Source organism: Myripristis murdjan, chromosome 18 (assembly GCF_902150065.1).
Source record: "Myripristis murdjan chromosome 18, fMyrMur1.1, whole genome shotgun sequence".
Lineage (NCBI taxonomy): Eukaryota > Metazoa > Chordata > Actinopteri > Holocentriformes > Holocentridae > Myripristis > Myripristis murdjan.
Window position 1 is genome coordinate 1,076,811 of NC_043997.1, and position 70,276 is coordinate 1,147,086.

The window sequence follows — 70,276 nt, forward strand, 5'->3', positions numbered from 1 at the left end:
TGTCATTCCAATTTAACGTCAGCTCAGATTAATGTGGCTAAGCAACAAAAGTAAGGACAGTAAGCAGTCACATTAAGGCTGAACAGAGTTATAGAATCACCTTTTCAGGCTGTTATCAATTTACCTCTGAAATAAAGATGACAGTTTTCACAGATGTGTTGATTTATTAAATGTTCATTTCAATGTACAGATGCAAACAAATTGACAAATTAATTAAATCAGTGGCCCAGGAAACTCATAAAGACTAAACAAATGAATAACGATTAATAGGCTAATTAATAACTGATAACAATACATAGCCGCACATCTCCGTGGAAAATCTTACAGGTAGCCTACTGTCTGTGGTGCTGAATCCGCTGAGGCACTTTATTATAGAAATTAAAATTCACGGAGGATCTTGTTCAGCTCTTCTTTCCTTACAGGTGAGAAATCAGCTGTTTGCCCGGTGTTTGTCAGGTAGTCTTGTAGACATTTGACGGCCCAAGACGTTGACCGGGCCGTACCGGCTTCATTTCCTGACCTCTCCAGCTGATCCAGCACTTCACTCGTCACTCTCACGTATCTCTCCTTTTTCTCTTCTGTCTCATCTTCCTCGTTCAGCCATTTATCCAAACTTAGGTCGCCAGATAAATCAAAATTGACAACAAAACGGTCCATTATGCAGGCGAACAAAGTTGACAGTGGCTTTTGATGTGGGTTTCAGTGAAACGTGTTGCCATGGAAACCACACAGATTCGGGCAGTAAATGGCGGAGTAATATTTTCAGTGATTGATTCAGTATTTTTTATTTGCGCACAGCGAGATGTGCTGTCATGCTGATTTGAGCACATTCTAAACGTCTGATTGATGAATCAGATTGCTCGGTTGGATCTATACAACGTAGTTTCATGTTATAATTTTAAAAAAATCTCAAGTACCTCCTGGAGTTCCTCTAAGTACCCCCAGGCGTATGCGTACCCCCATTTGAGAAACACTGATCTAGACAACAGGGAGATGATGTTAATTTGTTTTTAACAATGATTGATTGGCTCCATAAGTGAAAAATTGATGTTTAAAAATGTCATTCTTGCATTGACTCCAATTGTTCACATGAGAGCAAAATTCAAAATGCTGTCAAAAATTCAGTTTTTGAGATACAGTTCTGAAATTTACCACACATCATCGACCATGACTCCAGAATTTTGTCAATTTTTTCATGAACATTGAAGATTTATTTAGCAAGACTTTGCAGGTATATGTTTACAGTAGCATTTACAGTAAAACATTTTGATGCACTGTAGGCTTAATTTTTGATAAATCAAAAATCTGTGAACATCGTTTGTGTAGGACAGTCTGAAGATGCTCTGTAGCAGGTTTGGTGACATTTGAGCAAAAATTGTGGGAGGAGATAGGTTTAAGAAGTTTTACAGTTTTGGAAAAAAAAAACAGAGTGATGGATTTCATAATTTTCAATAGGTTTAAATGTACAAAACTTTCTTCAGTATTGGGGCTACAGTTTGATGAAAGTTGTGAAGTTGTAGCACATATGGTTGATTTGTTATGAATTTTCAAAGTTTTAAGTTTAAAGGCTGAGGTAATCTGGCATGGGACTGAACCCTTGTACAAAGTTTGGTGAGTTTTCACTCATGGGAAGTATGATTTCCTCGGAAGAAAGAAGAAGAAAGAAAGAAGAAGAAAGAAAGAAAGAAGACCTGGGAATACAATAGTGTCCGGTGTCCTAAGCTGCCCGGACCCTAAATACATGCCATGCGTGGTCCATACATATGTTATGGTTGTTTATTGGAAAATATGCAATGTTAAGAAAAATCCCAATATATTTTTTTATATATTATTTTGCGATATATATATACATATATGGTATATGCATATATATTGCAGTATATTTGAACATATAAAGACAAACTATTGCATGTAAAAATATAGTGCTGTTTTTGGTCTTGATTACAATATATTTTTTATATGTATCAATATATAGACATGTATGGTCTATGCATATATTTCAATATATTGTAAAATATAAAGACTAGTTCCCATATATGGAAATGTATTATCTAATATATCACATGATATTTTCCAGTATACTGCAATATATTTTTGTTTCGTAAGGGTCTCTCTAGAACTGTCGAATGTCATTCATCAGCGTAATGTGGCATGGGCCAAAGCCAGAAAAGGTGATTCTGCCAGTGATTGGACTATTTTTAGACAACTAAGAAATAAATGCACCTCTCTTATTAAAAAGGCTAAATCAGAATATTACTTATCTATCACAACTGAGAACCTTAATCATCCACAGAAATTTTGGAAAGTGATCAAGTCTTTATCTGAAAACAAAAGCCCCCAGGTTCTTCCTACTTTTGTTGTTGCTCTTGATAAAAAGCAGCACTGTGCTGCACTTTTTATTGATCTGTCAAAGCCGTTTGACACTGTGGACCACACGGTTTTGAAGCGTAGGCTTATCAGTTTTGGTCTATCAGATCATGTAGTTTCTTGGTTCACAAATTATTTGAGTGACAGGACCCAATGTATTAAATATGATGGTTTGTGTTCTGAATCTGTGAGTATCCACAAGGGGGTGCCACAGGGTTCTATATTAGGACCCCTCCTATTCATTATGTACATTAATGATTTGGGACAAAATGTGTCTGATACTAGTATGCATTTTTATGCCGATGACACAATCATTTACTGCTTTGGCTCATCCCCTGCTAATGCTGTTGAATCTCTGCAGAAAACTTTCGATGTGGTGCAGCACACACTTCTGCAGCTAAAACTAGTCCTTAATGCTGACAAAACTAAACTAATGTTATTTTCAAACTCTAGGAAGGGTCCGCAAATTATCCCCACAGTGTCCACTCTTGAGGGAAATCAAATTGAGGTGGTTCATGAGTACAAATATCTCGGTATCTTGCTTAATGACGCTCTCACTTTCAAACCCCATATTGAGAATCTTGTGAAGAAACTCAAATTGAAATTGGGTTTTTTCTTCCTAAATCAATTTTGTTGTGTGATGCTGTAAATATGTTGTTCATGTTGTAAATATTCCTCATTCCATGTTCTAGTCTATGTTTTTAAATTTTTTATCCCCTTGTAAGTTTACCTTGTCGTCCTGCCTGTTAACCTGCTTGGCCTGTTCTTTCACATTGCTCATTGTGTACCTGTCTTCCCGCATGGTTGTGTCCAAATGCCATGTTTGGACTACTTCCCTTTTACATTTGTAACTTAATCACACAGAGAAGTGTTGGTTCCTGCGGTTTGCGTTAAAACAAATATTTGCTGCTCGCTGTTCCATCTGCCCACAATGAGCTGGGAAAAAGGGCTTTTGTCTTCTCTGCCCCTTCTACATGGAACCTGTTGCAAAAGGACTGGAAACTAACAGAACTTATCTCATTGAATGACTTTAAATCCAGACTGAGAGCACTTGAGACAGCCTCCTTAACCTGTAACTGTTTTATCTAATTTGTATGTCATTTTAATTGTGTTGAAACTGGAAATGTAACTTTTTGCTGCCTCTTGGCCAGGACTCCCTTGAAAAAGAGGTTTTTAATCTCAATGGGATATTCCTGATTAAATAAAGGTTAAATAAATAAAAAAAGAAAAAACAAGATGGAAAGGGGAGTGGTTCAAGACCTGGTTCATACGTTTGTCTCTCTGGTGAGAGCGAGGGTCTGGGTGGAGTTCAGATTCCACAAAGAAATGAAGAGTTTGGATTCTTTCTTTTTTAATGATGTCATCTGTTCAGTAGAGGAGGAGGAGTTACTATTTGGGCAGGTTTTTAGGTGAAAGTGCTTTGAGCACTTCACTCATTTATTTGATTGTTGGTTGGGTTATCTATTTATAGATTTATTCACTTATTTATTGATTTTATGTTTTTATCTGTGGTGTTGTTACATAAAATTTTACTGTAATCTGTTGCTGCTTTGCACATGAGGAAAAATTGACTTTTGATTGCATTGTGTGTTAAAAATAACTGAAAAAAGAAAAAAGAGAAAGATAAAAAGACAACAATCTCTCTCTCTCTCTCTCTCTCTCTCTCTCTCTCTCTCTCTCTCTCTCTGTCCTCCAGTCTCTCTGATCGTCCGTCCAGACAGACAGCAGTTCTTTTCTCCAGAAGAGTCTTTCTCTCTGAGCTGTGAGGAGGAGGAGGAGAGTTCTTCAGGATGGAAGGTGAAGAGGAGGTCAGGAGCTCAGCCTGAGGAGTGTGGTGTTGGAGGTGTTGGAGGCTTTGGGAGACTTGATGGTTCCTCCTGCAGGATGTCAGACCCCTACCCATCAGACAGTGGAGATTACTGGTGTGAGAGTTCAGACGGAGCGAGAAGCAACGAGGTCCACATCACTGTAACTGGTACAGTATCTCAGTGGTTTTCAAAGTGGGGTCCAGGGGCCCTCAGAGGGCCTCAAAGGGTTTCCAGAGGTCCTCAATCTTAATAGTTCATTCTTAAAATAATTCAAAGTGACAGTTCAAATTCCTACACATGTGATGGTGGTTTTGCAGTCTGGATCTCCTTCCTGTTACAGCACGACATCTAAACCTTTAGACACTGAACACAAACCAGAATGTGGTTTCATGTCGGGGTTCCAAAGAAAAATCACTGCAAATGAGGCTCAGCGACTTATTCAAAGTCCAGAACATGAAGGAGTTTGCAAACCCCTGCAGCAGCCGACTTCCTGCAGCTGGACTGGCCTTCTGCTGCAGCTCAGATGCATCAATCAATCACCAATCATTAATCACTTATCATTGATCATTGTGGTTGTTTCTGCTTGTGTCTCCTTGTTCTTGTGTTGTTCAGGTGGTCAGGTGATCCTGGATGTTCCTGCACGTCCTGTGATGGAGGGAAGTGATGTCACTCTGTTCTGTAAAATCAGTGATGGTTCCCGCCAACCAGCTGATTTCTACAGAAACAACACCTTCATTACAGCTGCACCTGAAACAGGTTTCACCATCAGTCCAGTCCAACAGTCTGATGAAGGTTTCTACAGGTGTTTTGTTGGATATGTTGGACGTTCAGCAGAGAGCTGGCTGTCTGTCAGAGGTCAGGACCCTCACTTTCACTTCCTGTTCATATCACATGACAGTTATTACATTACAGATGTTTTTAAAGATATGAATTAACCTGCTAACCATCTGCATCACTTTCCTGAAGGAGTTTGTCCTGGTTTGTTTTCCAGCTCGTCCTCTTCCTCCTTCTTTACCTCCTACTGCTGCTCCTCCTCCCTCCACCTGTGACCCGACTGAAGCTACAGGTGAGTCAACCTGTCTCTCTGTCTGTGTCTCTCTGTCTGTCTCTCTGTCTGTCTCACTGCCTCACCATCTCTCTCTCTCTGACCTCCAGTCTCTCTGATCGTCCGTCCAGACAGACAGCAGTTCTTTGCTCAACAAGAGTCTTTGTCTCTGAGCTGTGAGGAGGAGGAGGAGGAGAGTTCTTCAGGATGGAAGGTGAAGAGGAGGTCAGGAGCTCAGCCTGAGGAGTGTGGTGTTGGAGGCTTTGGGAGATTTGATGGTTCCTCCTGCAGGGTGTCAGACATCTACCTATCAGACAGTGGAGATTACTGGTGTGAGAGTTCAGACGGAGCGAGAAGCAACGAGGTCCACATCACTGTAACTGGTACAGTAGCTCAGTGGTTTTCAAAGTGGGGTCCAGGGGCCCTCAGATGCCCTTGAAGGGCTTCCAGGGGTCCTCAATCTTAATAGTTCATTCTTAAAATAATTCAAAGTGACAGTTCAAATTCCTACACATGTGATGGTGGTTTTGCAGTCTGGATCTCCTTCCTGTTACAGCACGACATCTAAACCTTTAGACACTGAACACAAACCAGAATGTGGTTTCATGTCGGGGTTCCAAAGAAAAATCACTGCAAATGAGGCTCAGAGACTTAATCAAAGTCCAGAACATGAAGGAGTTTGGAAACCCCTGCAGCAGCCGACTTCCTGCAGCTGGACTGGCCTTCTGCCGCAGCTCAGATGCATCAATCAATAATCATTGATCATTGTGGTTGTTTCTGCTTGTGTCTCCTTGTTCTTGTGTCATTCAGGTGGTCAGGTGATCCTGGATATTCCTGCACGTCCTGTGATGGAGGGAAGTGATGTCACTCTGTTCTGTAAAACCAAGGATGGTTACAGACAACCAGCTGATTTCTACAGAAACAACACCTTCATTACAGCTGCACCTGAAACAGGTTTTACCATCAGTCCAGTCCAACAGTCTGATGAAGGTTTCTACAGGTGTGATGTTGGATATGTTGGACGTTCAGCAGAGAGCTGGCTGTCTGTCAGAGGTCAGGACCCTCACTTTCACTTCCTGTTCATATCACATGACAGTTATTACATTACAGATGTTTTTTAAAGATATGAATTAATCTGTGAACCATCTGCATCACTTTCCTGAAGGAGTTTGTCCTGGTTTGTTTTCCAGCTCGTTCTCTTCCTCCTTCTTTACCTCCTACTGCTGCTCCTCCTCCCTCCACCTGTGAGTCAACCTGTCTCTCTATCTGTCTCACTGCCTCACCGTCTCTCTTTCTGTCCTCCAGTCTCTCTGATTGTCCATCCAGAGCATTTGAGCAAGAACATTTGACATAAAAACATCATATTAAATGACAGTTATTGCAGTTGTTTCAATCTTTAACACTCCTGTTATGTTCAAATTGTCTAACATCTTTTATGTTTGGGCTCAGTTTGACACCAGCAGTTTAAACCTCCACAAAATTATTCTAATTAAAATTGTTACCAAAGTTTATGTGTCAGGTACTTTATGTTTCTTTGTTGACGACCTAAATACCCCCCCCCCCAAAGCATTGCCCCAGCATTCCTATTATATCCATAAAATCTCACTGATTGACCTAAAATTGGAAAGAAATATTAATTTTTGGTGTTATAATGGCTTTATATTATATTTCTAAGTATAGATTTTTGATATTTATAACTGATGCATACAAAGTATTTACAGGACATTGAAAACATATCATCATGTGAATTTCATGTTTATCCAGTAATACCCATTACATTAAGAAAACTCATTAATATGAAGCAAAAAAAATATTTTTAATCATTTATTTAGAGACGTTAAACACTGAATGGGGTCAAATTGGCCCAAAACATAACAGGAGGGTTAAACAGTTTTTCTGACCATCATTGCTCCTCTCTGGGTAGCTGCCCCCCCTCCATCTGCTTCAATGTTGGTGAGGCTGCTCTGCCACCTGGTGGTCTGCTGCCCATACTGCATCTGCACCGTCCTCCTGCTGTCAATGTGCTGCAGCAGGAAAGGTACACACACACACACACACAACACACACACACACACACACACACACACAGACAATTTTAAAGGCAGACTTTGTATTTCACTGTGTTGTTTATGTTTTTTTGAACATTTGACATTAAAACATCAAATTCAGGTCAGAAATTTTAAAATGTTATTTTAACTCTCTGGGTTATCAGTGTTGGCATGAAGCTGAGGCGTTTCGTTCTTCCTCATCCTCATCTTCATCATCAGTAAACAAAGTGTTGTGCCCTCCCTTTCCAAACAGCACAGTCTACCTTTAAATATCTGATGTTGTTTTTTATATCCGGGCCCTGATTGGACAAAATCAGCTCAAGCTGAGTCCCGTGGCTTGATGAAGGTCCACTTGACAAAGTCTGAGAACCCCCGCTCCTAGCCAAACAATGCTAATGTTAGCCACATGCTAGTTTAACATGTCCAGTCCCATTGATCCCACATGGGCCAGTTCAGGACTGTGAGGCCCGGCTGGAGCTCCAACCTCTTCAATAAGACATGAAAACTGTTGACACACTCCACACCGACCCGGGCTCACACACCACTCAATGACCTGATGTCACTTCCTGCTTTGCACGGCCAATCACAGGGAACAAAACAGCTGTCCCCATGGAAACCGCCCAGCGTGACCAGGGATTGGTTGAAGAGTATGATGACGTCGCTGCTGATGTCACCACCGAGCATGCCTTCTGATCTGAAGAGGCCGACAGCTCCGTACACTGTGTGTGTGTGTGTGTGTGTGTGTGTGTGTGTGTGTGTGTGTGTGTGTGTGCGCTGTGCTGTGCTATGTAACCTGTCTCTGGTTGGTTGTGTCAATAAAGCTTTGATTGAATCTCACCTTGGCTTGGAAGCAGTGAATGGGACGTTGCTAATTTGGGCGGATTCAACAAAGGATCTGTAAAACAAGGTCAGAACTGGTTTATCCACATTGAAAGAGTTAAATTTCCTCAGTAAGAACAGTCTTTGCTGTTCTTTGGAGTGGATGGAGTTATAATTTTCCTCCCACTGCAATTTGTCATCGATAACTGTGCCCAGATATTTATTGGTGCGAACAATTTTTCACAGACTTATTGACTATAACCGACTGCTGAGGAATAGGTGGATTTTTCCTGAAATCAATCAGCATGTCCTTTGTTTTGTTTACATTTATCTTGAAGTGAGCTTCCTCGCACCACTCAGCAAAATCAATCAAAGTTACTGGGTCCATGCGCTCCCACAGTCAGAGCTGTGTGAGGTCCAACTTGTTCAAGGTGTTGGACTGTGACTCTGCTCTTTTTGGATCATGTTGTCCTTCCGTCTGATGATTCCTTCACTTAGAGATGCTTGTCTGGCGGCAGGTTCACTCCCAGGTTTTCTTAAACATGCAACAGTAGGCCTGCTCATAAAGAAGATTAATTTAGATCCCACAGATCCTTTTAACTTTAGACCTTTAAATCACTACTCTGCTGTAGATTTTCCTGTGTCAGCATGGCATCAATGATGTTTTTCAATCTGGTTTTAAATCACATCTCAGCACTGAATCTGCCCTTTAAACTATGTTTTACTGACAATTCTTACCAATGCTGGCCACTCTGCTGTCCTTGTTTTGTTTGATCTCACTGCTTCGTTTGATACAGTGGACCCTGAGATTTTGATCTCCCATCTTGAGCAGGCCGTTGGTATCCATGGCAACGCTCTAAATTGATTTAAATCTTGTGTGACAGACATCAGTGATCTCTCCTCTCGGTCGGCCCCTCTGACCAGCGGTGTATCACAAGGCTCCATACTGGGGCCTCTGCTGTTTTCATTATAGATGCTGCCTCTGACGTCTGTATTAAAAAAACAAAACTGTCACTTTATGCAGATGATACTCAGATGTACCTGCTAACACTGACTGACCTATCAGTTCCTCAGCTGGCTGTGTGGTTGATGTTAAAACATGGCTCTCAAACATTTTCTCCACTTTGGTACTTTATCCCTCTTGCCATGCACCAATGTCTGCCAGGCAGTATCCCATCATGCCTTGTTTCTGTGGCACCCTACTGGGAACCTCATGTAAGGAATCTTGCTGTTATTGTTCTTTTAAATCAAACGTTCAGGTCAAATCAGTTTTCAAGGCCAGCTTGACAACAGAATTTTTTCAAATAAGAGTTTTAGCCAAGGTCAAACCCGCCAAATTCACTTCCACTTTTCAAGTCCCAATTAAAACCTCTTTTTGCTGGCTTTTCTGGCTTGGATACAAATTGTATTTTATCACTGTATTCACTATTAATGACTTTTATTAATCTGCTCCAATGACCTGAATAGAATTTTATTTTATTGTTTTTAACCTCAGTTTCTATGGCTACATTTGTTTGTAACTTCTTTTATTTTGTTCCAATGTCTTCATTCGTATTTGATCTTGTGCAACTTTACAGTTTTTTTCAATTGCTTACACACAAAACCTTTATATATCACACTATTTCTAAACTCTTTCACTCAAACCTCACAACTTCACCTCAAATCAGCAAAACCATAAACTAATTCTCAGCCTTGACACAGTTTTCAATTTAGCTATTCACTTATTGCAAATCAGTGCACACAATTCTCTAGCTAACACACAAAAATCTATCAGGAAGTAACTTGATTTCCCATTTCAAACACAACCAATCAAAATGCCACACTTATTCATCAGTGCCTCAGACTCTGTCCTCACATGTGTAAACAATAATTGCTTTACTGAACACCAACCAATCACTCCTTGACACAGGCCTATAAAACTATCTGTCTTGAACAATGGATAACAATGCAGAGAGCCAGGGGAGTCAGAGGAAGACACAGAGAACGACGAGTCCAGGTTCGTGGAGGACGCTTTGGAAAAGTGACGGGTCGTTTGTGAACGGACCGGCTCCTGATTGGGAGCTGTGTTTTTTTTTTTTTTTCCAGGAGCCGAATTGTTTTTTTTCTGCGAAAACCGCACGTGATTGGTCAAGATGTGGGGTACCGTCTGTCTCTGCTGAGCGCTTCACCCCGAACCGGCAGTTACACACACACACACACACACTCTCCTCCATATGTGATGGTTGGTGTACTTTGCTTTGATGCTGTACAATGCTGCATCCACAACAGCAACTGACTTATTCAGAAAATTAAATATTTTTGGTTCCATTATTGCTTGTGTTGATTTCTTTTTGCATGCTACTATATTTTCACTCTTATATGGCAATATATCAAGAAAATCCATAGAAACAAAAGAGCTTTAGATTTAGAGCGACAGTGTGTAAATGATATACACAAGTGTGTGATACAATGGGAAATGTGTTTGTGATGTGAGACAAATGCTTGCTTTTGAGATGTGTTTACAATATTTTGAATACTGTGTTTCATTTTGCAGTAGATAGGGTGTTTTTTGCATTTAGTGTTAGCAGTAGTTGGATTTGTGTGTAAAGTTTTGAGAAAAAGACACAGAGCTTTGAAAATGTGTGTAAGCAATTGAAAAAAAACTGTAATTTTAATTTTAATGTCCTAATTTGTTTTGGACTTGATTTAATTTTTGCCTAATATTTTATCTGTCTGACATCATGCAGCACTTTGGGCAGTGCTTTGCTTTATCGTGTAATGTGAGATATAAATAAATCGAGATATAACTTATGACATATGACTTCCTCTTGAGTCAGTCAAAGTAGCCAATCAGCGAGCAGGACTGCTGGCCAATGAGAAAGCCAGAGGCGGGTCATCAGACTGGCAGACTTGTGTGCCAGTTGTGCACAGCTGGTCGAGCCTGAAGCAGCAGGAGACAACATGAAGCTGACGCCAAGGCTGATACTGGGTGAGTACTGCACTGTGTGTGTGTGTGTGTGTATGTATGTGTGTATGTGTGTGCAGCCCTGTAGTCTCATGTCCTTTGATGGGGACTGGTCTTACCTGCTGTTTGCTAATTTGGGTCAACTGGCACAAGGTTTCAGTGAGATTCATCAGTATAAGAAAACACACGCAAACAATTCCACGGTTTGAGATGACGTCATGAATCCAACGTGGATTTTTCTTAGAATTTTTCTTAAGAAGAAATTTAGGAAAAGACTCAGGAAGGTGTTGGTGAATGAGCACCAAACACCACTGATCATAACAAAGACTTGAACAGTTATTCACACATAGCTCTCTGTTCTTCCTGTGTATTTCTCTGACCGTGTGAATGTGGTTAACACAGTTTGCAGATGATGTTGCTTCCTCCCCTCTTTTCAGAGAATTGGCTTCTTTTAGCTTCAAGAGACTGTTGAATATATTTCCTATGTTCAAAGTTTTCCCAGTGTGCACTGCAGCACCACCAATGGGCACAAAGTACACAGGAAACCTTTAACCAAAACAAACTTGATGACAGTTTTTGAATTTACTAACGATCTATTTCCTGTCATCTTTAACTCTTCCTTCCTCCTCCTCCTCCTGTCGGTGTTGCAGCGCTCTGTGTGGTGCAGTGCTGCAGACGCACCAAGGCTACAGGTGAGTCAACCTGTCTGTCTCTCTGTCTGTCTGTCTGTCTGTCTGTCTGTCTTTCTGTATTTCTTTCTTTCTGTCTGTCTGTCTGTCTGTCGGTCTGTTTGTCTCTTTGTCTCTCTGTCTGTCTGTCTGACTTTAGCTGTAGGCTCTGATGGTGCACCAGTCACTTTATTTCAGGACGGGGGATCTTGCCAGAATAAAAATTAAAAGAAAACTTGTGCACTTAAAGAGAAGACAGATGGTGGCGCTGTAACCTCTGAACACATTTCTCCTTCCGTCTGTCTCAGTGATCCTCACACCGCCGAAGGTCGAGGAAGATCCACCACTAATGAACTTCTCAAACCTCAAACCTAAAACCTCTGCTTTGGTTTTTTAAATTCACAATCATGTATTTCAGATACACATGATCCACTGTGAAACTCAGAAGCTTCAGAGCTGCTGGGAGGTTTATTTGTTCACTTTTACAGAGCCAGGCTAACGACTCCCATTGACTTCAAGTCTTTATGCTAAGCTAACAGGAAATGCTACCCATGGGAATGAGCCACTACATGTCTAAGCCTGGGGAAGAGAGGAATTTTACCCAAAATGTTGAAGAATTTATTTTAATGTTGTGATAAAAAAAAAACAGACGATGTGTTGTGATTGTGTTCAAGAAACTGTATTTATCAGTTTCTTCAATATTACAGTTTTTCTCCATTGGTTTGGCTCATTTCTTGAAACTGAAATGACATTCTCAAAATAACATGGACAAAACTCCAAACCTCTTGGCAATTGTTCACAACCTACTGGAACTTCTCATTCATTTCATGAAATTGCAAATGTCTTAGTTCATGTCTCAATGTCTCAGTACATCTTTGCAAATGATTTAGTACAGTTAGCCTACAGTTAGCACAATTTCCAAGTGAATAGATCTTGTTGATCTAAATTGATTGTTGGGTTCTCAGTCTAATGGTTGTTCTCTCCAAAACATGTCAGCATCATTTCATTGTATAAGTCATCACATGCACAATAGTCTGTTCAATTGTCAGAATTAGTCAAGAACATAATACCATGAATAATACCATATATGAATCTCTTGGAACATTTGATAAATTGTTTACAGTTTTTTTCAATCATTTTTTTTTCAGTATAATGAAACTGGGATCCACTTTGTCGTCATCTTCACCTCCAAACCACAGCAGAAGTTTTCTTTTGCAAATGTGTTCATACCTTTTCATTGGATTCACACATTTTTCAGGTTCTTTTGCACAACACTTCTCACATGTGTCAGTTACATGGCCCTAACTCCATTGACTTCACTATGGAGGTCAAAAGCAAAACATCTGCTCACAGCTGATAGAAATGACCTGCATCACTGTGAAATCACTAGTGCACCTGCATCACTACCCTTTCCACCAATGACCATTCACCAATCAATCAGGATGCACCTACAGAAAAGGGGCCTATAAATTGTTTTCTGTATTTTTTTTTTCAACTCTTTTGAGTTTTTCTGTGTAATTGTATGTGAATTACAGTATTTCAGTTTTTTCCATCAATACAGTAAAATTTCAACTCAAAGTCTTTCTGAGTTTGGATGCAATTCTTTACTGTAAGTTCACATTTGAATGTGTAGCTCACAGGAGAACCTTGTTCAAACTGATAGCTGTATTTTGTATTCTGCTGTCAGCTGTGTTACAGTACAGTAGAGCTGACTGAAGGAATCTGCTCATTTGGGCAGAAGTTGAGTTGTTTGAGGGAAATATTGGCTTTTGCTACTTGCTTTACAATATGTAACTATGGAAATTGTCCAAAAAAAAAAATATGACTGCAATACACACAGGAAAAAGTAAAGTGGAACCTGCTCAGACTGAAAAGGGTGTGTTGCATTTTGGTGTTGAGTATGAAGTGAGTGAGTGGCTGGATTAGTTGTATTTGGCGGTGACAAAATGTGCTTTTGCTGCATGTTTGAAATGTTTTGTCATGGTAAGAGCCTTTTGCAAACAAAATGTGTTATTTTGGGAAGAGCGCCTCTCATTAGGCCGATGGATTAACTGTTTTGATACCAGGGTTTCTGAGTTGACAGAGGAGGTAAAGCAATTGAAAAAAACTGTAATCGTTACAGTTTCCTTGGCAGTATGAGTGCAACGTGTGATGTCAAACCTTGGAGGCTACTCTTACCGTAAAATACTTTTTTTTTCCTGTTTTATACACAATTGTATTCTGTTAGCTAGACAAAAAAAAAATAGTACAGTAACCATTGTCAGTGAAGGACTGGGCTAAGACCGAGAGGTGGACATGAGGGATATTTCAGTGGTCCTCTGCCATAGTGACAAAACATCTAAACATTTTGACTTGCAGTGCTTACACAATGCCAAAGGGACGATGCATTTTGGGGGCACTGACTACTGATATGAGAAGGAAACTTCATTTTGACACATGAGTGAACTGTTTTGGGAGAGATATGAGCTTTTGCAAGTGATCTATGGTGTTGTGCTGAACCATCCAGGTTATTTTGGCAAAAGTACCAAGAGTGTTGAGAACGTCCGGTCTGTTTCAAGAAATGAGCCAAAGCAATTGAGAAGGATCTTTCTCATTTTGGGGGCACTGACTATTTATATGGGAAAGGAATTTAGTTCTGAAGCATGAGTGAACAGTTTTGGGAGAGATATGTGCTTTTGCAAGTGATCTATAGTGTTGGGCTGAACTGTAAGACTGTTTTGCCAAATGATCTTGAAGTTTTGAGAATGTCATTTCAGTTTCAAGAAATGAGCCAAACCAATGGAGAAAAACTGTAATTGAATGACGGACGGAGCTGATGAACTTTTCATTATGAAAGGAATGTTTGACCAGATTAGAAAAGCTTTTAACAAAAATGAATGTCAGAACTTTTAAAGCTTATTTCTTAATGAAAAATTTGTTTGTCTTTTTTTAAACAAAAGCGTTGCAGTTTGTTCTGGTCTCTCTCTCTCTCTCTCTCTCTCTCTCTCTCTCTCTCTCTCTCTCTCTCTCTCTTCTTTTTCTTCTTCTTCTCTCTCTCTCTCTCTCTCTCTCTCTGTCCTCCAGTCTCTCTGATCGTCCGTCCAGACAGACAGCAGTTCTTTTCTCAAGAGTCTTTCTCTCTGAGCTGTGAGGAGGAGGAGGAGAGTTCTTCAGGATGGAAGGTGAAGAGGAGGACAGGAGCTCAGCCTGAGGAGTGTGGTGTTGGAGGTGTTGGAGGCTTTGGGAGACTTTCTGGTTCCTCCTGCAGGGTGTCAGACATCTACCCACCAGACAGTGGAGATTACTGGTGTGAGAGTTCAGACGGAGTGAGAAGCAACGAGGTCCACATCACTGTAACTGGTACAGTAGCTCAGTGGTTTTCAAAGTGGGGTCCAGGAACCCTCAGAGGCCCTTGAAGGGTTTCCAAGGGTCCTCAATGTTAATAGTTAATTCTTAAAATAATTAAAAGTGACAGTTCAAATTCCTACACATGTGGTGGTGTTTTTGCAGTCTGTCTCTCCTTCCTTCATGTTGGAGCTGAGCTCTCCTGCTGAAGTTCTGGTTCTCACCACAGGGGGGAGCTCCTGGTCCAGACCTGCAGGAGGAGTCACACTGACATGCAGCAGCACATACAAACTAGATGAGGGACAATCTGAACTCTCTTTGTTTCATTACAAAGTTTTTGCAACAGAAACTTGAACAGCAGGCCGGACCCCGTCCCCAGCAGTGTTCACTGTCACCACTAGGAGGCTCCAGTGTCTCAGTTCTGAAAATAAGTCAGTAAGTCAGTGAGTGACGCACCAACCCCTCCCTGCTAGTGGAGGTCCAGTGAAGACTCTGAGTGCTGATGTTTGAATATCTTCTCGACATCTAAACCTTTAGACACTGAACACAAACCAGAATATGGTTTCATGTCGGGGTCCCAAAGTAAAATCACTGCAAATGAGGCTCAGCGACTTAATCAAAGTCCAGAACATGAAGGAGTTTGGAAACCCCTGCAGCAGCCGACTTCCTGCAGCTGGACTGGCCTTCTGCCGCAGCTCAGATGGATCAATCACCTGTCATGGTTCTGCTTTGTTTCCTGTTGTTCCCAGTCTTTCCCTCGTGTTTTGGTGGAGTTTCCGTTGCCCTGCTGTGTCATTATTTCCGTTGGTGTTTTCACCTGTGTCTTATTACCCACTTTGTTAGTCCCGCCTCCTGTGTTTTCCTACTCACTTACCTCCTTTGTCTGTTCCCTTGTTATCCCTCCACACCAGCATCCCATGTCTTAGACTCATTTACCCAGCCACCTGCCCTGATTTTTACTTATGATCCCTGATTGGTCCGTTCCCTCCTTAGTTTCTCTCAGCCAGTCCTCTGAGTTCTCCAGTCTTATGCTGCAGCCCCTTCCCCAGGTGTGTCTTGTCACCTGTTAGTCTCCAGTGTGTTTCAGTCTGGTTTCCAGTTCAGTTCTTTCTCAGTTTGCTGTCTGTGTTCCTTGGTGTTGCAGTGTTACGGTCCCTGTGTTTCCAGTCTGCCAGTTACATCAGTCTGACAATAAACTTGTTGTTTTGTTTTTGCATCAGTTCCTGTGCCTGCCTATTTGCCCCTGCAACTGCATCACACATGACATCACCAATCATTAGTCGTTGTCTTTAATCAAAATTTCTCTTTGTGTCTCCTTGTTCCTGTGTCGTTCAGGTGGTCATGTGATCCTGGATATTCCTGCACGACCTGTGATGGAGGGAAGTGATGTCACTCTGTCCTGTAAAACCAAGCGTGGTTCTAGCCAACGAGCTGATTTCTACGGAAACGACACCTTCATTACAACTGCATCTGAAACAGGTTTCACCATCAGTCCAGTCCAACAGTCTGATGAAGGTTCCTACTGGTGTTATGTGGATCTTGTTGGAGGTTCAGCAGCGAGCTGGCTGTCTGTCAGAGGTCAGGACCCTCACATTCACTTCCTGTTCATATCACATGACAGTTATTAGAGTCGGGTTTCAATATTTAAACAGTTTTTCTAACCATCATTGCTCCTCTCTGGGTAGCTGCCCCTCCTCCATCTGCTTCAGTGTTGTCTGTGGGGAGGCTGCTCTGCCACCTGGTGGTCTGCTGCCCGTACTGCATCTGCACCGTCCTCCTGCTGTCAGTGTGCTGCAGCAGGAAAGGTACTCACACACACACACACACACGCAAACACACACACACACACACAATTTTAAAGGCAGACTTTGTATTTCAATGTGTTGTTTATGTTTTTGTAAACATTTGACATCAAATTCAGGTCAGAAATTTTAAAATGTTATATTAACTCTCTGGGTTATCAGTGTTGGCGTGAAGCTGAGGGGTTTGGTTCTTCCTCATCCTCATCTTCATCATCAGTAAACAAAGTGTTGTGCCCTCCCTTTCCAAACGGCACAGTCTACCTTTAAATATCTGATGTTGTTTTTTATATCCGGGCCCTGATTTGACAAAATCAGCTCAAGCTGAGTCCCGTGGCTTGATGAAGGTCCACGTGACAAAGTCTGAGAACCCCAGCTCCTAGCCAAACAATGCTAATGTTAGCCACATGCTAGTTTAACATGTCCAGTCCCATTGATCACAATGGACCAGTTCAGGACTGTGAGGCCCAGCTGGAGCTCCAACCTCTTCAATAAGACATGAAAACTGTTCACACACTCCACACCGACCCGGGCTCACACACCACTCAATGACCTGATGTCACTTCCTGCTTTGCACGGCCAATCACAGGGAACAAAACTGCTGTCCCCATGGACACCGCCCAGCGTCATCAGGGATTGGTTGAAGAGTATGATGACGTCGCCGCTGATGTCACCACCGAGCATGCCTTCTGATCTGAAGAGGCCGACAGCTCTGAACGCTGTGTGTGTGTGTGTGTGTGTGTGTGTGTGTGTGTGTGTGTGTGTGTGTGCTGTGCTGTGCTATGTAACCTGTCTCTGGTTGGTTATGTCAATAAAGCTTTGATTGAATCTCACCTTGGCTTTGATGCAGTGAATGGGACGTTGCTAATTTGGGAGGATTCAACAAAGGATCTGTAAAACAAGGTCAGAACTGGTTTGTCCACATTGAAAGAGTTAAATTTCCTCAGTAAGAACAGTCTTTGCTGTTCTTTGGAGTGGATGGAGTTAGAATTTTCCTCCCAATGCAAATTGTCATTGATTGACCAACTGTGCCCAGATATTTATTGGTGCGAACAATTTTTCACAGACTTATTTGCTATAACCGACTGCTGAGGAATAGGTGGATTTTTCCTGAAATCAATCAGCATGTCCTTTGTTTTGTTTACATTTATCTTGAAGTGAGCTTCCTCGCACCACTCAGCAAAATCAATCAAAGTTACTGGGTCCATGCGCTCCCACAGTCAGAGCTGTGTGAGGTCCAACTTGTTCAAGGTGTTGGACTGTGACTCTGCTCTTTTTGGATCATGTTGTCCTTCCGTCTGATGATTCCTCCACTTAGAGATGCTTGTCTGGCGGCAGGTTCACTCCCAGGTTTTCTTAAACATGAAACAGTACCCCCGCTTATAAAGATGATTCATTTAGATCCCGCCGATCCTTTTAACTTTAGACCTCTCGATCACTACTCTGCTTTAGATTTTCCTGTGTTAGAATGGCATCAATGATGTTTTTCAATCTGGTTTTAAATCACATCTCAGCACGGAATCGGCACTTTTAATGATGTTTTACTGACGATTCTTACCAATGCTGGCCACTGTGCTGTCCTTGTTTTGTTTGATCTCACTGCTTCATTTGATACAGTGGACCCTGAGATTTTGATCTCCCATCTTGAACAGGTCGTTGGTATCCATGGCAATGCTCTAAATTGATTTAAATCTTATGTGACAGACATCAGTGATCTCTCCACTCGGTCGGCCTCCTCTGGCCAGCGGTGTACCACAAGGCTCTGTACTGGGGCCTCTGCTGTTTTCATTATAGATGCTGCCTCTGACGTCTGTATTAAAAAAACAAAACTGTCACTTTATGCAGACGATACTCAGATGTACCTGCTAACACTGACTCATCTATCAGATCCTCAGCTGGCTGTGTGGTTGATGTTAAAACATGGCTCTCAAACATTTTCTCCACTTTAGTACTTTATCCCTCTTGCCATGCACCAATGTCTGCCAGGCAGTATCCCATCATGCCTTGTTTCTGTGGCACCCTAATGGGAACCTCATGTAAGGAATCTTGCTGGTATTGTTCTTTTAAATCAAACGTTCAAGTCAAATCAGTTTTCAAGGCCAGCTTGACAACAGAATTTTTTCAAATAAGAGTTTTAGCCAAGGTCAAACCCGCCAAATTCACTTCCACTTTTCAAGTCCCAATTAAAACCTCTTTTTGCTGGCTTTTCTGGCTTGGATACAAATTGTATTTTATCACTGTATTCACTATTAATGACTTTTATTAATCTGCTCCAATGACCTGATTAGAATTTGATTTTATTGTTTTTAACCTCAGTTTCTATGGCTACATTTGTTTTTAACTTCTTTTATTTTGTTCCAATGTCTTCATTCATATTTGATCTTGTGCAACTTTAACTTTAATTTTAATGTCCTAATTTGTTTTGGACTTGATTTATTTATTGCCTAATGTTTTATCTGTCTGACATCATGCAGCACTTTGGGCTGTACTTTGCTTTATCGTGTAATGTGAGATATAAATAAATCGAGTTATGACTTATGACAGATGACTTCCTCTTGAGTCAGTCAATGCAGCCAATTAGCGAGCAGGACTGCTGGCCAATGAGCAAGCCGGAGGCAGGTAATCAGACCGGCAGACTTGTGTGCCAGTTGTGCACAGCTGGTCGAGCCTGAAGCAGCAGGAGACATGAAGCTGATGCCGAGGCTGATACTGGGTGAGTACTGTGTGTTTGTTTGTGTGTGTGTGTGTGTGTGTGTGTGTGTGTGTGCAGCCCTATAGTCTCATATATTTTAATGGGGACTGGCCTTACCTGCTGTTTGCTGTCATGAATTGTTTTTACACTTCATCCTTTGTATTATACATATATATCTTTAATTGTTTGTGTTCTGTGTTTTCAACATCTATTGGACGTCTGTCCGTCCTGGGGAGGGATCCCTCCTCTGTTGCTCCCCTGAGGTTTCTTCCTATTTTTCTCCTGTTAAAGGGGTTTTTTAGGGAGTTGTTCCTCATCCGATGTGAGGGTCTAAGGACAGAAGATGTTGTATTTCTTGTAAAGCCCTTTGAGACAAATTTGTAATTTGTGATTCTGGGCTATATAAATAAATTAAATTGAATTGAATTAATTAGGGTCAACTGGCACAAGCTTTCAGTGAGATTCATCAGTATAAGAAAACAGATGCAAACAAATTCACGGTTTGAGTCAGGAATCATGATGGGGAAGTTTCCTAATAATTATCTTAGAGTTCACCACTGATCATAACAGAGATTACAGCAGTTATTTACACACAGTTCTCTGTTCTTCCTGTGTATTTCTCTGACTGTGTGAATGTGGTAAACACAGTTTGCAGATGATGTTGCTTCCTCCCCACTTTTTAGAGAATTGGCTTCTTTTAGCTTCAAGAGACTGTTGAACTCATTTGGTGAGGCCTAATGAACACGTTGAATACATTTCCAATGTTGAAAGTTTTCCCAGTGTGCACTGCAGCGCCACCAATGGGCACAAAGTACACAGGAAACCTTTAACCGAAACAAACTTTATGACAATTTTTGAATTTGCTAACGATCTATTTTCTGTCGGTGTTGCAGCGCTCTGTGTGGTGCAGTGCTGCAGACGCACCGAGGCTACAGGTGAGTCAACCTGTCTGCCTGTCTGTCTGTCTGTCTGTCTGACTATAGCTTTAGGCTCTGATGGTGCACCAGTCACTTTATTTCAGGATGGGGCATGTTGCCAAAATCAAAAATAAAAGAAAACTTGTGCACTTTAAGACTCAGTGATTCTCACACCGCCGAAGGTCGAGGAAGATCCATCACTAATGAACTTCTCCTTAAACCTCAAACCTCAAACCTCAAACCTCTGCTTTGGTTTTTTAAATTCCCAGTCGTGGATTTCAGATCCACATGATCCACTGTGAAACTCAGACAGCTTCAGAGCTGCTGGGAGTTTCATTTTTTCACTTTGACAGAGCCAGGCTAACAACTCCCATAGACTTCAAGTCTTTATGCTAAGCTAACAGGAAATGCTACCCATAGGAAATGAACCACTGAAACAGAGGTGGACATTGTGTCCAACATCTGCTCTCAGTCTGGGAAAGTGGGGAAATTTACTCAAAATGTTGAAGATTTTTTTTTAATGTCGTGATGAATGAAATGTGATATTTTAACAAAAAACAGACCGTGTGATGGGATTCTTTTTCAGAAACTGTATTTATCTGTTTCTTCAATATTAATTGAATAACGCACGGTGCTGATGAACTTTTCAGTATGAAAGGAATGTTTGACCAGATTAGAAAATCTTTGGACAAAAATGCATGTCAGAACGTTGAAAGCTTATTTCTTAATGAAAAATGTGCCGTTTGATTGTTTGTTTGTTTGTTTGTTTGTTTTTTAAACAAAAGTGTTGCAGGTTGTTCTAAGGAGTTCCTGTTTACCCCACCTCATGATGTCTCTCTCTCTCTTTCTCTCTCTCTCTCTCTCTCTCTCTCTCTCTCTCTCCCTCTCTCTCTGTCCTCCAGTCTCTCTAATCGTCCGTCCAGACAGGCAGCAGTTCCATTTTCTAAGAGCGGTTTTCTCTCTGAGCTGTGAGGAGGAGGAGGAGGAGAGTTCTTCAGGATGGAAGGTGAAGAGGAGGACAGGAGCTCAGCCTGAGGAGTGTGGTGTTGGAGGCTTTGGGAGACTTAATGGTTCCTCCTGCGAGATGTCAAACATCTACCCATCAGAAAATGGAGATTACTGGTGTGAGAGTTCAGACGGAGCGAGAAGCAACGAGGTCCACATCACTGTAACTGGTACAGTAGCTCAGTGGTTTTCAAAGTGAGGTCCAGGGACCCTCAGAGACCCTTAAAGGGCTTCCAGTGGTCCTCAAACAAATGAGGAATGATTTCATCTCACAATGGCTGTGTTTTTGTAGGAGAGCTTAGTCTATCACCTTGGTTGTTAATTTGTTTTCAAAATATCATGGTCATTGCCTTATCGCACAGCATTGTGGGATTTCCTTTGCTGTGTAGGAGCCACTTGATGTTTCCATGAAACTTTTCTCCAAATCAAGGAACCAAACGAGGAGGTTCCTCTGCTGAAATGAGACAGTCCTCAGCAGCCATATTTCCTAGCTTTAATTAATTACTGCCACAAGGCTCCATTCTTGCTGAGCCTCATTGTTCACCACTACAGCGGTGCAGAGTGATCACGTACGCTGATGATGTTGTTTTGTGTATTGACTCACGTCATGGCCAATAATATTCAGTTGTATGATCATCATATAGTCAACACACATCAAACTTGATGTCGTACCCGAGTTTATTAGTTTTTTAAATCGTGTTTTTGGATGGTGATCGTTCCTGCTGTTCCCAGTCTTTTCCTCGTGTTTTGTGTCATTATTTCCGTTGGTGTTTTCACCTGTGTCTTATTTCCCTTGTGACTCCTCCACACCAGCGCCCTGTTTCTTAATCTCATTTGCCCAGCCGAGCTCCACACCTGCCCTGATTTTTACTTATGATCCCTGATTGGTCTGTTCCCTCCTTAGTTTCTCTCAGCCAGTCCTCTGAGTTCTCCAGTCTTGTGCTGCAGCCCCTTCCCCAGGTGTGTCTTGTCACCTGTTAGTCTCCAGTGTGTTTCAGTCTGGTTTCCAGTTCAGTTCTTTGTCAGTTTGCTGTCTGTGTTCCTTGGTGTTCCCTGTGTCCCTGTGTTTCCAGTCTGCCAGTTACATCAGTCTGACAATAAACTTGTTGTTTTGTTTTTGCATCAGTTCCTGTGCCTGCCCATTTGCCCCTGTGACTGCATCACACTTGACATCATTAAACATTAGTGGTTTTCTTTAATCAAAATTTCTCTTTGTGTCTCCATGTTCCTGTGTTGTTCAGGTGGTCATGTGATCCTGGATATTCCTGCACGTCCTGTGATGGAGGGAAGTGATGTCACTCTGTCCTGTAAAACCAGGGATGGTTCCAGTGAACCAGCTGTTTTCTACAGAAACAAAACCTCCATTACAACTGCACCTGAAACAGGTTTCACCATCAGTCCCGTCCAACAGTCTGATGAAGGTTTCTACTACTGTTTTGTTGATCGAACTGGAGTTTCAACAGAGAGCTGGCTGTCTGTCAGAGGTCAGGACCCTCACTTTCACTTCCTGTTCATATCACATGACAGTTATTACATTACAAATATTATTTAAAGAAATGAATTAACCTGTTAACCACCACCACTGCATCACTTTCCTGAAGGAGTTTGTCCTGGTTTGTTTTCCAGCTCGTCCTCCTCCTCCTTCTGTACCTCCTACTGCTGCTCCTCCTCCCTCCACCTGTGAAGCGACTGAAGCTACAGGTGAGTCAACCTGTCTCTCTGTCTGTGTCTCTCTGTCTGTGTCTCTCTGTCTGTCTCATTGCCTCACCGTCTCTCTCTCTCTGTCCTCCAGTCTCTCTGATTGTCCATCCAGAGCATTTGAGAAAGAACATTTGATATCAAAACATCAAATTCAAGTCAGAGTTGACAGTTATTAGAGTCGTGTTTCAATATTTAAACAGTTTTTCTAACCATCATTGCTCCTCTCTGGGTAGCTGCCCCCCCCCCATCTGCTTCAATGTTGGTGAGGCTGCTCTGCCACCTGGTGGTCTGCTGCCTGTACTGCATCTGCACTGTCCTCCTGCTGTCATTGTGCTGCAGCAGGAAAGGTACACACACACACACACACACACACACACACACACACACAGTTTTAAAGGCAGACGTTGCATTTCACTGTGTTGTTTATGTTTTTGTGAACATTTATGATCAAAACATCAAATTCAGGTCAGAGATTTTAAAATGTTTTATTAACTCTCTGGGTTATCAGTGTTGTGTGCAGCTGGGGGGTTTGGTTCTTCCTCATCCTCATCTTCATCATCAGTAAACAAAGTGTTGTGCCCTCCCTTTCCAAACAGCACAGTCTACCTTTAAATATCTGATGTTGTTTTTTATATCCGGGCCCTGATTGGACAAAATCAGCTCAAGCTGAGTCCCGTGGCTTGATGAAGGTCCACGAGACAAAGTCTGAGAACCCCAGCTCCTAGCCAAACAATGCTAATGTTAGCCACATGCTAGTTTAACATGTCCAGTCCCATTGATCACAATGGGCCAGTTCAGGACTGTGAGGCCCGGCTGGAGCTCCAACCTCTTCAATAAGACATGAAAACTGTTGACACACTCCACACCGACCCGGGCTCACACACCACTCAATGACCTGATGTCACTTCCTGCTTTGCACGGCCAATCACAGGGAACAAAACAGCTGTCCCCATGGAAACCGCCCAGCGTGACCAGGGATTGGTTGAAGAGTATGATGACGTCGCCGCTGATGTCACCACCGAGCATGCCTTCTGATCTGAAGAGGCCAACAGCTCCGTACACTGTGTGTGTGTGTGTGTGTGTGTGTGTGTGTGTGTGTGTGTGTGTGTGTGTGTGTGTGTGTGTGTGTGAGTGTGTGTGAGTGTGTGTGTGTGTGTGCTGTGCTGTGCTATGTAACCTGTCTCTGGTTGGTTGTGCCAATAAAGCTTTGATTGAATCTCACCTTGGCTTGGAAGCAGTGAATGGGACGTTGCTAATTTGGGATTTTCGGTTAATTCAGTGAATCCAGTGAAGCCGATTAGCTGCTTTGGAAAATATCAAGTTATGTGAAGTAAAGTTAGAAGTTTTGTAAGTTTACTTTATGTTATGTTCACTACAGTGTGTACCGTCATGTGGCCTCACATCACATTACATTACATTATGGTACATCAATCAATCAATCAATCAATGAATCAATCAAATTTTATTTATATAGCGTCAAATCACAACAGAAGTTATCTCATGATGCTTTACAGGTAGAGCAGGTAAAGACCACGCTCTACAAATTATAGTATAAAAACAAGAAACCCAACAGATTCCCTCCTGAGCATGCTCTTGTCGACAGTGGCAAGGTAAAACTCCCCTGTAACGGGAAGAACCCTCAGGTAGAACCACACTCAGGAAGAACCCCCAGGTAGAACCAGACTCCGGAAGAACCCCCAGGTAGAACCAGACTCCGGAAGAACCCTCAGGTAGAACCAGACTCAGGAAGAACCCTCAGATAGAACCAGACTCAGGAAGAACTCTCAGCTCAGGTAGAACCAGACTCGTGAAGAACCCTCAGGTAGAACCAGACTCAGGGAGAACCCTCAGGTAGACCCAGACTCAGGGTGGACGGTCATCTACCTCTACCGGTTGGGTGAGGAGGGCAGAGAGAGAGACAAAGAGACAGAGACAGGGAGATAGGGACAAACTGGGACAGCAGACAACAGCAGAAACAGCAGGGTACCTGAACAGGTAATCTAGATGGAAGTGACATGCAGCATCCAGCCTTCTGGTCTGCAGCTGGATGACCTTCCAGGATGAGCAGGACAGTTTGACCTAGACAAGACACAAAAAGCACAACGAAAGTAAAGGGGCAGAGGACTCTGGAACAATAGCATGCACTGAGTAAAAAGGAGGGGGTATAGAGGGGGACAGGAAGAAGAAGAAAGGAAGAGGGAAGAGGAAGATTAGAAGAAAGGAAAGTGCTCAGAGCATGATATGAAGTCCCCCGACAGTCTAGGCCTATAGCAGCATAACTAAGGGCTGGTCCAGGGCAACCTGGGCCGACCCTAACTATAAGCTTTGTCAAAAAGGAAAGTTTTAAGTCTACTCTTAAAGATAGAGAGTGAATCTGCCCTCCGAACTGAGGGCAGATTCAGGGTGATAAGGAACTATGAGCTCTTTCAGATAAGATTAAGAGCTTTATAGGTGAGGAGAAGAGCTTTAAATTCTACTCTAGATTCTACAGGTAGCCAATGTAAAGAAGCCAATATTGGAGTAATATGATCTCTTGTCCTAGTTCTAGTCAGCACACGTGCAGCAGCGTTTTGGACCAGCTGGAGAGTCTTTAACGACTTGCTGGTACAGCCTGATAATAAGGAGTTACAGTAGTCTGACCTGGAGGTAACGAAGGCGTGGATTAATTTTTCTGCATCACTCTGAGACAGGATATGCCGGACTTAAGAGATATTACGCAAGTGAAAAAAGGCGGTTTTAGAGATCTTAATATCGGAGGTAAAGGACAAATCCGCATCGAAAATGACTCTGAGGTTCCTTACCGTGGAGCTCGGGGCCAAAGTAATGCCATCCAGAGCAGCCATGTCATTAGAAACTGATTTCCTAAGGTATTTAGGGCCGAACATGATAACTTCTGTTCTTTCTGAGTTTAATAGTAGAAAATTGGTGGCCATCCAGGCCTTTATCTCCTTAAGGCAGGCTTCAAGTTTACTTAGCTGATGACTTTCATTCGGCTTTATGGATACATACAACTGAGTATCGTCCGCATAACAATGGAAGTTCACAGAGTATTTCCAGATAATATTACCTAAAGGAAGCACATACGAGATGCTTCCTTTAGGTACATCACCTTATGATACGTTACATTATGGTACGTAATGTTACATTATGTTACATTATGGTACGTTATGTCACATTATGTTACATTATGTTACATTTAAGCTATGTTATGTTACATTTAAGCTGTAATTTATTTGGAGAAGACAAACCCCCAGGTGGAGCAGGACAGAGGAGAGCCCTTTATGTCAGATTATAAGCAAACAAACCGTCTTAAGGCCAAAGAAAACACACAAGCAATTTATTTATGTTGTGTTTATTTTGGTAATGTTTGATTAGATTTACATATGCAGCAGCTGGGGAACACATGGTCATTTGGTCATGTGGTCCTTTTGGTTCCTCAGGTGTCTGTGGGAAACCTGAGCTCATTATTTTATATTTCACTGTGAAGACCCTCAAAGTGAATCAGTGCAGATCTGGATGCAGCATTTTTCTGTAGGCTGGTGGACTGGAAGTGCATCTGTGTTGGCTGGGAGCATCGGTGAGGTTCCTCTGAGTGGACACTAGAGGGAGACAGAGAGCTGGAGAGACAGAGAGAGAGAGAGAGAGAGGGAGAGAGAGAGAGAGAGAGAGGGAGAGAGAGAGAGAGTCTGTGTGTGTATGTGTGTGTGTGTCATATACACGCACTCTCTCTCTCCAGACTGATCTGGATAGGGCCGTATGATAAGGCAGCTTCAAGCTGGTGTTCCACAAAACCAAGTTATTATTTGGAGTGAGCCCCAGTCCCATCTCCAAAGTGAAGGCCTGGTTCACCATAACGGGGGACGTCCCAGACAGGCCGCCAAGTGGGCGTCGCAAGAAGACGACACCCCAAGAAGACCGTTTCCTCCCCCTGTCAGCTCTTAGGTACCGGACGCTGTCTGCTACAGATTTGCAGTCAAGGTTTGTTTGTTAGATCATGGATAGGGGGGCCGTACCGTTAGCATGACGTGGGGCTTTGAGAGTGAGTTAATCTTAAATGTAAGATACATAACATCCACTGTCTGGACTAAAGTCCTGGTCCACCTGCAGGAGCTTCTCTGAGCTCCATCCTGAACCCAGAGGCTTTAATATGGAGTTGGTCCTTTGCAGCAGAACAGCTTCCACTCTTCTGGGAGGCTTTCTGCCAGATGTTGGAGTGTCTGTGGGAGTTTGTGCCAGATGTTGGAGTGTCTGTGGGAGTTTGTGCCAGATGTTGGAGTGTCTGTGGGAGTTTCTCCCAGATGTTGGAGTGTGTCTGTGGGAGTTTCTGCCAGATGTTGGAGTGTCTGTGGGAGTTTGTGCCAGATGTTGGAGTGTCTGTGGGAGTTTCTGCCAGATGTTGGAATGTGTCTGTGGGAGTTTGTGCCAGATGTTGGAGTGTCTGTGGGAGTTTCTGCCAGATGTTGGAGTGTCTGTGGGAGTTTTGAGCCTTTGTGAGCTCAGACTCTGATGTTGGACCAGAGGGCCCAGCTCCCAGTCTGCGTTCTAGTTGATCCCAAAGGTGTTGGATGGGATTGAGGTCGGGGCTCTGTGCGGGACGCTCAACTTCTTCCACCCCAAACTCAGCCGGCCACGCCTTTATGGAGCTGCTCTGTGCACTGGGGCTCTGTCATGCTGGGACAGGAAAGGGCCTTCCTTCCCCAAACTGGTCCCACAGAGCTGGAATCAGAGAATTGTCCAAAATGTGTCGGTGAGCTGAAGCGTTCAGATTTCCCTTCAGTGGAGCTGAGGGGCCGAGGCCGAGCCCAGAAACACCAGCCCACAGCGTGACCCCTCCTCCAGCAAACAGCACAGTTGGCACAAAGTGCTCAGGCAGGGAACGTTCTCCTGGCGTTCCCCAAACCCAGACTTGGCCATTAGACCATGAGCCTCGGCGCTCGGCAACCCCACTCTGTAACTTTACGTGGTGCCGCCCCCTGGTGGCCGAGTCGCTGTGGTTCCTAAACGCTTCCACTTTGCAATAATCCCACTTCCAGCTGTTGGTGGAATATCTAGGAGGGAAGAAACTTGATTTGAAAATTGATCTTGCGCCACTTTGATTTCAATGTCCTGATTTGTTTTGCCTTTTGTTTTATTTTTCTGACATTGTGCAGCACTTTGGGCAGTGCTTTGCTGCGACATAAATAAACTGACTTCCTCTTTCGTCAGTCAAAGCAGCCAATTAGCTAGCAGCACTGCTGGCCAATGAGCAAGCCGGAGGCGGGTCATCAGACTGGCAGACTTGTGTGCCAGTTGTGCACAGCTGGTCGAGCCTGAAACAGCAGGAGACAACATGAAGCTGACGCCCAGCCTGATACTGGGTGAGTACTGTGTGTGTGTGTGTGTGTGTGTGTGTGTGTGTGTGTGTGTGTGTGTGTGTGCGTGTGTGTGTGTGTGTGTGTGTTTGTGTGTGTGCAGCCCTGTAGTCTCATGTCCTTTTATGGGGACTGGTCTTACCTGCTGTTTGCTGATTAGGGTCAACTGGCACAAGCTTTCAGTGAGATTCATCAGTTTAAGAAAACAGACGCAAACAATTCCACAGTTTGAGACGACGTCATGAATCCAACGTCGAATTTTCTTAGAGTTTTTCTTCAGAAGAAATTTAAGAAAAGACTCAGGAAGATGTTGGTGAATGCACACCAAACACCACTGATCATAACAGAGATTACAGCAGTTATTTACACACACATATCTGTTCTTCCTGTGTATTTCTCTGACCGCGTGAATGTGGTTAACACTGTTTGCAGATGATGTTGCTTCCTCCCCACTTTTTAGAGATTTGGCTTCTTTTAGCTTCAAGAGACTGTTGAACTCGTTTTTTGAGGCCTAATGAACACATTGAATACATTTCCTATGTTGAAAGTTTTCCCAGTGTGCTGTGCAGCACCACCAATATCCACAAAGTACACGGAAAACCTTTAACCCTATGAAGCCTGAACTATGAAGAAATTGGCAGAAAATACCAATTTTCTGAAACTGAACCCTTTATTTAGTCCCATAACAAAATCCCAAAAATAAATAAATAATAATAATTAAAAAAAATATATTAAAAATATGTTATTACACAATATTTCTGCTGTATGATATGTGATATGTACTTAAAGTGCCAATGGTCCAGGGTGAACAGGGGACGTGTCCAAAGGTATACAACAGTATTTTGGTCAAATATTGATTAAACTGAAAACGGAATTGATAACGTGTATCAGACAGTATATGATACCATATGATATCATATATGATAGCATATATGATGGCTTTATAGGGTTAATACAGAAGAAACTTTACGACAGTTTTTGAATTTGCTAACGATCTATTTCCTGTCATCTTTAACTCTTCCTTCCTCCTCCTCCTGTCGGTGTTGAAGCGCTCTGTGTGATGCAGTGCTGCAGACGCACCGAGGCTACAGGTGAGTCAACTTGTCTATCTGTCTGACTGTCTGTCTGTCTGTCTGTCTGTCTGTCTGTCTGTCTCTCTGTCTGTCTGTCTGACTATAGCTTTAGGCTCTGATGGTGCACCAGTCACTTTATTTCAGGACGGGGCATGTTGCCAAAATCAAAAATAAAAGAAAACTTGTGCACTTAAAGAGAAGTCAGATGGTGGCGCTGTAACCTCTGAACACATTTCTCCTTCCGTCTGTCTCAGTGATCCTCACACTGCCGAAGGTCGAGGAAGATCCACCACTAATGAACTTCTCCTTAAACCTCAAACCTCAAACCTCAAACCTCTGCTTTGTTCTTTTTTAATTCCAAGTCTACTTTTTGTGTCTGTTCATCTCCTGTCAGTCTGTTCAAATTGTTATGTGTTTGGCAGCTTATGTAGCATTATTGTTTAAAACAAATTTCCCGTAAGGGACAATCAAGTTTATCCTGATCATGAAGTCATGTATTTCAGATCCACATGATCCACTGTGGAACTCTGACAGCTTAAGAGCTGTTGGGAGGTTTATTTTTTCACTTTGACAGAGCCAGGCTAACGACTCCCATAGACTTCAAGTCTTTATGCTAAGCTAACAGGAAATGCTACCCATAGGAACTGAACTACTGGACATCCAGAGGTGGAAATCATGTCGAGCATCTGGTCTCAGTCTGATGAAGTTGGGACTTTTGCCCAAAATGTTGAAGAATTTTTTTTTTATGTTGTGATGAATAAAATGTGATATTTTAACTTCAAATATTAATTGAATGACGGATGGAGCTGATGAACTTTTTGGTATGAAAGAAATGTTTGCCCAGATTAGAAAAGCTTTTGGGGAAGTCGGGAATTTTGCCCAAAATGTTGAAGAATTTTTTTAATGTTGTGATGATTAAAATGTGAAATTTTATGCCCACCCCACTCCACCCCATAAAAAACAGATGGTGTGATGTGATTGTGTTTCATAAACTGTATTCATCTGTTTCTTCAATATTAATTGAATGACAGACGGAGCTGATGAACTTTTCAGTATGACAGGAATGTTTGACCAGATTAGAAAAGCTTTTGAAAAAAATGCATGTCAGAACTTTTAAAGCTTATTTTTTAATGAAAAATGTGCCGTTTTTTTTTTTTTTTTTTTATTAACAAAAGTGTTGCAGTTTGTTCTGAGGAGTCCCTGTTTATCCCACCTCATGATGTCTCTCTCTCCCTCTCTCTCTCTCTCTGTTCTCCAGTCTCTCTGATCGTCCGTCCAGACAGACAGCAGTTCTTTGCTCCAGAAGAGGGTTTCTCTCTGAGCTGTGAGGAGGAGGAGGAGAGTTCTTCAGGATGGAAGGTGAAGAGGAGGACAGGAGCTCAGCCTGAGGAGTGTGGTGTTGGAGGTGTTGGAGGCTTTGGGAGACTTGCTGGTTCCTCCTGCGAGATGTCAAACATCTACCCATCAGACGGTGGAGATTACTGGTGTGAGAGTTCAGACGGAGCGAGAAGCAACGAGGTCCACATCACTGTAACTGGTACAGAAGCTCAGTGGTTTTCAAAGTGGGGTCCAGGTGTGTCTTGTCACCTGTTAGTCTCCAGTGTGTTTCCGTCTGGTTTCCAGTTCAGTTCTGTGTCAGTTTGCTGTCTGTGTTCCTTGGTGTTGCAGTGTTACGGTCCCTGTGTTTCCAGTCTGCCAGTTACATCAGTCTGACAATAAACTTGTTGTTTTGTTTTTGCATCAGTTCCTGTGCCTGCCCATTTGCCCCTATGACTGCATCAGACATGACATCACCAATCATTAGTGGTTTTCTGTAATCAAAATTTCTCTTTGTGTCTCCTTGTTCCTGTGTTGTTCAGGTGGTCAGGTGATCCTGGATATTCCTGCACGTCCTGTGATGGAGGGAAGTGATGTCACTCTGTTCTGTAGAACCAGGGATGGTTCCAGTGAACCAGCTGTTTTCTACAGAAACAAAACCTTCATTACAGCTGCACCTGAAACAGGTTTCACCATCAGTCCAGTCCAACAGTCTGATGAAGGTTTCTACAGGTGTGATGTTGGATATGTTGGACGTTCAGCAGAGAGCTGGCTGTCTGTCAGAGGTCAGGACCCTCACTTTCACTTCCTGTTCATATCACATGACAGTTATTACATTACAGATATTTTTTAAAGATATGAATTAACCTGCTAACCATCTGCATCACTTTCCTGAAGGAGTTTGTCCTGGTTTGTTTTCCAGCTCGTCCTCTTCCTCCTCCTTTACCTCCTATTGCTGCTCCTCCTCCCTCCACCTGTGAACCAACTGAAGCTACAGGTGAATCAACCTGTCTCTCTGTCTGTGTCTCTCTGTCTGTCTCACTGCCTCACCGTCTCTCTCTCTCTGTCCTCCAGTCTCTCTAATTGTCCATCCAGAGCATTTGAGAAAGAACATTTGACATCAAAACATCAAATTCAAGTCAGAGTTGACAGTTATTAGAGTCGTGTTTCAATATTTAAACAGTTTTGCTAACCATCATTGCTCCTCTCTGGGTATCTGCCCCCCACCCCACCCCCCAGCTGCTTCAGTGGTGGTGAGGGTGCTCTGCCACCTGGTGGTCTGCTGCCCGTACTGCATCTGCACTGTCCTCCTGCTGTCAATGTGCTGCAGCAGGAAAGGTAAACACACACACAAACACACACACACACATGCACGCATGCGCACACACACACACACACACACACACACACACACACACACACACACACACACACAAACACAGTTTTAAAGGCAGACTTTGCATTTCACTGTGTTGTTTATGTTTTTTTGAACATTTGACATCAAAACATCAAATTCAGGTCAGAAATTTTAAAATGTTATTTTAACTCTCTGGGTTGTCAGTGTTGGCGTGAAGCTGAGGGGTTTGGTTCTTCCTCATCCTCATCTTCATCATCAGTAAACAAAGTGTTGTGCCCTCCCTTTCCAAACAGCACAGTCTACCTTTAAATATCTGATGTTGTTTTTTATATCCGGGCCCTGATTGGACAAAATCAGCTCAAGCTGAGTCCCGTGGCTTGATGAAGGTCCACGTGACAAAGTCTGAGAACCCCAGCTCCTAGCCAAACAATGCTAATGTTAGCCACATGCTAGTTTAACATGTCCAGTCCCATTGATCACAGTGGGCCAGTTCAGGACTGTGAGGCCCGGCTGGAGCTCCAACCTCTTCAATAAGACATGAAAACTGTTGACACACTCCACACCGACCCGGGCTCACACACCACTCAATGACCTGATGTCACTTCCTGCTTTGCACGGCCAATCACAGGGAACAAAACAGCTGTCCCCATGGAAACCGCCCAGCATGACCAGGGATTGGTTGAAGAGTATGATGACATCGCCGCTGATGTCACCACCGAGCATGCCTTCTGATCTGAAGAGGCCGACAGCTCCATACACTGTGTGTGTGTGTGTGTGTGTGTGTGTGTGTGTGTGTGCGTGTGGGCTGTGCTGTGCTATGTAACCTGTCTCTGGTTGGTTGTGTCAATAAAGCTTTGATTGAATCTCACCTTGGCTTGGAAGCAGTGAATGGGACGTTGCTAATTTGGGCGGATTCAACAAAGAATCTGTAAAACAAGGTCAGAACTGGTTTGTCCATTGAAACAGTTAATTTTCCTCAGTAGGAACAGTCTTTGCTGTGCTTTGGAGTGTATGGAGTTCGAATTTTCCTCCCACTGCAATTTGTCATCGATAACTGTGCCCAGATATTTATTGGTGCTAACAATTTTTCACAGACTTATTGGCTATAACCGACTGCTGAGGAATAGGCGGATTTTTCCTGAAATCAATCAGAATGTCCTTTGCACCACTCAGCAAAATCAGTCAAAGTTACTGGGTTCATGTGGTCCCACAGTCAGAGCTGTGTGAGGTCCAACTTGTTCAAGGTGTTGGACTGTGACTCTGCTCTTTGTGGATCATGTTGTCCATCCGTCTGATGATTCCTCCACTTAGAGATGCTTGTCTGGCAGCAGTTTCACTCCCAGGTTTTCTTAAACATGCAACAGTACCGCCGCTCATGAAGAGGACTAATTTAGATCCCACAGATCCTTTTAACTTTAGACCTCTAGATCACTACTCTGCTGTAGATTTTCCTGTGTCAGCATGGCATCAATGATGTTTTTCAATCTGGTTTTAAATCACATCTTAGCACTGAATCTGCCCTTTTAATGATGTTTTGCTGACGATTATTACCAATGCTGGCCACTCTGCTGTCCTTGTTTTATTTGATCTCACTGCTTCATTTGATACAGTGGACCCTGAGATTTTTATATCCCATCTTGAGCAGGTCGTTCGTATCCATGGCAACGCTCTAAATTGATTTAAATCTTATGTGACAGACATCAGTGATCAGCATCAGAGGGGCCGACCTCTCCGTCAGCCCCTCTGACCAGCGGTGTACCACAAGGCTCCATACTGGGGCCTCTGCTGTTTTCATTATAGATGCTGCCTCTGACGTCTGTATTTAAAAAACAAAACTATCACTTCATGCAGATGATACTCAGATGTACCTGCTAACACTGACTCATCTATCAGTTGCTCAGCTGGCTGTGTGGTTGATGTTAAAACATGGCTCTCAAACATTTTCTCCACTTTAGTACTTTATCCCTCTTGCCATGCACCAATGTCTGCCAGGCAGTATCCCATCATGCCTTGTTTCTGTGGCACCCTACTGGGAACCTCATGTAAGGAATCTTGCTGTTATTGTTCTTTTAAATCAAACGTTCAGGTCAAATCAGTTTTCAAGGCCAGCTTGACAACAGAATTTTTTCAAATAAGAGTTTTAGCCAAGGTCAAACCCGCCAAATTCACCTCCACTTTTCAAGTCCCAATTAAAACCTCTTTTTGCTGGCTTTTCTGGCTTGGATACAAATTGTATTTTATCATTGTATTCACTATTAATGACTTTATTAATCTGCTCCAATGACCTGAATAGAATTTGATTTTATTGTTTTTAACCTCAGTTTCTATGGCTATATTTGTTTTTGACTTCTTTTATTTTGTTCCAGTGTCTTCATTCTTATTTGATCTTGTGCAACTTTAACTTTAATTTTAATGTCCTAATTTGTTTTGGACTTGATTTAATTTTTGCTGAATGTTTTATCTGTCTGACATCATGCAGCACTTTGGGCAGTGCTTTGCTTCATTGTGTAATGTGAGATATAAATAAACTGAGATATGACTTATGACAGATGACTTCCTCTTGAGTCAGTCAACGTAGCCAATCAGCGAGCAGGACTGCTGGCCAATGAGCAAGCCAGAGGCGGGTCATCAGACTGGCAGACTTGTGTGCCAGTTGTGCACAGCTGGTCGAGCCTGAAGCAGCAGGAAACAACATGAAGCTGACGCCGAGGCTGATACTGGGTGAGTACTGCACTGTGTGTGAGTGTGTGTGTGAGTGTGTGTGTGTGTGTGTGTGTGTGTGTGTGTGTGTGTGTGTGTGTGTGTGTGTACAGCCCTGTACTCTCATGTCCTTTGATGGGGATTGGCCTTACCTGCTATTTTTGCTAATTTGGGTCAACTGGCACAAGCTTTCAGTGAGATTCATCAGTATAAGAAAACAGACGCAAACAATTCCACGGTTTGAGACATGAATCATGATGGGGAAGTTTCCTAAGAATTTTCTAAGAGATCACCACTGATCATAACAGAGACCACAGCAGTTATTTATACACAGCTCTCTGTTCTTACTATGTATTTCTCTGACTGCGTGAATGTGGTTAGGACAGTTTGCAGATGATGTTGCTTCCTCCCCACTTTTTAGAGAATTGGCTTCTTTTAGCTTCAAGAGACTGTTGAACTCATTTGGTGAGGCCTAATGAACACGTTGAATACATTTCCTATGTTGAAAGTTTTCCCAGTGTGCACTGCAGCGCCACCAATGGGCACAAATTACACGGGAAACCTTTAACCAAAACAAACTTTATGATAATTTTTGAGTTTGCTAACGATCTATTTCCTGTCATCTTTAACTCTTCCTTCCTCCTCCTCCTTCTGTTTGAGTTGCAGTGCTCTGTGTGGTGCAGTGCTGCAGACGCACCGAGGCTACAGGTGAGTCAACCTGTCTGTCTGTCTGTCTGTCTCTCTGTCTGTCTCTCTGTCTTTCTCTCTGTCTGTCTGTCTGACTCTCTGTATGTCTGTCTGTCTGTCTGACTGTAGCTATAGGCTCTGATGGTGCACCAGTCACTTTATTTCAGGACAGGGGATCTTGCCAAAAAAAAAAAAAAAAAAAAGAAAAGAAAATTTGTGCACTTAAAGAGAAGTCAGATGGTGGCGCTGTAACCTCTGAACACATTTCTCCTTCCGTCTGTCTCAGTGATCCTCACACTGCCGAAGGTCGAGGAAGATCCACCACTAACGAACTTCTCAAACCTCAAACCTCTGCTTTGGTTTTTTAAATTCCAAGTCGTGTATTTCAGATCCACATGATCCACTGTGAAACTCAGACAGCTTCAGAGCTGCTGGGAGGTTCATTTTTTCACTTTGATAGAGCCAGGCTAATGACTCCCATAGACTTCAAGTCTTTATGCTAAGCTAACAGGAAATGCTAACCATAGAAACTGAACCAGTGCATGTCCAGAGAAAACATGGTGTCCAACATCTGGTCTCAGTCTGGGGAAGTGGGGAAATTTACCGAAAATGTTGAAGAATTTTTTTAATATTGTGATGAATCAAATGTGATATTTTAACTCCAAAAAAAAAAAAAAGATTGTGTGATGTGATTGTTTTTCGGGAACTGTATTTATCTGGTTCTTCAATATTAATTAAATAACGCATGGAGCTGATGATCTTTTCAGTATGAAAGGAATGTTTGACCAGATTAGAAAAATTTTGGACAAAAATGCATGTTGGAAGTTTTAAAGCTTATTTCTTAATGAAAAATTTGTTTGTTTTTTAAACAAAAGTGTTGCAGTTTGTTCTGGGGAGTCTCTGTTTATCCCACCTCATGATGTCTCTATCTCTCTCTGTGTCCTTCAGTCTCTCTGATCGTCCGTCCAGACAGACAGCAGTTCTTTATTACCATAGACTCTTTCTCTCTGAGCTGTGAGGAGGAGGAGGAGAATTCTTCAGGATGGAAGGTGAAGAGGAGGACAAAAGCTCAGACTGAGGAGTGTGGTGTTGGAGGCTTTGGGAGACTTAATGGTTCCTCCTGCGAGATGGAAAGAAACGACATGGAAGACAGTGGAGATTACTGGTGTGAGAGTTCAGACGGAGCGAGAAGCAACGAGGTCCACATCACTGTAACTGGTACAGTAGCTCAATGGTTTTCAAAGTGAGGTCCAGGGACCCTCAGAGGCCCTTGAAGGGCTTCCAGGACTCCTCAACAAAATGAGGAATAATTTAATCTCACAATGGCTGTGTTTTTGCAGGAGAGCTTCCAATCACCTTGGTTGTAAGTTTGTTTTAGAAATATGACGATCCTCACCTTGTCGCACAGCATTGTGGGATTTCCTTTGCTGTGTAGGAGCCACTGGATGATTCCATGAAACTTTTTTCCAAATAAAGGAACCAAATGAGGAGGTTCCTCTGCTGAAATGAGGCATTCCTCAGCAGCCATATTTCCTAACTTTAACTAATTACTGCCACAAGGCTCCATTCTTGCTGAGCCTCATTGTTCACCACTACAGCGGTGCAGAGTGATCACGTACGCCGATGACGTTGTTTTGTATGTTGACTCACGTCATGGCCAATAAGATTCAGTTGTATGATCATTGTACAGTCAAAACACATCAAACATGATGTCGTATCCGATTTTATTAGTTTTTTAAATCGTGTTTTTGGACGGTGATCGTTCCTGCTGTTCCCAGTCTTTTCCTCGTGTTTTGGTGGAGTTTCCTTTGCACTGCTGTGTCATTATTTCCGTTGGTGTTTTCACCTGTGTCTTATTTCCCTTGTGACTCCTCCACACAAGCGCCCTGTGTCTTAGTCTCATTTTCCCAGCCGAGCTCCACACCTGCCCTGATTTTTACATTTGATCCCTGATTGGTCTGTTCCCTCCGTAGTTTCTCTCAGCCAGTCCTCTGTGTTCTCCAGTCTTGTGCTGCAGCCCCTTCCCCAGGTGTGTCTTGTCACCTGTTAGTCTCCAGTGTGTTTCAGTCTGGTTTCCAGTTCAGTTCTTTGTCAGTTTGCTGTCTGTGTTCCTTGGTGTTGCAGTGTTACAGTCCCTGTCTTTCTAGTCTGCCAGTTACATCAGTCTGACAATAAACTTGTTGTTTTGTTTTTGCATCACTTCCTGTGCCTGCCCATTTGCCCCTGTGACTGCATCACACATGACATCACAATTAGTCTTTTTTTAATCAAAATTTCTCTTTGTGTTTCCTTGTTCCTGTGTCATTCAGGTCGTCCTGTGATCCTGGATATTCCTGCACGTCCTGTGATGGAGGGAAATGATGTCACTCTGTACTGTAAAAACTGGCATTTTTCCAGCAAACCAGCTGATTTCTACAGAAACGACACCTTCATTACCACTGCACCTGAAACAGGTTTCACCATCAGTCCAGTCCAACAGTCTGATGAAGGTTTCTACAAGTGTCGTGTCAATTTTTCTTCAGCAGAGAGCTGGCTGTCTGTCAGAGGTCAGGACCCTCACTTTCACTTCCTGTTCATATCACATGACAGTTGTTAGAGTCATGCTTCAATATTTCAACAGTTTTTCTAACCATCATTGCTCCTCTCTGGGTAGCTGCCCCCCCTCCATCTGCTCCCCTGTTTTCTGTGGGGAGGCTGCTCTGCCACCTGGTGGTCTGCTGCCCGTACTGCATCTGCACCGTCCTCCTGCTGTCAATGTGCTGCAGCAGGAAAGGTACACACACACACACACACACACACACACACCATTTTAAAGGCAGACTTTTCATTTCACTGTATTGTTTATGTTTTTGTGAACATCAAATTCAAATCAGAATTTTTAAAATGTTATATTAACTCTCTGGGTTATCAGTGTTTCGTTAGTTTAGTTCATTGGCTTATTTGACAGGGGCCATGTACAGAACAGATCATGGACCAGAGTTATCTACATTGCTAATTTTCATCTTTGGTTCCTGGGCAGGGTGCTAAAATTATTTACATAAAAACATTACACAACAACAAATAGACATTACTGACACTTCCACTTCCAGTAGGGCAACATTAGTAATACATTCAACAATGACAACACCACATTAAGAACAAAGAGCATAGTCCTTGTTGAGTTCAGTTAAAACAAGATCAGTGATTGCATGACTGATTCTCCTTCAAAAAGGCCTTTAGAGATCATTTAAAACTGTTGAGGTTTACAGAGTCTCTGACACTTTTGATTTTTTTTTCAAAATATGGTTTCTTAAAGTTAAGTTGGATTCAATAATAATGCCTAAGTATTTAAAATTGTCAACAATTTTTATAACCTCTCCCTTAACAAGTATGTCTGGTTGGTGCTGATTATAATTTCTCATGTTAGAGAAAAACATACCTACTGTTTTATTGACATTAAGGGTAAGAAAGCTATTAGTTAACCAATCAGACACTTTATCTAGAAGAGCAATAAGTTTTGATGGAGCCTGCTCTCTGCTTTTTGCATGTGTGTAGATGACTGTGTCATCTGCATACATTTGGATATTGAGCTCTGGGCAGATCAATGGTAAATCATTAATATATAAACTAAACAACAGTGGTCCTAAAATTGACCCCTGTGGCACTCCAATGGTGCTATTAACTAGGGGAGAGGATACCTCAGCAACTCTAGTACACTGCTTCTTTGAGCCTGAGTAGGATTCTATCTATGCCAAGGCTTTGGATGAAAAATTTAACTTTGACAGCTAAGATAACAAAACATTATGGATGACTGTGTCAAAGGCATTTTTAAAATCAACGAAGACAGCACCAATGTTCACACACTCCACACCGACCTGGGCTCACACACCACTCAATGACCTGATGTCACTTCCTGCTTTGCACGGCCAATCACAGGGAACAAAACAGCTGTCCCCATGGAAACCGCCCAGCGTGACCAGGGATTGGATGAAGAGTATGATGACGTCGCCGCTGATGTCACCACCGAGCATGCCTTCTGATGTGAAGAGGCCGACAACTCCATACGCTGCGTGTGTGTGTGTGTGTGTGTGTGTGTGTGTGCTGTGCTATGTAACCTGTCTCTGGTTGGTTGTGCCAATAAAGCTTTGATTGAATCTCACCTTGGCTTGGAAGCAGTGAATGGGACGTTGCTAATTTGGGATTTTCGGTTAATTCAGTGAATTCAGTGAAGCCGATTAGCTGCTTTGGAAAACATCAAGTTATGTGAAGTAAAGTCACATCACATTATGATAGATTATGGTACATTACCTTATGATACGTTACATTATATTACATTATGTTACATTACCTTATGATACGTTACATTATGTTACATTATGTTACATTACCTTAGGATATGTTACATTATGTTACATTATGTTACATTACCTTAGGATATGTTACATTATGTTACATTTAAGTTGTAATTTATTTGGAGAAGACAAACCCCCAGGTGGAGCAGGACAGAGGAGAGCCCTTTATGTCAGATTACAAGCAAACAAACCGTCTTAAGGCCAAAGAAAACACACAAGCAGTTTATTTATGTTGTGTCTATTTTGGTATTGTTTGATTAGATTTACATATGCAGCAGCTGGGCAACACGTGGTCATTAAATTTTAAATTGTGTCGGTTCCGTAAAACAAAAAGCATCTCGTTCCATCAGCCTGAGTTTGTCTTTTTGTCTGCAAATAAGCCAGACATGATAGGACCTGCTGCTGGACACTGGGAACATGGGGAACATAAGGAACATGGGGAACATGGATAACATGAGGAAGATGGATAACATGGGGAACATGAGGAAGATGAGGAACATGGTGAAGATGGGGAAAATGAGGAATATGGGGAAGATGGGGAAGATGAAGAACATGGGGAACATGGGGAACATGAGGAAGATGGGGAACATGAAGAACATGGAGAACATGGGGAACATGGGGAACATGGGGAAGATGGGGAACATGGGAAACATGAGGAAGATGGGGAACATGAGGAAGATGGGGAACATGAAGAACATGGAGAACATGGGGAACATGGGGAAGATGGGGAACATGGGGAACATGAGGAAGATGGGGAAGATGAAGAACATGGTGAACATGAAGAACATGGGGAAGATGGGGAACATGAGGAAGATGGGGAACATAAAGAACATGGGGAAGATGGGGAACATGGGGAACATGAGGAAGATGGGGAACATGAAGAACATGAGGAAGATGGGGAACATGAAGAACATGAGGAAGATGGGGAAAATGGGGAAGATGGGGAACATGGAGAACATGGGGAACATGGGGAACATGGGAAACATGAGGAAGATGGGGAAAATGAGTAAGATGGGGAACATGAAGAACATGGGGAAGATGGGGAAGATGGGGAACATGAAGAACATGAGGAAGATGGGGAACATGAAGAACATGAGGAAGATGGGGAACATGAAGAACATGGGGAACATGGGGAACATGAGGAAGATGGGGAAGATGGGGAAGATGGGGAACATGAAGAACATTGGAAACATGAGGAACATGAGGAAAATAGGGAGCGTGGGGAATATGAGGAACATGAGTAGCATAAGGAACATGGGGAACATGAGGGAGATGGGGAACATGAGGTAACATGAGTAAAATGGGGAACAGGAGGAAGATGTGGAACATGAGAAACATGGGGAATATGAGGAACGTGAGGAACTTGGGGAACATGAGGAAGATGGGGAACATGAAGAACATGAGGAGCATAAGGAAGATGAGTTCTGTTTGGATGTTTATGTAAAGCAAATATTTTAATCCCTTTGGTTCCTCAGGATTCTGTGGGGAACCTGAGCTCATTATTTTACATTTACACTGTGAAGAACCTCAAAGTGAATCAGTGCAGATCTGGATGCAGCATTTTTCTGTAGGCTGGTGGACTGGATGTGCATCTGTGTTGGCAGGGAGCATCGGTGAGGTTCCTCTGAGTGGACACTAGAGGGAGAAAGAGAGCTGGAGAGAGAGAGAGAGAGAGAGAGAGAGAGAGAGAGAGTGTGAGTGAGATTTTCAGTCTCAAATGAGTTGATTCTCATTCTCACCCCCACACACTTTTACTCTCATGTTTAGACATTTTAACTCACACATTCAGTTTTACATATTTACACACACTCTTTCATACATTTTACTCTCATATTCATATAGTTAATGCACACATTCATATATTTTGCTCTCATGTATAGTCAGTGTATCCATTTAATATTAAAAATAATATATGTAGAGACGGAGATGGGGTCCTCAAGCTGCCCCTCACCAGTCTCACGGAGGAGTTCAAGTGTGCAAAAACACGACTCCAAAAGACCCTGAACGAACCCAAAGACTCGGTGGAGAGGAAGAACACACCAATCTTGACAACCAGGAGCAAATGGAGACCAGCAACAGCAGTGGAGGAGGCAACACCAGCAAGGAAGAGGAGGCCTTGGACTTACACCTAGCCACCCAGCTTGGGCTAAGGCCTCTGCCCCACAACGGAGAAAGATGGTGGTGGAGGAGGTACGCCGTCAGGAGGAGGTCACGAGGTCGGCCAAGGCGGTGTCCCTTTGCAAACAGGAACAGTGGACATGATGGGAAGGTGTGGAGAGGAGGAAGTTCAGCTGGAAGGACGTATGGGCAATGGAAGCAAGGTGCCTCAGCTTTTCCATCAGAGCTACCTACGATGTCCTTCCGACACCAACCAATCTCCAGCAGTGGGTTGGTGAAGACCCGGGGTGTGCCCTTTGTGCTGTGCCAGCTTCCCTCAGGCACATTCTCTTACGGTGCAAAACCAGCCTTGCCCAAGGGTGGTACACTTGGCGTCACAACCAAGTGTTAAAGACCCTTGCTTCCTCACTGGAGAACAAGCGCACTACCATCAATTCCCAACCACTGCCAGTTTGCAATCCCCCATGGACAACTGTGTTTGTCCGTGAGGGGGCTAAAGTAAGCAGGAGCAGCTTCACACCATTGGAGAGAGGCCAGCTGTGCTTAGCTCACGACTGGAAACTGCTGGGGACGTTGGACGGCAGCTTGTGTTCCCACCAAAGATTTCTATCACTAGTTTAAGACCTGACTTAGTGCTCTGGTCCCCTTTGTTAAAGAAGGTTTACATCATTGGGCTCACCGTACCCTGGGAAGAGGCAGTGGATGAGGCAAATTAGCGGAAACATCTGCGCTTTGCTGAACTAGCTGCTGAAGCTCAACATCGTGGCTGGACCACAGAAATCTGCCCAGTGGAAGTCGGGTGCAGAGGTGTTGTGGCAACATCTACCACCAAACTCTTGGGGCACCTGGGATTCAGGGGCCAGAGCCAGCACTCAGCCATCAAAGCTGCATCGGAAAGAAGCAGCCAACGGCTCTGGCTGAAAAGGAAGGATCCCTGCTGGGCTCCAAAAGGACAAGCCTAAAAGGCAAATTTTTTCTTGTTAATTGGGCATGGGATGCAAGCTCAGGTTTGATCACCCTGTGGCTGGCCACCTTTGGTGAGGGTGTATTGTGTTTTTAAAGGCCCAAACACTCTATGATCCAAAGGAACACTACTGAAGATACATCCCAAAATTTCCAATACAATCCTAGTTCATGTTTACCGTTCACCGATGAACTTTGCATGTGCTTGCACAAAGGATGTTAAGATCTTGTCCCGTGTTTTGGAATCTGGAAGGGTGCAAGGGAGTAATTTTGTCTAGAGCGCCACCATAGGTAAAGCCAGCACTGCATCCAGAAGAGCCTTTGTGAGCTCAGACTCTGATGTTGGACCAGAGGGCCCGGCTCCCAGTCTCCGTTCTAGTTGATCCAAAGGTGTTGGATGGGGTTGAGGTCGGGGCTCTGTGCGGGCCGCTCAACTTCTTCCACCCCAAACTCAGCCGGCCACGCCTTTATGGAGCTGCTCTGTGCACTGGGGCTCAGTCATGCTGGGACAGGAAAGGGCCTTCCTTCCCCAAACTGGTCCCACAGAGCTGGAAGCAGAGAATTGTCCAAAATGTGTCGGTGAGCTGAAGCGTTCAGATTTCCCTTCAGTGGAGCTGAGGGGCCGAGGCCGAGCCCAGAAACACCAGCCCACAGCGTGACCCCTCCTCCAGCAAACTGCACAGTCGGCACAATGCACTCAGGCAGGGAACGTTCTCCTGGAGGCGGGGAACGTTCTCCTGGAGGCAGGGAACGTTCTCGTGGAGGCAGGGAACGTTCTCCTGGAGGCGGGGAACGTTCTCCTGGCGTTCCCCAAACCCAGACTCGGCCATCAGACTATGAGCCTCAGCACTCGGCGACCCCGCTCTGTAACTTTACGTGGTGCCGCCCCCTGGTGGCTGAGTCGCTGTGGTTCCTAAACGCTTCCACTTTGCAATAATCCCACTTCCAGCTGATGGTGGAATATCTAGGAGGGAAGAAACTTGATTTGAAAATTGATCTTGCGCCATTTTGATTTCAATGTCCTGATTTGTTTTGCCTTTTGTTTTATTTTTCTGACATTGTACAGCACTTTGGGCAGTGCTTTGCTGCGACATAAATAAACTGACTTCCTCTTTCGTCATTCAAAGCAGCCAATCAGCAAGCAGGACTGCTGGCCAGTGAGCAAGCCGGAGGCGGCTCATCAGACTGGCAGACTTGTGTGCCAGTTGTGCACAGCTGGTCGAGCCTGAAGCAGCAGGAAACAACATGAAGCTGACGCCCAGCCTGATACTGGGTGAGTACTGCACTGTGTGTGTGTGTGTGTGTGTGTGTGTTTGCTAATTAGGGTCAACTGGCACAAGCTTTCAGTGAGATTCATCAGTTCAAGAAAATAGTCGCAAACAATTCCACAGTTTGAGACGATGTCATGAATCCAACGTAGAATTTTCTTAGATTTTCCTAGGAGTTTTCTTAGAGATCATCACTGATCATAACAGAGACTTGAACAGTTATTCACACACAGATCTCTGTGCTTCCTGTGTATTTCTCTGACTGTGTGAATGTGGTTAACACTGTTTGCAGATGACGTCGCTTCCTCCCCACCTTTCAGAGAAGTGGCTTCTTTTAGCTTCAAGAGACTGTTGAACTCATTTCGTGAGGCCTAATGAACACGTTTTATACATTTCCTGTGTTGAAAGCTTTCCAGTGGTGTGTGGATACAGACTTCTGAAAGCCCAGGACTGACATAATGCTTTGTACATATGTAAAATAGTTCAAAGTTCAAATTGTTCATTTAAAATTGTTTGTTCATGTCATTTCAGAATTCCTATGTTCTTATAAAATTGAAAATTCCAAATTGTTTTTTTTTTTTTCTTTTTTCCCTTTTATCTGCTGCTATTTTAACTCTCCCCGGACGTCTGGCCGAGGAGGAGGGATTGCGACTGTTTTTAAGAGTGATTTTAAATGTAAACACATATCGCTGTCATCCTCCTTCACCAGCTTCGAACTGAGTTTGTTCGAGCTGGGGCATTCCCATACGGTGTTGTGTGCTGTGATCTATCGGCCTCCCAAATATAACAAAGACTTCCTGACAAATTTTTCTATGTTCCTGGCTGATATTATGCCCAGATATGATCGGGTCCTTATTGTTGGAGATTGTAATATTCATGTGTGTTGCCCTGAAAACCCGTTGGCGAAAGACTTTTTAAACATCACTGACTCTTTTAATCTTGTGCAGTCTGTACTTGGGCCTACACATGAGCGTGGCCACACACTTGACCTTGTTTTATCCTATGGTCTGCCAGTTTTTAATTTGGAGGTCTGTGACGCCTTTTTCTCCGATCATATGCCTGTACTTTTTGAAGCTGCTGTTTGCTGTCCCACTGTTAGAGGCCACTCACACTGGCAAGTTTGATCCGCGCCCAAGCACGTTTGCCCCTAAAATCCGGATTCTTTGACCAGTGTGATCGCTCCGTATCGTGCTTGAATACAGTACACTTCCCCCGCTCTGGCACGGTTGGAGGAGGTGTGCTTCTGCACGGTACGGGCGCGTACATGAGCACATGCACGGTCACACACGCAGTGCGCGGATGTAAATCATGCAACTTTCCTCCTGCCTCTGCAAAATTGTTTTATGTGCGCAGCGCGATTACCGGCGAATGGCCGCGTTGCGCAATCAATAATCAACCATGTTGTCTGTGTGGCTGTCCGTTGTGCTGCTGCAACCGCGTATAAACAAAAGTCGGTTTATAATGAAAGTCCAGCAGTCTGTGTGCGGAGATCCGGCAGACCTGGTGCTGGCCGGCACCGCGTCGGCACTGGCCGCGGCACTGGCCGCGGCACCGCACGGTGTGCGGCCACCCGGTCACCCGGTCTGCCGGATCTGACAGGTGCCGCTCCGGCTGTCAGTTGGACCTTTCTGAAGAAGGAGGAAGTTACCTCCGAAACTGTCAAGGTAAATAAACATCCCATGTCTGATTAAAAGGACCAAAAAAGTTTTTTAGTTAAAAGGAAGACATGATGAATGTATTTGAACTACATTGATTTCGTGCTTGGGCGCGTTTGGGGAAAAGGCAATGTGAGTGCAGGCCAGCCGGGGACTGGGGAGGGGGGTATTTTGGCTTTAGCACGATACGGGCTCAAACTTGCCAATGTGAGTGGGCCCTTAAACCTCGCGCTGCTGCGCGCAAATGTCGAGTTATTAACCCTTCCACTGCTACCCACTTCTCGACTGTTTTCAGCCAGAACTGCGTCATCCCTGACTCTGTATGTGAGGATACAGAGGCTATCAACTCGTGGTTTCTCGACACCTGCCAGACTTCCATAAACATTGCAGCTCCATTTAAGACCAGGCAGCAAAAAACTAAAACTAAACCGGAGCCCTGGCTCAATGAAACAACCCGTGCTGCCAGGCAGGAGTGTCGCAGAGCAGAGCGCAAGTGGAAAAAGGACAAATTGCAAGTGTCTTTCCAAATGTTGAGGGGCCGCTGGCGTCATTATCAATCCACTGTGAAAGAGGCTAAAAGAAAGTATTTTTCCCACATTGTTCTATTAAACTACCACAAGCCTCGTGTGTTGTTTAAAGTTATCAACTCCGCTCTGAATGCACCACAGACAGTCGGAATTGAGGCCTCTCCTGCTGTGTGTGAAAACTTTCTTAAATTCTTCATTGATAAGGTCACCTCTACCAGAGCACTTATTTCACCCCCTGTGTCTGATCCTTCAGTGTCTGTCCCCTGCCCTGCTGTTTTGGACACGTTTGAGCCTGTGACCCTGCCCTTTGTGCAGAATATTGTCGGCCAACTGAAGCCCTCAGGTTCTCCAGATGATGCTGTCCTCCCCACAGTTGGGCCATCCTTTCTCACAGTTATTAATAGCAGCCTGTCCTCTGGAGTGGTCCCTGTAAACTTTAAACATGCAGTTGTGCAACCTTTGTTAAAAAAACCTGGGCTGGATCCCACTGTTTTAGCAAATTTCAGGCCCATCTCTAAATTGCCGTTCCTTTCTAAAATTTTAGAGAAGACTGTCTATTCACAACTTATTGACTTTTTAAATGAACAGAATATTTTTGAGACTTTCCAATCCGGTTTTAAAACAATGCACAGCACAGAATCAGCACTTTTAAGAGTTTTTAATGATATCTTTTTAGCTACTGACTGGTCACTGTGTTGTCCTTGTACTGTTAGATTTGACAGCAGCATTTGATACAGTGGACCATGACATCCTGATTGCTCGGTTGGAGCAGTGGGTGGGCATCAGGGGCACAGCACTTGAATGGTTCAGGTCTTACCTGTCACATTGGACTTTCTGTGTCAGCATTGATGACGCTGTGTCCTCCACTGCTCCTCTCTCATGTGGGGTTCCACAGGGCTCTGTGCTTGGCCCTCTTTTATTTTCCCTGTATTTACTCCCACTTGGTTCCATTCTCAGGAAACATGGCATTTCTTTTCACTGTTATGCGGATGACAGTCAGATCTATGTCCCCCTTAAAAGGGCTGACTCCTTCTGTGTCAAACCATTACTTAAATGTTTACATGAACTTAAAGCGTGGATGTCATTAAATTTTTTGAATTTTAATGAAGAAAAGACAGAAGTCATGGTCTTTCGTGGCACCTCTGTGACTCCCTTAGTTGATCTGGGATCTCTGGCACAGTATCACAAGCCAATTGTGAAAAATCTGGGGGTAAAAGTGGACACAGAGCTAAATTTTGACAGCCAGATTAAAGCAGTGGTGAAGTGAAGCTTCTTCCAGTTAAGGCAGCTGGCAAAAATTAAACCTGTCCTTCAGAGTCAGCAATTTGAAACTGTAATCCATGCCTTTGTGACCACTCGGCTGGATTATTGTAATTCACTTTACATGGGGGTTAGTGGATCCTTCATTGCCCGTCTTCAACTCGTACAAAATGCTGCTGCACGTCTTTTAACTGGCACACGCAAGTATGAGCACATTTCACCTATTTTAGCTTCACTCCACTGGCTGCCTGTCCATTTTAGGAATCATTTTAAAATCCTTTTATTTGCTTTTAAAGCCCTGAATGGCCTTGCCCCACCCTACCTTTCTGAGCTGCTGATCCCCTACTCTCCGAGCCGCTCTCTTAGGTCAGCTGACCAGCTGCTCCTGACCGTGCCAAAAGTTAGGTTAAAGCTCAGAGGGGAACGAGCTTTTGCCGTAGCGGCTCCAACACTTTGGAATCAATTGCCGCTGCACATTAGGCAGGCCTCCTCACTATCTCATTTTAAAACCCTTCTTAAAACCCACTTCTTTTCTTTAGCTTTTGATGCCATGTAGGATTTATGATTTTATGATTTATGATTTTATGTATGCATGTTTTTTTTTTGCATTTTACATTATTTTATTCTATTAAAATTATAATTGTATTATTATTTTATTTTATTTTTATTTTATTATTTTATTTTAATATTTTTATATATTTTATTTATTCTATCCTATTCTGTTTTATTATTTTATTATTATTATTATCATTATTATTACTTACTTTATCTGATTTTATTTTAATTGATCTTATCTTATTTTATTGTATTATCCTACTGTGTTTTTTTACCTTTTTATTCTGCTCTTGTGTCATTTTGTGGTGTTTTATCTTGCTGTGCAGCACTTTGGAAACCTTGTGTTTGTTAAATTGTGCTATATAAATAAAGTGGATTGGATTGGATTGGATTATCTGCTATTACACAGTCAAAACACATAGAAAATACTGAATAACTGCCAGGTATTGAAAGTTGAAGTTTTATTGCAAAATTGAGCAAAACCACAATTCTGACAATTCTACAACCATAAAAAGCAAAATGAATCAAGGCGAATTTAATTGAATTTCAGGGGTAAGAGGGTTAAACAAAACAAACTTTATGACATAACGAGGTCAACCTTACAGTTTTTGAATTTGCTAATGATCTATTTCCTGTCATCTTTAACTCTTCCTTCCTCCTCCTCCTTCTGTCGGTGTTGCAGCGCTCTGTGTGGTGCAGTGCTGCAGACGCACCAAGGCTACAGGTGAGTCAACCTGTCTGTCTGTCTGTCTGTCTGTCTGTCTGTCTGTCTGCCTGTCTGACTATAGCTATAGGCTCTGGTGGTGCACCAGTCACTTTATTTCAGGACAGGGGATCTTTCCGAAAAAAAACCAAAATACTTGTGCACTTAAAGAGAAGTCAGATGGTGGCGCTGTAACCTCTGAACACATTTCTCCTTCCGTCTGTCTCAGTGATCCTCACACCGCCGAAGGTTGAGGAAGATCCACCACTAATGAACTTCTCAAACCTCAAACCTCAAACCTCAAACCTCTGCTTTGGTTTTTTAAATTCCCAGTTGTGTATTTCAGATCCACATGATCCACTGTGAAACTCAGACAGCTTCAGAGCTGCTGGGAGGTTTATTTTTTCACTTTGACGGAGCCAAGCTAACGACTCCCATAGACTTTAAGTCTTTATGCTAACAGGAAATGCTACCCATAGGAACTGAACCACTGGAAGTCCAGAGGGGAAGATGGTGTCCAACATCTGGTCTCAGTCTGGGGAAGTGGGGATTATTACCCAAAATGCTGAAGACTTCTTTTAATGTTGTTATCAAAAAAACAGGCAGTGTGATTGTGACTGTTTTTCAGAAATAGTATTTTTCTGTTTCTTCAATATTAATTGAATGACAGACCAAGCTGATGAACATTTCAGTATGAAAGGAATATTTGACCAGATTAGAAAAGCTTTTGACAAAAATGCATGTCAGAATGGTTAAAACGTATTTCTTCAATTTTTTTTTTTTTAAAAGTGTTTTGACTTTCTCTCTCTCTCTCTTTCACTCTCTCTCTCTCTGTCGTCCAGTCTCTCTGATCGTCCGTCCAGACAGACAGCAGTTCTTTTCTCCAGATGATGTTTTGTCTCTGAGCTGTGAGGAGGAGGAGAGTTCTTCAGGATGGAAGGTGAAGAGGAGGACAGGAGCTCAGCCTGAGGAGTGTGGTGTTGGAGGTGTTGGAGGCTTTGGGAGACTTGATGGTTCCTCCTGCAGGGTGTCAGGCCTCTACCCATCAGACAGTGGAGATTACTGGTGTGAGAGTTCAGACGGAGTGAGAAGCAACGAGGTCCACATCTCTGTAACTGGTACAGTAGCTCAGTGGTTTTCAAAGTGGGGTCAAGGGGCACCCAGAAGCCCTTGAAGGGCTTCCAGGGGTCCTCAATCCTAATAGTTCAATCTTAAAATAATTTAAAGTGACAGTTCAAATTCCTACACATGTGGTGGTGGTTTTGCAGTCTGTCTCTCCTTCCTTCATGTTGGAGCTGAGCTCTCCTGCTGAAGTTCTGGTTCTCACCACAGGGGGGAGCTCCTGGTCCAGACCTGCAGGAGTCACACTGACATGCAGCAGCACATACAAACTAGATGAGGGACAATCTGAACTCTCTTTGTTTCATTACAAAGTTTTTGCAACAGAAACTTGAACAGCAGGCCGGACCCCGTCCCCAGCCGTGTTCACTGTCACCACTAGGAGGCTCCAGTGTCTCAGTTCTGAAAATAAGTCAGTAAGTCAGTGAGTGATGCACCAACCCGTCCCTGCTAGTGGAGGTCCAGTGAAGACTCTGAGTGCTGATGTTTGAATGTCATCACTTCCAGAGTCACAGCACGACATCTAAACCTTTAGACACTGAACACAAACCAGAATATGGTTTCATGTCGGGGTTCCAAAGTAAAATCACTGCAAATGAGGCTCAGAGACTTAATCAAAGTCCAGAACATGAAGGAGTTTGGAAACCCCTGCAGCAGCCGACTTCCTGCAGCTGAACTGGCCTTCTGAAGCAGCTCAGATGCATCAATCAATAATCAGTCATTAATCACTGAACATTGATCATTGTAGTTGTTTCTGCTTGTGTCTCCTTGTTCGTGTGTCGTTCAGGTGGTCCTGTGATCCTGGATATTCCTGCACGTCCTGTGATGGAGGGAAGTGATGTCACTCTGTTCTGTAAAACCAGGGATGGTTCCAGCCGACCAGCTGTTTTCCTCAGAAACGACACCTCCATTACAGCTGCACCTGAAACAGGTTTCACCATCAGTCCAGTCCTACAGTCTGATGAAGGTTTCTACAGGTGTTATGTGGATCTAATTGGAGGTTCAGCAGAGAGCTGTCTGTCTGTCAGAGGTCAGGACCCTCATATTCACTTCCTGTTCATATCACATGACAGTTATTACATTACATATATTTTTTTAAAGATATGAATTAACCTACTAACCATCTGCATCACTTTCCTGAAGTAGTTTGTCCTGGTTTGTTTTCCAGCTCGTCCTCTCTCTCTCTATCGTCCAGTCTCTCTGATCGTCCGTCCAGACAGACAGCAGTTCTTTGCTCACAAAGAGTCTTTCTCTCTGAGCTGTGAGGAGGAGGAGGAGAGTTCTTCAGGATGGAAGGTGAAGAGGAGGAGAAGAACTCAGACTGAGGAGTGTGGTGTTGGAGGTGTTGGAGGCTTTGGGAGACTTAATGGTTCCTCCTGCAGGGTGTCAGACCTCTACATATCACACAGTGGAGATTACTGGTGTGAGAGTTCAGACGGAGCGAGAAGCGACGAGGTCTACATCACTGTAACTGGTACAGTAGCTCAATGGTTTTCAAAATGGGGTCCAGGGACCCTCAGAGGCCCTTGAAAGGGTTCCAGGGGTCTTCAACAAAATGAGGAATAATTTAATCTCACAATGGCTGTGTTTTTGTAGAAGAGCTTCCAATCATCTCGGTTATTAGTTTGTTTTCCAAATTTCACGGTCCTCACCTTGTTACACAGCATTGTGGGATTTCCTTTGGTGTGTAGGGGCCACTTGATGTTTCCATGAAACTTTTCTCCAAAACAAGGAACCAAATGAGGAGGTTCCTCTGCAGAAATGAGACAGTCCTCAGCAGCCATATTTCCTAACCTTAATTAATTACTGCCATGATGGCAAGGCTCCATTCTTGCTGAGCCCCATTGTTCACCACTACAGCAGTGCAGAGTGATCACGTACGCCGATGACGTTGTTTTGTATATTGACCCACGTCATGGCCAATAAGATTCAGTTGTATGATCATCATACAGTCAACACACATCAAACTTGATGTCGTACCCTGAGTTCATTAGATCCATGTGGCACAGCGTGGCTTGTAATAAACCTGAGGGTCCAGAACATGAAGGTTGATAACCCCTGCAGCAGCTGACTTCCCACAGCCGGACTGGGCCTCTGCTGCAGCTCTGATGGATCAATCATCTGTCAGGGGTCTGTTTTGTTTCCTGTTGCTCCCTGTCTTTCCCTCGTGTTTTGGTGGAGTTTCCTTTGCCCTGCTGTGTCAATATTTCCATTGGTGTTTTCACCTGTGTCTTATTACCCAGTTTGTTAGTCCCGCCTCCCATGTTTTCCTACTCACTTAGCTCCTGTGTCTGTTCCCTTGTGACTCCTCCACACCAGCGCCCTGTCTCTTAGTCTCATTTGCCCAGCCACCTCCAAGACGATCTAGCTGCAGACCTCCAGCGTGAGGTGTCTTCCGGTGCAGGCTCCCGTCTCAGGCCAACCTCCAGCGTGAGGCCAGTTGGAACCGGAAGTGCGCACAATAAACTCCAAAATAAAACCAAGTTATCGATTTTGTAAGAGGAAAACTTCGTCGCTGATTTATATTTAATTAGTAAACTTTGAGACGTGAAAGACATCAGTTTCTTAAATATATAACACTTTTGTTGTTGTCTACCTTTTATTTGTGGCATTTACCACAATTTACCACCAGTAACATCAAATATTAGTCCTCCAATGGGGTAAACTCCAGGTGCACACAAGAAATTTCAAATAAACCTTTAACCTGCTGCATCAATTTATAAACTTTTATCCTAAGAAAAACCTAACCTTTAATCTAAGAAAGTATTGTATATGTATTCAGATGCCATAGCATAAAGGCATAACAGATACCACATACTGTCAACCTGGAGTCCCTCTGAAGTTACATGAAAACATCAATCTATGCACATTTGTTCAGAGACTTAACAGTTCATGTATAACATTTATTTAAGGTAAGTGCCTTATTTTTCAAATTTCTATTGTATTAAATGTCTTCAATGATATACTGTACTCCTGAAGATCTTAAGAATATTGGCACCAATCAGATTTTCAATTATGCTTAAATATAAAATTGTCAGCATTTAGGGAAAGGAAAAGATAAAACTGCAGTCATTTTCTTGAAATGCACTAACTCACCTGTGATCGTCATGGTATAATTAAAGTAAATAAGTTAATATCTAATAACTATATATTTTTATATACAAAATGGAAATATAATACAATTAAAGCAATAAGGAAAACAGGATAAAGGGACACCAAATCACTCGGTTCTATTCAGCATACATTATACATTGTTAGCCTTAAATCGAATATCACAACCCATCCTTATTAGCCTACTCCTTCATTTCACATTCAGTGTAGGTCATGTTGTTAGCAATCTCCTCACAAAAGACCCATATCTTCAGTTTTTTTCTAATTTAAATTTGAAATGGTCCAGGACTGCTTCTGTCTCCTGGTCATGGAGATGGCAACGTTCTTTTTCATCCCAAAGCCTTCTGTACTGCCTCACAGCCTCTTCCAGTTCTTCCTCTCCCACAGTGAGGACACAGGGAAACCTTGGCCGAAAACAAGTGTTGGTTTGTTTCGTCCCACTCTGCGGCCTTTTTGCAGTGATGAAGTACCCTGGCCCCCACTTCGTCCTATGAAAAAGACAGAGAAAAAAGTGTTAAATAAAAACTTGGGGGCGGATTAATAGTTTTTGTGTTAATTTTAAGAGCAGTTTAACAGACCGGTCAAATCTGAATGGGGACACTAAAGTAACGGGCAAGAGGTGAACACGACAGGAGGGTTAATATAAACAGCTGTGGACTAATTGTGATATTAGATACTGCATGTGATGTTAACTCTGGAGAGCGAAAAGTGTCGTCTCAGTAACAAACACGCCTCAGTAACAAACACGCCTCGTAAAACGTAGGCCATTACCTCGTTTGGACAGATAACACTACACAAATACAAACATCGCAACACTCATAGGATAATCCACCCACTATTTGATTTATCAATGGCTAGATATAATGTAAGACCAGGAGCGGGGTCCGCAAAACAGCGGAGAACTGACCCGGGACTTGTAGATACTAAATGCAATTTAGCCTTCAAATCAATGAAAGTCGTGTTTTGATCAACGTTAGGCTATGTCTCAAATAAATTATTTTAAACAAATTGTCGCTACCGCCCAACCTCCGACCCTAAGTTAACACAGTTAACATATTTAATTGTAAACATGCAATAAACTATATGTAATGTATTGAGTAGTTTGAGTCTATGCCGCTAGTTCAATTGCAAACACAACTCATCTATCGTCATTTTTTGGACTTTCACTTACTGTCACAACTGTCGGTCGTACGCGAAAATATTGGAGTCTCCTTCTTCTCGGTGGTTGGCCAAAATGCCGGACTCTCTCAGGAGGTGTGAAAAAAAGTGTGTTATTTCCTGGTCTCACGCTGAAGGTTGGCCTGAGACGAGAGCCTGCACCGGAAGATGCCTCACGCTGGAGGTCTGCAGCTAGACCCCTCTCGCCACCTCTCCTGATTTTTACTTATGATCCCTGATTGGTCTGTTCCCTCTGTAGTTTCTCTCAGCCAGTCCTCTGACTTCTCCAGTCTTGTGCTGCGGCCCCTTCCCCAGGTGTGTCTTGTCACCTGTTAGTCTCCAGTGTGTTTCAGTCTGGTTTCCAGTTCAGTTTTTGTCAGTTTGTTGTCTGTGTTCCTTGGTGTTGCAGTGTTACAGTCCCTGTGTTTCTAGTCTGCCAGTTACATCAGTCTGACAATAAACTTGTTGTTTTGTTTTTGCATCAGTTCCTGTGCCTGCCCATCTGGCCCTGTGACTGCATCACACATGACATCACCAATCATTAGTCGTTTTCTTTAATCAAAATTTCTCTTTATGTCTCCTTCTTCCTGTGTTGTTCAGGTCGTCCTGTGATCCTGGATATTCCTGCAAGTCCTGTGATGGAGGGAAGTGATGTCACTCTGTTCTGTAAAACCAAGGATGGTTCCAGCCAACCAGCTGATTTCTACAGAAACAAAACCTTCATTACAGCTGCACCTGAAACAGGTTTCACCATCAGTCCAGTCCAACAGTCTGATGAAGGTTTCTACAGGTGTGGTTTTGAGCTAACTGGATTTTCAGCAGCGAGCTGGCTGTCTGTCAGAGGTCAGGACCCTCACTTTCACTTCCTGTTCACATCACATGACAGTTATTAGAGTCGTGTTTCAATATTTAAACAGTTTTTCTAACGATCATTGCTCCTCTCTGGGTAGCTGCCCCCCCCCCAGCTGCTTCAATGTTGGTGAGGCTGCTCTGCCACCTGGTGGTCTGCTGCCCGTACTGCATCTGCACTGTCCTCCTGCTGTCAATGTGCTGCAACAGGAAAGGTACACACACACACACACACACACACACACACACACACACACACACACACACACACACACACACACACACAAACTCATAATTTTAAAGGCAGACTTTGCATTTTACTGTGTTGTTTGTTTTTTTGAACATTTTACATCAAAACATCAAATTCAGGTCAGAAATTTTAAAATGTGATATTAACTCTCTGGGTTATCAGTGTTGGCGTGAAGCTGAGGGGTTTGGTTCTTCCTCATCCTCATCTTCATCATCAGTAAACAAAGTGTTGTGCCCTCCCTTTCCAAACGGCACAGTCTACCTTTAAATATCTGATGGTGTTTTTTATATCCGGGCCCTGATTGGCCAAAATCAGCTCAAGCTGAGTCCCGTGGCTTGATGAAGGTCCACATGACAAAGTCTGAGAACCCCAGCTCCTAGCCAAACAATGCTAATGTTAGCCACATGCTAGTTTAACATGTCCAGTCCCATTGATCACAATGGGCCAGTTCAGGACTGTGAGGCCCGGCTGGAGCTCCAACCTCTTCAATAAGACATGAAAACTGTTCACACACTCCACACCGACCCGGGCTCACACACCACTCAATGACCTGATGTCACTTCCTGCTTTGCACGGCCAATCACAGGGAACAAAACAGCTGTCCCCATGGAAACCGGCCAGCGTGACCAGGGATTGGATGAAGTGTATGATGATGTCGCCGCTGATGTCACCACCGAGCATGCCTTCTGATCTGAAGAGGCCGACAGCTCCGTACACTGTGTGTGTGTGTGTGTGTGTGTGTGTGTGTGTGTGTGCTGTGCTGTGCTATGTAACCTGTCTCTGGTTGCTTGTGCCAATAAAGCTTTGATTGAATCTCACCTTGGCTTGGAAGCAGTGAATGGGACGTTGCTAATTTGGGATTTTCGGTTAATTCAGTGAATCCAGTGAAGCCGATTAGCTGCTTTGGAAAACATCAAGTTATGTGAAGTAAAGTTAGACGTTTTGTAAATTTACATAATGTTATGTTCACTACAGTGTGTACCGTCATGTGGCCTCACATCACATTATGTTACATTATGTTACATTACCTTACGATACATTACATTATGTTACATTATGGTACATTTTAGCTGTAATTTATTCGGAGAAGACAAACCCCCAGGTGGAGCAGGACAGAGGAGAGCCCTTCATGTCAGATTACAAGCAAACAAACCGTCTTAAGGCCAAAGAAAACACACAAGCAGTTTATTAATGTTGTATTTATTTTGGTATTGTTTGATTAGATTTACATACTCAGCAGCTGGGCAACACGTGGTCATTAAATTTTAAATCGTGTCGGTTCTGTAAAACAAAGAGCATCTCGTTCCACCAGCCTGTAGAACTCAGAGCTCTGGGAGGATCCTGGTCTGGGAGTTTGTCTTTTTGTCTGCAAATAAGCCAGACATGATAGGACCTGCTGCTGGACACTGGGAACATGGGGAACATGGAGAACATGGGGAACATGGAGAACATGGGGAACATGGGGAACATGGGGAACATGAGGTACATGGGGAACATGTGGAACATGAGGAACATGGGGAACATGGAGAAGATGGGGAAAATGAGGAATATGGGGAAGATGGGGAAAATGAGGAACATTGGGAAGATGAGGAACATGAAGAACATGGTGAAAATGGGGAAGATGGGGAACATGAGGAACATGGGGAACATTGGTAACATAAGGAAGATGAGGAACATGGGGAAGATGTGGAACATGGGGAAAATGAGGAACATGGGGAACATGGGGAACATGAGGAAGATGGGGAAGATGGGGAACATGGGGAAGATGTGGAACATAGGGAACGTGAGGAAGATGAGGAACATGAGGAACATTGTGAGGATGTTTTACATAGGAAACATGGGGAACATGAGGAACATGGGGAAGATAGTGAACATAGGAACCATGGGGAACATGAGGAACATTGGGAACATGGTGAATATGGGGAACATGAGTTACATGGGGAATACGGGGAACATGGTGAAGATGGGGAACATGGGGAACATAAGGAACATGGGGAACATGGGGAAAATGAGGAACATGTGGAAGATGAGGAACATGGGGAACATGGGGAACATGGTGAAGATAGTGAACATGGGGAACATGGGGAACATGAGAAACATGGGGAACATGGGGAATATTTTGAACATGTGGAATATGGGGAACATGGGAACATGAGGAACATGGGCAACATGGGGAACATGAGGACCATGGGGAACATGAGGAACATGGTGAAGATGGGGAACATGGGGAACATGAGGAAGATGGGGAACATAGGGAACATGGCGAAGATGTGGAACATAGGGAACTTGGTGAAGATGGGGAACATGAGGAACATGAGGAACATGGTGAAGATGGGGAACATGAGGAAGATGGGGAACATGGGAAACATGAGGAAGATGGGGAACATGGGGAACATGGGGAAGATATGGAACATAGGGAACGTGAGGATGATGGGAAACATGGGGAACATGGGGGACATGGGGAAGATGGGGAACATGGGGAACTTCAGGAAGCCGGGGAACATGAAGAACATGGGGAACACGAGGAACATGGTGAAGATGGGGAACATGGGGAACATAAGGAACATGGGGAACATGGGGAAAATGAGGAACATGTGGAAGATGAGGAACATGGGGAACATTGGGAACATGGTGAAGATAGTGAACATGGGGAAGATGGGGAACATGAGAAACATGGGGAACATGGGGAACATTTTGAACATGTGGAATATGGGGAACATGGGAACATGAGGAACATGGGAAACATGGGGAACATGAGGACCATGGGGAACATGAGGAACATGGTGAAGATGGGGAACATGGGGAACATGAGGAAGATGGGGAACATAGGGAACATGGCGAAGATGTGGAACATAGGGAACTTGGTGAAGATGGGGAACATGAGGAACATGAGGAACATGGTGAAGATGGGGAACATGAGGAAGATGGGGAACATGGGGAAGATATGGAACATAGGGAACGTGAGGATGATGGGGAACATGGGGAACATGGGGGACATGGGGGACATGGGGAAGATGGGGAACATGGGGAACTTCAGGAAGCCGGGGAACATGAAGAACATGGGGAACAAGAGTTACAAGGTGGATGTTGAGGAACATGAGGAAAATAGGGAGCATGGGGAATATGAGGAATTTGAGGAGCATGATTAAGATAGGAACATTAGGAACATGTGGAACATGGAGAAGATTAGGAAGATGGGGAACATTAGGAAGTCAGAGAACATGAAGAACCTGGGGAACATAGGGAACACAAGGAAGATGGGGAACATGAGGAATATGAGGAACATAAAGAACATGAGGAACTCAGAGTAGACACCAGAGGGAGACAGAGAGCTAGAGAGAGACTTTTTTTTTTGACTTTTTAAAACACAACTTTATTTACAATTTTCCTTCAGTTACACTAAAAGAAAGCATAGGCATCATTTAGCCTAAGAAAGTTGCAAAAGCCAGGTCTCCATTATCAGTTACTGTACACACAATCCCATCACATCCCCACTGTTCATTAAAATTGTCCATGTTCTTTGTAACTTTGTGGAAGCAGAACTCCAGTCTCAGTCTGGCTTTAACATTCTGCCTCCAGACATTCACCACATCACACGAGGCCTTGGCCTGCAGTCTGTCTCTGCGTGTCAAATAAATGGCGAGTTTAGCTTCGCCAATTAAAAAATTAATCAGTTGGCACTGTTTTTTCTTTGCTCTGCAATATCTGATGCCTCCGATAAAAACAGAGGCAGAAAACACAACACCAAAAAGATTTAGAACATCAGTTAAAACGCTAAAAAACTCTGTGAGTCTCCTGCACTCAGTAAAAACATGAAACACAGTCTCATTTAAACTGCAGAAAGGGCACTCATTCAAATTATTTCGATTTAAAAACAGATACAAAAGCATTGGTGGCAATAGCCCCATGTAAAATCCTCCACTGTAGGTCTCCAGTTCTTTTTTTTATTGGAGGTTTGTAGAGAATTCTCCACTGTGGACTCTGTCCTCCCAGTCTGTCAGTCCACACAGTGGCTGCTCTGTCGGACAGGCACTTTGCATGAATTACTTTTACTGTGTTCATGTAGATTGTTTTTTTATCCGCGCTGTGCAGATTTAGTTTCTCTTTCTGCCAGACTTTCAGGAGAGGACCACTAAGCTCATTGTACCCAGGGCTCAGATGGAGGTCAGGGAAAGGGTCCATGGGGTCAGGCTCAGCTCCTCCCCTTCCATAGCGCAGGAGCAGGCGCCTCTCTTTTACAGAGAGCTTCTGCTTCCAGAGCTCCAAACTTTTTTGGACCAGTCGGACGGAGCGTATCCCCAGCACAGAGCTCACATCCTGGGCATTAGTGAGCGCTGGTCCTGCTGCATCCACCATACATTTCAGAGTGGTAATCCCAGAGGAGCACAGCGCCCCCATCAGCCCAGGCATAGTATTGCCACAAATATCAAGTCTGCCACCACAAATCAAAGGTTCTTTTAGCAGCCAGTACAGAGAGTCAGACTCTTGTGTGTTTTTCCAATTAAAAATTGCACAGGATTTAAAAACACCCTGATAAAACGGAGGCAACCCGGATAACTTTAAAACCTTAAAATCAGTTAGAAACAGAGCAGCATCCAGTCCCATATTGTTCACACGCCTAAAAATACAGCTGGCCACATCCCTCCACACTAAATCAGAAGGCCCTGTTAAATACCTCTTAACAAACTGAATCCTAAAGGTGGCTGTTCTACTGGCCAGGTGAACAAGGCCCTGGCCCCCCTCATCTCTGGATAAAAACAAGACTGACTGTGGCACCCAGTGTAGACGATCCCAGAAAAAGTCAACCATTTTTGTTTGGATCTGAGCTAAAAGACCTGCTGGTGGATCCAGACAGGCCAACGGGTGCCACAACATAGAGGCTACAAGATTATTTAACACCAAGACTCTCCCTCTGTAAGACATTTGTGGATGAATCCATCTCCACTTTAACAGTTTGCCTTCAACTTTTTCCACAACATTTTCCCAGTTTTTCTTCATCACACTCTCATTGCCTAAGTGTATACCCAGGTATTTCAGGCCATCTCTTCTCCAGGTCAGTCTCTGAGGGAGAACTGGGAGGCCCTCACACCACCTACCTACAGCCAAGGCCTCACTCTTTCCCCAGTTCACCCTTGCAGCCGACATAACAGAGAACCTGTCTGTAATGGTAGCTAACACACTGATATCTTGCTGGTCTTTTATACAAACAACGACATCATCAGCATAGGCAGATAAAACAACATTATTTGTAAAACCAGGTAAAATCAGGCCTTGAACACTGGAGCGTATTTTATGAAGGAGGGGTTCCAGGGAGAGTGCATAGAGCATCCCTGATAGTGCACAGCCCTGCCGAACGCCTCTATGCACTCTAAAAGGAGCACACAAGCTGCCATTAATTTTAAGCACACTCTCAATGTCACTGTACATCACCTTCAACTTGGCAATAAGACCAGCGCTGAACCCAAACTTCTCCATAGTCTTCCACAAAAAGCAGTGTTCAACACGGTCAAATGCTTTTTCTTGATCTAATGAGATCAGTCCTGTGTTAATATCCAATGAACTGGAGACCTCCAGAACATCCCGAATTAGGTAGACATTGTCTACCATTGACCTGCCTGGTACACAATAGGTCTGGTCGCGGTGGATGATCTGCTCCATGGCTCCTCTCAGACGGCTGGCCAGGGCTTTGGAGAGAATCTTGTAGTCAGTACACAACAGAGACACAGGGCGCCAGTTTTTAATCTCCTGTAGGTTGCCTTTTTTTGGCAGGAGGGCGATGACAGCTCTCCGGCAGGACAGGGGCAACGAACCAGTAGCAAGGCTCTCGTTGAACACCTCTAGGATATCTTGTGCTAGGATATCCCAGAAAGCCTTGTAAAATTCCACGCTGAGGCCGTCAATGCCCGGGGCCTTCTGGCCCTGCATGCTTTGGAGGGCAGCCTGCAGCTCCTGAACTGTTAGCGGACAGTCTAACTCAGCATTAGTCTCCTCAGAGACCTTTGGCAGTCCATCACAAAAGTCACTAAACAGTCCTTCATCCTCCTTGTACTCACTCCTGAACAGCGATGAGTAAAACTCTACAGCTCTTGTTCTGATCTGTTCTGGAGTCGTCAGTTCTTGCCCTGTGTCTGACAGCAGGGAGTGAATGAGCTTCCTCTGCCCGTGCTTCCTCTCCAAGTTAAAAAAGAAGCTGGTGGGAGCATCCATCTCTACGATGTTCTGAACTCTGGACCGGACCAGCGCACCTTGTACCTTTGTGTCCAGCAGGTCAGCTAAAGCTATCTTTTTAGTCTTGAGGATTTCAATATATCCTCTGTTTCCTGTGGACTGATTCAAATGTTCCAGCTCCACAATCTCAGTCTCCAGATCTCTAATAGATCCAGTGATGTAACGAGTGACATTGAGTGTGTGCTGCTGACACAACATTTTAATCTGGACTTTCCCATGGTCCCACCACTGCTTTAGACAGGTGAACTCACTTTTTCTCTGTCTAAAATCAGTCCATAAATAAATCAGAGCTTCTCTAAAATTTTGGTCAACAGCTAAAATAGAGTTAAAATGCCAGTAGGCACTTTTTGGTAAAATATTTCTAATAAATACATTACATACAACTAAAGAATGATCTGTAAAGCCTACTGGTAAAATCTTACATGTTTTAAAAACACTAAAATGGTGTTTAAAACAATAAAAGCGGTCAAGGCGAGCTAAAGACATGGTGTTGTCTCTAACATGGGACCATGTGTACTGTCTGCAGCTTGTATGCATCCTTCTCCATACATCCACCAGGCCATGGGAGTAAACCAGCTGTTTCAAAGCCTGCTGGGAGACTGGATGAGGCTCTGCATGATTTCGATCTAAAAACTCTTCCTCAGTACAATTAAAATCCCCCCTAAAAACAAATAATCACCTGACCCAAGTCCGTTTAATTTGTCATTGATTTTTTCTAAGAAGAGCTTCCTCTCTGCACCGTTGTTAGGAGCATAAACATTAATAAAAACAACAGTAAAATGATCAAAAACAGCTTCAACTAAAAGACACCTCCCCTTAATGACATGCTCCACTCTCACTGATGTTGGAGTAAAAGCTCTAGAAAATAGGATGCCCACCCCTGCACTGAGTACAGTACCATGGCTTAAGAAGACCTCTCCTTCCCATTCTCTACACCAATCAGTTTCAATATGACAGTCACTGTGTGTCTCTTGTAAGAAGAAAACATCAATCTTTTTGAGTCTTGCTGTTTCAAATGCAATGGCTCTTTTCCTGACTTCTCTGGCTCCATTTACATTTAAACTCCCAACTTTAAAATTATTCATGAGAGTTGAGAGATTTAAAACAGCATTAAAAAGAACCAGTAAACTAAATGTAATATATAACATTGCCTTCTCTATCATGATTACCAGATTTCTTTTCTAACTCTAAGAATCAGTTTCCTTAGCCTGTACACTTCCTGATCAGTAAAATCAGATTCAATCTTGTTCCTTACATGACGCCTGGCTGAGATATAAAACATTTCTTTATCTGGAAAATAATTCTCCAGCTTCACTCCTTTCATGTTTTTGGTTTCATGGAGAAAAGTTTTTAACATTTTGGCTGTGTAAGTCTTCTCCTGACTCCCTGACCTCACTGTGCACGACAGCTCACTGTCATCAGAAACACAATCCTCACTGTCACTGCTGTCAGACAGGTCAGCTGTCCTACCTGTCTGCACAACTGCCTGTCTACCTGTCTGTCTGCTGCTTTTAGCTCTGATTTCTATTTTATTGTTTCTGCTGTGACGTTTCTTTGTATTTGAGGTCCACACAGCTTCTTGCTCCATCGACTCCACAGCTTCACCCTCCTGTCCACTACAAGCTTCATCCACCTGCCCACAACCCACTTCACCACCTGTCTGCCCACTCATGTTTTCACCATTATTACTCACCTTACTTCCCTGATCTTCAGCTGACTTATCTGTCTCACCTACCTGCTGACCACCTGTCTCACCTACCTGCTGACCACCTGTCTCACCTACCTGCTGACCACCTGTCTCACCTGCTTGCTGACCACCTGTCTCACCTACCTGCTGACCACCTGTCTCACCTGCCTGCTGACCACCTGTCTTACCTACCTGCTGACCACCCATCTCACTTGCCTGCTGACCACTCACGCCCATCTCACCTGCCTGCTTACCACTCACACCTGACTCACCTGTCTGTTGGCCAATTACACCTGTCTCACCTACCTGTTGACCACTCACTAAACTATCTTCCTCTCCCTCACCAGGCTGTGTCTCATTTATCAACCCACAACCATCATTTTTCATTTTGTCTCCATTCACTTCAGCACTATTTTCTTCCTGTGCCTCTGTCTCGCTCTGTGAACCTGTCTGTAGCTCCGCCCCGCCCACACCTTCGGTGCCGGTACCGGACCGGTCCGCAACGACTTGCTGCCGCTAGGCGGAGCCGGGCCGGCTCGGCTCGGACACGCTTTAATTAAATGTCCTTCCTCGCCACATCCAAAACATTTAATAAGTGCGGAGGATGCAAACAAGACATAATCAAAATCATCAACCCTGACACGGAAACACACATTCAGCTCCTCACTGCGATTATTCAGTATCATGTAAAGTTGTCTCCGATGAGAGACAACGTGTTTCAATAATGGAGATTTACACCCAGACATGATCTTTTTAATGGGTGACACTATTTTTCCATGTCTGGATAACTCGCGGCTCAAAAACTCATCGCTGATGAACGGAGGAACGTTAGACAGAGTAACCCTGGTTGCAGGTTGACTCAGTGGCAGCACTGATTCATACATGCCGCCGACATTAATCCCGGTCTCAATCAGCTGATTCACCTGGTCTACCTTCTCCAAGAACAGAACCACAGCCCCATTCATTCGGGCGGCCGACTTTACTGATCCATGCCCGATCACCTCTCCTACGGCCAAGGCGACCTCCTCCATGCTGTGCGGAGACCCGGCACCAAGTTTGATGCCATGTCTCCGCGTCAACCGGGAGAAGTCACCGGCTTTCACCACCATGGCGTGAAACGCCAACCAGCCAGACAAAGGCTGGCTGGAAAACCTCACAAAAAACCTTAAACCACTAAATAAACCCACAGCACACACACTAACAACTAACACAACTACATCACTAAACACATTAAAGAAAATGCAGAAAAAAGATAGAAAAACTCACTCACAACCTCACGCCACTCAGCACACTCCACTCACTCAGAGAGAGAGAGAGAGAGAGAGAGAAAGGGAGAGAGGGGGTTGCACAAGCCATAATTCACCTGGCCTTCACACACACACACACACACACACACTCTCCATTCAAACACACATATTTTCAGTCTCACATGAGTTGATTCTCATTCTCACCCCCACACACTTTTACTCTCATGTTTAGACATTTTAACTCACACATTCAGTTTTACATATTTACACACACTCTTTCATACATTTTACTCTCATATTCATATAGTTAATGCACACATTCATATATTTTGCTCTCATGTATAGTCAGTGTATCCATTTAATATTAAAAACAATATATGTAGAGACGGAGATGGGGTCCCCAAGCTGCCCCTCACCAGTCTCACGGAGGAGTTCAAGTGTGCAAAAACACGACTCCAAATGACACTGAACGAACCAACAGCAGTGGAGGAGGCAACACCAGCAAGGAAGAGGAGGCCTTGGACTTACACCTAGCCACCCAGCTTGGGCTAAGGCCTCTGCCCCACAACGGAGAAAGATGGTGGTGGAGGAGGTACGCCGTCAGGAGGAGGTCACGAGGTCGGCCAAGGCGGTGTCCCTTTGCAAACAGGAACAGTGGACATGATGGGAAGGTGTGGAGAGGAGGAAGTTCAGCTGGAAGGACGTATGGGCAATGGAAGCAAGGTGCCTCAGCTTTTCCATCAGAGCTACCTACGATGTCCTTCCGACACCAACCAATCTCCAGAGGTCTCTCTCCGAGTTTGTGCCAGATGTTGGAGTGTGTCTGTGGGAGTTTGTGCCAGATGTTGGAGTGTGTCTGTGGGAGTTTGTGCCAGATGTTGGAGTGTGTCTGTGGTAGTTTCTGCCAGATGTTGGAGTGTGTCTGTGGGAGGTTCTACCAGATGTTGGAGTGTCTGTGGGAGTTTGTGCCAGATGTTGGAGTGTCTGTGGGAGTTTGTGCCAGATGTTGGAGTGTCTGTGGGAGTTTGTGCCAGATGTTGGAGTGTGTCTGTGGGAGTTTCTGCCAGATGTTGGAGTGTCTGTGGGAGTTTGTGCCAGATGTTGGAGTGTCTGTGGGAGTTTGTGCCAGATGTTGGAGTGTCTGTGGGAGTTTGTGCCAGATGTTGGAGTGTGTCTGTGGTAGTTTCTGCCAGATGTTGGAGTGTGTCTGTGGGAGTTTGTGCCAGATGTTGGAGTGTGTCTGTGGTAGTTTCTGCCAGATGTTGGAGTGTGTCTGTGGGAGGTTCTGCCAGATGTTGGAGTGTCTGTGGGAGTTTGTGCCAGATGTTGGAGTGTGTCTGTGGGAGTTTCTGCCAGATGTTGGAGTGTCTGTGGGAGTTTCTGCCAGATGTTGGAGTGTCTGTGGGAGTTTCTGCCAGATGTTGGAGTGTGTCTGTGGGAGTTTCTGCCAGATGTTGGAGTGTCTGTGGGAGTTTCTGCCAGATGTTGGAGTGTCTGTGGGAGTTTCTGCCAGATGTTGGAGTGTCTGTGGGAGTTTTGAGCCTTTGTGAGCTCAGACTCTGATGTTGGACCAGAGGGCCCGGCTCCCAGTCTCCGTTCTAGCTGATCCAAAGGTGTTGGATGGGGTTGAGGTCGGGGCTCTGTGCGGGCCGCTCAACTTCTTCCACCCCAAACTCAGCCGGCCACGCCTTTATGGAGCTGCTCTGTGCACTGGGGCTCAGTCATGCTGGGACAGGAAAGGGCCTTCCTTCCCCAAACTGGTCCCACAGAGCTGGAAGCAGAGAATCATCCAAAATGTGTCGGTGAGCTGAAGCGTTCAGATTTCCCTTCAGTGGAGCTGAGGGGCCGAGGCCGAGCCCAGAAACACCAGCCCACAGCGTGACCCCTCCTCCAGCAAACTGCACAGTCGGCACAATGCGCTCAGCCAGGGAACGTTCTCCTGGAGGCGGGGAACGTTCTCCTGGAGGCGGGGAACGTTCTCCTGGTGTTCCCCAAACCCAGGCAGGGAACGATCTCCTGGAGTTCCCCAAACCCAGGCAGGGAACGTTCTCCTGGCGTTCCCCAAACCCAGAGAGGGAACGTTCTCCTGGTGTTCCCCAAACATAGAAAGGGGAACGTTCTCCTGGCATTCCCCAAAGCCAGACTGGGAACGTTCTCCTGGCGTTCCCCAAACATAGAAAGGGGAACGTTCTCCTGGCATTCCCCAAAGCCAGACTGGGAACGTTCTCCTGGCGTTCCCCAAACATAGAAAGGGGAACGTTCTCCTGGCATTCCCCAAAGCCAGACTGGGAACGTTCTCCTGGCGTTCCCCAAACATAGAAAGGGGAACGTTCTCCTGGCATTCCCCAAAGCCAGACTGGGAACGTTCTCCTGGCGTTCCCCAAACCCAGACAGGGAACGTTCTCCTGGCGTTCCCCAAACCCAGACAGGGAACGTTCTCCTGGCGTTCCCCAAACCCAGACTCATCCATCAGACTATGAGCCTCGGCGCTCGGCGACCCCGCTCTGTAACTTTACGTGGTGCCGCCCCCTGGTGGCCGAGTCGCTGTGGTTCCTAAACGCTTCCACTTTGCAATAATCCCACTTCCAGCTGATGGTGGAATATCTAGGAGGGAAGAAAGTTGAGCAGCTGACTTGGTGCAGCGGTGGCTTCCTGTTCCATCACTATTCCAGCAGCACCTGGAACTCAGTGAGCTCTTTAGAACCAGACGCTCTGTCACTGATGTTGGTGAAGGCAGACTGCAGGGCTGCTGCTGGAGGCTACACACCTGAACTCACTGATTTATTATCATATTATATTATTATATATTATATAATTCTCTTTTCGACACAATCAATCAATTAATTAACCAATCAAGAGGGAATCACATTTTAATTTCACTATGCAACCTATTGTATAATGACAAATAAACTTCCTTGTATCCTCGTATCCTTGTATTATATCTCTCTACACACAAACATGTGAGTGATGAGATATTTAATACACATCTGTGAGAGTGAAAATACACATATATGTTGAAAAGTAAAGTGTGTGTATGTCAGTGGAAATATATGTTTCTGAACGAAGAATGTGTGTGTGTGTGTGTGTGTGTGTGTGTGTGTCTGTGCGTGTGTGTGTGTGTGTGTGTGCGTGTGAATATGTAGATGAATGCCTATGAATTCCTGTACAGGAAGTTAAAAAAAATAAAAAATGAGACAGGAAGTGAATGTGGTGTGGTTCTCACTTCATAACTAGTACTGCTGCACTCACACACACACACACACACACACACACACACACACACACACACACACACACAATGTCTCAGACAGGCCTTCAGCTTTCTCTCGCTCTCTCTCTTCAGATCAATAATCAACCAATAAAAAACAATTTATTGATCTGCAGTTATGATACAAAATATCCTTCACTCTCATTACACATAGTGTGTATATTATATATATTTTTATTTTTCCTTTTTTTTCATTTAATATCTATATTTATTATACCTATTTATTATTTCCATTTATTTTATGTTTTTTTTTTTTTTTAATTTCTAAAATTTTATTTTTCTTCTCTCGCTTTCATGTCTTCCCTTGATCTTTGCCATAAAAGGGCAACAGTGAGAGCTGGTGTGAGTGAAGTGTGTGTGAGTGTGAGTGAAGTGTGTGTGTGTGTGTGTGTGTGTGTGTGTGTGTGTGTCTGAGACAGAGAGAGAGGGAGAGCAACCACTTCCTCTTGTCTCGTTCGCCCTCGTTCTCTCAACTTGACTCAGGAAGCCGGTATACCGTTACTGACAGGAAGTGTGTGTGTGTGTGTGTGTGTGTGTGTGTGTGTGAGACACAAAAAGAGAGCACTGAGACGTGAGAGCATCACACCCTCAGTGAGTCCAGACATGTTCCCTGCATGTTTTAATGTGACCTTTATTTTGCGATTTGCCGCAGCAGCGCCGTAACCCCTTACCCTCCTGATTTCCCCTTAAAATTCCCCCTTAAATTCTCCCTGAACCCACCCGGTCCCCTCAGTGTGCTGACAGCAGGCTGCGCTTCCTGCCGCTGCGGCTTCACGGCTGCACAATCACATCAGAGGATCCACTCGTGTGGTGCAGCGTGTTCCCGGGCCTGCAGCGGCATGTCAGGCAGTTTGTCAGAGGGGGTTTCAAAGCGGGGCCTGGGGCGCCCTCGGGGGTCCTGGAGGGTCTTGCAGGCGGTCGTCAGCAAAGTGAGAGTCAGTCCAGGCTCCGTTCACGACCACATAATGACCTTTAAATGTTTCATCTCAGGCGTTTTAAATAAAGTTTTAAATGTCGCAGTAGAAAATAAAGAAGTAGAAGTAGAAGTAGAACTAAAGCTTGAAGTTATTGAAGTGTGGTAGGGCCAGTAAGTAGAAGTAGAAACAGTAGTTGTAGTGCCACTTGTAGAAGTAGTAGTAGAATTAGTAGAAGTAATAATTGTAGTAATAGTAGTAGAAGTAGTAGAAGTCATTGAAGTTGTAGAAGCAGGGGGAGTAGTAGTAGTAGTAGTAGTCAGTGTAGTATTATTCGCAGTAGAAGGAGAGACAAGCTGCAGCAAATAATTCTTTAAAGAAGTTTTACGTTGGAAATGAAACAGAGAGCGGTTATATAATTTCTCTCTGTACAGCCCCTCCAACCCTGAGCCAGCATTCTCACATTCAAACTGTGCATGCCATTGAGTGTGTGTGTGTGTGTGTGTGTGTGTGTGTGTGTGTGTCTAGGGGTGTGGATTCTGTTGCTGGAACTTGCATGAACCCGTCCTGTTGAGTTGGCCCACCTCTCTCTCTCCCCTTCTCTCTCTCTCTCTCTCGCTCACTCGCTCACTCACACACACACACACACACACACACACTCACAGAGGAAGGAAGCTGAGAGTCGACCAATCAGCTGGCTGCATGTGACAGCGGTGGTGACAGGAAGGTGACAGTTGAGGCATCAGGCCCAGAGGAGGTCGAGCGTCTCAGTGTGACAAACTGGTGAAATGTGCCTTTAATCGGGACACTGTGAACAGAGGCGACTGTCGGCCATTTTGGGGAAGTTAAAGCTGCACACGGGGAGAAACAGGAAGTGATTTCTCTGAATAAAAATGAAGGATAATCACAGCAACTGTGTGACCTCAAGAAGGAGCCATGTACTGCAGTACAAGCACTTCAGAGTGTACATGTACAATGTAGGCCTACATGCAGTACCAAAAGTGTTTAAGTACCAAACATTCTAACAACACAGCATCAGAAAGTACTGCAAACTACTAATCCTAGTATTATCATTACTACTACGATTACTACTACTATGACTGCTATAACTTCTACCACTAGTTCTCCAATTACTACTACTACTACGACTACTACTACTGTTGCTACTACTGCTACTACTACTACTACAGTTGCTACTACTGCTGCTACTACTAATACCACTACTACTACTGCTACTACTACTGCTGGTACTGTGGCTACTACTACTACTAGTAGGCTACTGCTGCTACTACCACTACTGCTTCTACAACTAATACTACTACTACCACTGCTACTACTTCTTCTACTACTACTACTACTACTACTACCACTGCTACTACTTCTTCTACTACTACTACTACTACTACTACTTCTAGTACTACTACTACTTCTACTACTGCTGCT

At 43.8% G+C, this 70,276-nt stretch overlaps 2 protein-coding genes and 1 long non-coding RNA gene across 7 annotated transcripts in view; all 3 read left to right on the forward strand.

Moving 5' to 3' along the window:
- Positions 1 to 7,973, forward strand: part of LOC115376674 (uncharacterized) — a 25,191-nt gene extending 17,218 nt beyond the window's left edge. Inside the window, exons 4-8 of one of the 5 annotated variants that reach the window (XM_030076412.1) lie at positions 4,211 to 4,342; positions 4,788 to 5,030; positions 5,167 to 5,241; positions 7,112 to 7,258; positions 7,858 to 7,973. In XM_030076412.1, the coding sequence (XP_029932272.1) occupies positions 4,211 to 4,342; positions 4,788 to 5,030; positions 5,167 to 5,241; positions 7,112 to 7,258; positions 7,858 to 7,961 (701 nt within the window). In that variant the 3' untranslated portion in view covers positions 7,962 to 7,973. Of the gene's footprint in view, positions 1 to 4,063; positions 4,343 to 4,787; positions 5,031 to 5,166; positions 5,242 to 5,330; positions 5,604 to 6,030; positions 6,274 to 7,111; positions 7,259 to 7,857 lie in introns of all 5 variants that reach the window. The other 4 variants (XM_030076410.1, XM_030076413.1, XM_030076414.1 and 1 more) reach the window with 4 other exon arrangements.
- Positions 7,974 to 31,032: 23,059 nt separating this feature from the next.
- On the forward strand, positions 31,033 to 31,828 carry LOC115376757 (uncharacterized). The gene is made up of 3 exons (XR_003929850.1): positions 31,033 to 31,098; positions 31,421 to 31,663; positions 31,801 to 31,828. It is a non-coding gene; the product is annotated as an uncharacterized LOC115376757 (long non-coding RNA).
- A 3,075-nt stretch (positions 31,829 to 34,903) lies between these two features.
- On the forward strand, positions 34,904 to 56,179 carry LOC115376953 (leukocyte immunoglobulin-like receptor subfamily A member 2). Its single transcript, XM_030076806.1, has 8 exons — positions 34,904 to 34,956; positions 35,602 to 35,643; positions 36,571 to 36,840; positions 50,909 to 51,151; positions 51,290 to 51,595; positions 54,991 to 55,233; positions 55,341 to 55,454; positions 56,076 to 56,179. Exons 1-8 carry the CDS (start codon positions 34,929 to 34,931, stop codon positions 56,177 to 56,179), a joined length of 1,350 nt encoding a protein of 449 aa, XP_029932666.1. The 5' UTR covers positions 34,904 to 34,928.
- Positions 56,180 to 70,276: the final 14,097 nt, after the last annotated feature.

Bases quoted from the DNA above. Each gene is read 5' to 3' on its own strand.
- LOC115376953 (XM_030076806.1), top strand. From the start codon at position 34,929: ATGAAGCTGACGCCGAGGCTGATACTGG. The intron at 36,841-50,908 runs GTACAGTAGCTC...TGTGTCGTTCAG, and splicing joins GGTCCACATCACTGTAACTG to GTGGTCCTGTGATCCTGGAT. The intron at 51,596-54,990 runs GTACAGTAGCTC...TGTGTTGTTCAG, and splicing joins GGTCTACATCACTGTAACTG to GTCGTCCTGTGATCCTGGAT.